The 55024-nt window shown below is 31.6% G+C and overlaps 5 protein-coding genes and 1 pseudogene across 7 annotated transcripts; 3 read left to right on the top strand and 3 right to left on the bottom strand.

Annotated features, from left to right (window-relative positions):
* Nucleotides 1-2065: 2065 nt before the first annotated feature.
* Nucleotides 2066-2762, top strand: LOC110611074 (annotated as a pseudogene).
* LOC110610586 (pectinesterase) lies at nucleotides 2762-5827 on the bottom strand. 2 transcript variants are annotated; one of them, XR_002487237.2, is made up of 3 exons: nucleotides 4577-5827; nucleotides 3078-4150; nucleotides 2762-2894 (listed from the first exon to the last, which is right to left on the bottom strand). XR_002487237.2 is itself a non-coding variant. In XM_021750568.2 (2 exons), exons 1-2 carry the CDS (start codon nucleotides 5652-5654, stop codon nucleotides 3456-3458), a joined length of 1773 nt encoding a protein of 590 aa, XP_021606260.1. In that variant the 5' UTR covers nucleotides 5655-5827; the 3' UTR covers nucleotides 2914-3455. The 2 variants fall into 2 exon arrangements, 1 of the variants encoding a protein (XP_021606260.1); XM_021750568.2 differs by lacking the exon at nucleotides 2762-2894 and having other exon boundaries at nucleotides 2914-4150.
* Nucleotides 5828-6562: 735 nt separating this feature from the next.
* On the bottom strand, nucleotides 6563-11957 carry LOC110610584 (sucrose synthase). The gene is made up of 14 exons (XM_021750566.2): nucleotides 11805-11957; nucleotides 10632-10749; nucleotides 10269-10395; nucleotides 10022-10173; nucleotides 9737-9929; nucleotides 9087-9422; nucleotides 8900-8995; nucleotides 8632-8805; nucleotides 8414-8530; nucleotides 8152-8318; nucleotides 7841-8065; nucleotides 7178-7741; nucleotides 6956-7094; nucleotides 6563-6843 (listed from the first exon to the last, which is right to left on the bottom strand). The coding sequence occupies exons 2-14, from the start codon at nucleotides 10727-10729 to the stop codon at nucleotides 6811-6813; spliced, it is 2421 nt and encodes an 806-aa protein (XP_021606258.1). The 5' UTR covers nucleotides 10730-10749; nucleotides 11805-11957; the 3' UTR covers nucleotides 6563-6810.
* A 15511-nt stretch (nucleotides 11958-27468) lies between these two features.
* Nucleotides 27469-34047, top strand: LOC110610588 (kinesin-like protein NACK2). The gene is made up of 15 exons (XM_021750570.2): nucleotides 27469-27697; nucleotides 28000-28262; nucleotides 28479-28568; nucleotides 28651-28751; nucleotides 28931-29044; nucleotides 29138-29219; nucleotides 29541-29608; nucleotides 29973-30032; nucleotides 30107-30231; nucleotides 30546-30744; nucleotides 31070-31204; nucleotides 31618-31707; nucleotides 31781-32701; nucleotides 33108-33412; nucleotides 33550-34047. The coding sequence occupies exons 2-15, from the start codon at nucleotides 28034-28036 to the stop codon at nucleotides 33875-33877; spliced, it is 2847 nt and encodes a 948-aa protein (XP_021606262.1). The 5' UTR covers nucleotides 27469-27697; nucleotides 28000-28033; the 3' UTR covers nucleotides 33878-34047.
* Nucleotides 34048-34852: 805 nt separating this feature from the next.
* LOC110612304 (eukaryotic translation initiation factor 3 subunit K) lies at nucleotides 34853-39112 on the top strand. Of its 2 annotated transcripts, XM_021753055.2 has the most exons (8): nucleotides 34853-35197; nucleotides 36476-36532; nucleotides 36664-36714; nucleotides 36816-36878; nucleotides 37180-37230; nucleotides 37309-37375; nucleotides 37875-37957; nucleotides 38634-39112. In XM_021753055.2, the coding sequence occupies exons 1-8, from the start codon at nucleotides 35069-35071 to the stop codon at nucleotides 38835-38837; spliced, it is 705 nt and encodes a 234-aa protein (XP_021608747.1). In that variant the 5' UTR covers nucleotides 34853-35068; the 3' UTR covers nucleotides 38838-39112. The 2 variants fall into 2 exon arrangements, with proteins under 2 accessions (XP_021608747.1, XP_043810469.1); XM_043954534.1 differs by lacking the exon at nucleotides 36476-36532 and having other exon boundaries at nucleotides 34857-35197.
* Nucleotides 39113-39318: 206 nt separating this feature from the next.
* On the bottom strand, nucleotides 39319-52952 carry LOC110612303 (phosphoinositide phosphatase SAC3). The gene is made up of 16 exons (XM_021753054.2): nucleotides 52307-52952; nucleotides 51512-51716; nucleotides 51254-51419; nucleotides 50101-50323; nucleotides 49524-49600; nucleotides 47982-48169; nucleotides 47806-47903; nucleotides 47444-47577; nucleotides 47196-47324; nucleotides 45489-45852; nucleotides 44739-44860; nucleotides 44253-44366; nucleotides 43611-43802; nucleotides 41198-41368; nucleotides 40606-40717; nucleotides 39319-40109 (listed from the first exon to the last, which is right to left on the bottom strand). Exons 1-16 carry the CDS (start codon nucleotides 52424-52426, stop codon nucleotides 39990-39992), a joined length of 2535 nt encoding a protein of 844 aa, XP_021608746.1. The 5' UTR covers nucleotides 52427-52952; the 3' UTR covers nucleotides 39319-39989.
* Between the last annotated feature and the right edge of the window lie 2072 nt (nucleotides 52953-55024).

A 55024-nucleotide genomic window follows, 5' to 3' on the forward strand; every position in this document is an offset into this window, starting at 1 on the left:
TGCTGGCTGTCAGAGATGGCGGAGGTCGATGGTGTTGGCATCAGAGCCAAGATAGGCTCTTAATGGCTACTTCATGACTATTGCGAGATTGAAAATGCCATGGATCAATTTTTTTCTCTAGTGGTTATTATCTGTGCCTGCGGTGGTTTGCTAAAGGAGCGTTTGGTTGGATTTTAATTTTTCTCTATTGATTTGATTTTCGATTGTATTTTATTTTGAGTGTGTTGGCTCTTCTACTGGACATGCATGGCAAATTGGTGACTAATTTCTCCGTGAATCGAATTGCTGGTTTCTTTGATCTGCGGTTCGACTGTCTATTTGTTTTGGGAATGCTAGCTTGGTGATGAATCATAAAAACACAGCCATATTACTCTATTTGGGGTTGAGTCAGTAGATTTTGGATGTGCTTTTTTATTTCTAGATTTGGACTAGAGACTAGATACTCAAAAAAGAAAAATCAAACCACAAAATAAATTAAAATCAAACTCAACACAGCCACTCAAATAAAAGCAAATAAATCAAATCAAATTACAAGCATCTACAACCCTGTCCACCGATCACCGCTACCACCTTTTTAAGAAGCAAAAACACCACTAGAGGAGTATATGATACTAGAGATCCAAAAAAAAAAAAATCAAATCACAAAACAAATTAAAATCAAACCAAACTAAATCCAACGCAGCCACTCAAATAAAAGCAAATAAACCAAATCAAACCCCAAATATCCAGAATCCTGTCCACCGATCACCGCTACCACCTTTTCCAGAAACGAAAATACTGCTATAGCCATCAACCGCTGACATGGAAAAGAGCAAACGAACGAAAGACAACAAAGCTAAGAGCATGCAACAACAGAAAATTAAAGAAAGACCAACGAAGCACAAACAACAAAAACATAGAGAACAGATCAGAAAACCAGAAAACACAAACAACACCCATTAACTTGCATTTTTCCTTTTTTGACGGTTACTGAACTTTTGAGTTTTTTTAACTTCTAAATACAAAATCCAAGTATGAGTTTAGGTTAAAGGTGATTTTTTGATAAATATGAATTTAGGTTCGGGTGATTTTTTGATAAATTTGGTTTTTAATTGATTTTTTTCTTTTTATGTTTTTTCTTTTTGTCTTTTTCAAACGTGCTTCTACCATTCTAAGCTTTGATCTGGCTGCCATTTTCATATAAATAACCATTTTCATATGGATAACCTGTTTGTAGATATAAAATTTTAATTTCTGTCAAATAGTTATTTAATTTTTATTTGAGCTCAATTTCTATCGTTTTAAAACATAACTTCTATTATTTTTGAGCCGTTAACTCTTAGCTGATTTTACAAATTAAAAATATTTTGAGCCGTTAACTCTTAGCTGATTTTACAAATTGAAAATATTTTGAGCCGCTAATTCTTAGCTGATTTTACAAATTGAATTCTCAAACTTGCAAAGACCTTTTCAAAGATTTACAAAGGAATTAGGCTCAAATTCAACCCTTCTCATGATGACTATTTGATTTGATTATGTGTTATTTGGAGTTCACTATCTATAATAAATTTAGCTTGGTATTGGATGAACTTTTATTGACCTGATAGGGCATAACATTTTATATCATAATGGAACCCAAATCCTATCAAATGAATAAATATTATTCATTTTTTAAACATATCTCCTATTTAATTTTGTTTACTAAAAATAGGGTTAATCAATAAAAAGTGAGTTATATAATTGTTCCAAGATACACAAACAACGAAATTAAGCTTCATACACATGGCCCACAAGACCTAGCCCAACAACCATACTCCTTAAACATTAAAAAGAAATTGGATCATTCAAATTCGAAACAAGAATTCGGCGAAGGAGAAAGAAAACGACCGTTGCAACATTGCCCATCTGGGAAACACAATCACTTGTAAACACTATCATTGGAAGCACCACGGAGAACTCCTTCAACCGCCGATATTTAACCAGGAAGAAGCACAAGAACATTTCACGAATGAAAAATGTAATCTCACCATGAGCAACTTGTATATCAATAAAAGAGCCAAAATCATAAAAGGCAAAAGACGAAACAATGGCCAAGTTTAGAATGCTATAGAAAGCCACCCTCAAGAAAACAACCAAAAGAGAGCAGTGGATAAGAGCTTTTCAGCAATTCGAGCCTTCAGGATATACAAGCGCGTCCAACGCTTTACTTCTTCAGTTTTAACAAAGAATCTATATAAACAAAGAGATCGTGAAACAGAGCGGTGCCAAAGGAGAGAGAAGATATGGCGGATATAAAGGGGTGAGGATGAGGAAATGGGGGAAATGGGTAGCAGAGATACGGCAACCCAACAGTAGAGGCAGGATATGGCTTGGCTCCTACACTACTGCAGAGGCTTTTTTGCCTACGTGGACCTTCTGCTACTCTCAATTTCCCAATGAATCCGCCGGATATTTCTTCGCCCATAGACCTCTCTCCATCGCAGATTCGTGAGGCTGCATTTAGGCACTCCCGGAAAGGTTCTGAGACTACGGCGTCACGGAGTTTGAGTTATCGTGTGCCGGCATCTGGGATGTTGGAGGATTCGGAAAAACTACTTGGAAAGGTTTATTTGCCTAGTAAAGAGCAGAGAGTAGGAAGTTTGGACAGGATTGCAAGTGGCGCATATTATCAAGCATCTGGTGTGTGGACTGTTTAAGTTTAATAGATTCTTTTTTTTTTAACCCCTTTTTATCTATCCTGATTGAGAACCTGATTTAAATAAAATACAGTGATTTAATTATCCTGAATTGGAAATTAAACAGAGAATCACAATACTTTACCTATAAAATTCTCATTCATAAAAGCATAAAGAACGTCGCCTGTAAAGTTCACACGGAAGATCACGTTCTTCTCTGGTGTTGCATTATTGTCCACTCTGCATTCCACACATCCACACACGTGATCATGAAAAAGAAGAAAAGCCTTGTTCTTGTGTCGTTTTAATCATGAATCATGCCTATAATTTTTTTTTTGTAAGTTGAGATTTTTATTACAAACCAAAATATAAGTTTTTCGCAAACTGAAAAAGTAGGAAATGGAAGGTGAGGTAATTACAAACCAAAATGGTAAGAAATGGTTGTGGATGGTAATAAGATAAGCATGCCGAGAGAGAGAGCATAGTGAAATCGTTGTTCCCCTGTCTGAAGGTTTTTTATTTCTGTTTTCTATCTTTGATTTTGGTGTTTGTTTGTGTTGTGAATCGCATGTTGTTTAGATGGGTTATCTTCGGAATTTTGGATTGTTAGTTTTCCTTCTTCTTTCGCGGCCAGTGGTTGTCGTAGCTCTGTCGTCAGAATGAGATGATACTTCATGGATGTGGTCGGTGCTATGCTGGAGTGAGTTCATAGGTGATTCAACACTGAAACTTTTCATACAAAAATATGCAGTAAAATCTCATATGTGCATACCATTTCTATCTTGCAAAATCTGATATTCATTATGAACCAGTAAAAAGTGGAAATCCTGTAGACTCTAACCAATGATCAGCTTCGTGCAAGAATTTGCCCACAGTAAACTGCCTTGCTTTTTCTTCACTGCAGTTCTTCTTATAGCCTTTCCAAGTAACTCTATGCCTTGTGTTGGAGCCTGGTCCATAGTTCAAGTGCTCAATATACTCCACTGTATCTAAACTGCTGTAATTATCCCATGTGTACCAGCCCTGCGGATGTATCAGGTCCCCTAAATAACTCTTCATCACCACAGTCCTTGAGTGGTTTCCCCAAGGCCTGCCCAAGAAAGTTGAAATATGTTGCCTTTTAGCTGATTTCAAATCTGGTGCAGCAAGAATTGTGCAATTTTGCAATGAAAAACCAGTGTTCTGATTTGGGTCTCTTCTGCCTTGAGCAGTGATCATATTGCTTTGACCAGGGATTGGTTTGCGAACAAGTATCAAACAGTTCTGGAAAATTGCTGCTGCATTTCCAAAAATGAAGTCAATTGTACCTTGGATTGTACATTCACGGTAGAATTGGCGAAGTGAATGAGCAAACAGTGCATCTTGATACGAGCTGAAGTTGCATCTATAAAAGGCAGAGTTAGAGGTCACTCTTGCAGCAACTGCTTGATATTTTTGTGGACCTGATGTGTTGATTATTGTCAAGTCCCTGGCTAGGAATTTGTCCCCTGCTACAGCTGAAAGAAGAAACAGCAAAGTAGATGACTCAGAAAGCAATATCTATAAACTAATGGGAAATTACTATTTGAGCTATATAGGATTGGAAAACTCTTGCTTTAAAAAAAAAAAAAGGAAAATTCATTAGTCGCTTAATTTTGAAAAACATATTAAAATATTTCTAATGTTATAAAAAAATTACTAAATGGTTTTTAAGTACCGTAAAAAAAAATTTAAAATACATTAAAAAATTAATTAATAAACCTTTTACAAAATTTAAAGAACAACTAAAATTTTCTAAATTAAACGTTTAAAACGGAAGAACTACATATTTTTTTAAATCAAAAGAGTAAGTAATAAGTTTTTTTTATAATATAAAAATTAAATAATAAATTTCCCTAAACAAAAAAGTTTACAAGCCAGAAATCTCACGGAGAAGTGCATACTTAAGGTAGCAGAATCAAAGGTGGAGAACCCATCAACAAAATTTTTAGACCCTTTGATTATGGTTTTGGTCATTCCATCGCCTATCAGCATGATGTTGATCTTCTCTCTGGTAATTTTCACATTTTCATTGTACACTCCAGCCTTGATCTTGATCACAAACCTGTTCTTGCTTCTTTCTGGTGCCATCTTTATGGCCTCAGCAATCAGGCGATAGTCACCACTTCCATCACTAGCAACAGTAATGTTAGGCTTCATATTTCGCCTTCTTTCCATTAAAATCCTGTCACTAGATGATATCCATGCTGGAAACCGATTTGGTGAAATCTTTTTAACAAACATCTGGTGATCATTCATGATTCTACTCTCGTTTATGGCTTCCATGTATGTGATGATGGACAAACAATTGCTAATCGTACGAGTTATTGGGGCAAACAAGTGATGAAGCTTCACTTTAAGATCTTTACGATTCTCAAAAGCAGATTCATCCAAATCAGAGAACCCATCAATGCATGTATGCTGATTCGTCATGGCTGCACTAAGCAAGGTCTTGATATTAGCATACAGTAAATGGAGATGACCAATGGATGCAGGGAAAGCGTGCAGATCATCCATGGCTAGTCCAAGTTCATAAAGGGTTTGATCTAACATTTCCACACAATCATTTAACGCATTTTTTTCCTGGGAAATCAAATCCTGAAACGTGAAGAACCCCAAAACGTGGGTTCTTGCTCTGGCTGCAGATTTCTCAGCTGCATCCATGGTGAATTCAAGAATATAGCGTAAAGTAATGAAATTCTTGGAAATGGGAATGGAGGAGAGAGTATTGAAGCACAAAGAAGGGTAGAGAGTTCTTGAACAAGCCGTTCTGATAATAGGATGTGGAATTGGAGTCGGAGTTGCAGAGGCAGCAGGGTCTGATAATCCTTGTTTTTCTCTGGAATCAAGAAAGGATTCTCTGAAGAAAGAAGCTAGGAGAAGTGTTGTCAGGGTGAAAAAGATAAAGAGAGCAGCAATCTTTTGATGGGTTCTTGTTGAATCCTTGGAAGGCGAAGAAGAGTTCTTGAAAATGATCGCCATTGTTCTTTGGTGGGAAATTGCAAACAGTCGAAAAAGGTGGTGACTTTTTAACCCTTTATGGTTAGGACTTGAGAGTTGAGAAAAATATTAAGAAAAATTTTACCATATGATTAGTATATATATATAATAAATTTTATTATAATAATTTTGCATAATATCAATTTATGTATGCATTAGAGGGGATAAAATAAAATTTAATTCTAAATATTATTTATGTATAATTTAATTTTTAAAATTTGCATTTTAATTTTACTATTTTGAATATATCATAAAATTTTATTAGTTAATTTCAAATCCAATATACAAGAGATTTCCGCTCCTTTCTTGTTAAATAAACTTAGACTAAAAAAATTTATGTCAAAATATTTTTGAATAAACATAGATAATTTATTTTTTTATTATTTAATTATAATATTAAAAAATGAAAAATTAAGTTAAATTTATATTAAAAAATTCTGTAGCATTAATAAAATTTTTAAAATTAAAAAAATCTGTAATTTTAAAATTAAAATTTTTAAAATTTTAAATATAATATAAAAAATTAATATTTTATAATATGATTTTTATAGAACATTTATGGTAATATCTTAAATTTACAATTATTTACCAACCGATAATTGGTGATACTACCCATACTATTTTAATACAAATTAATAAAATTGATATTTTTTTAACTTTCGCACTATAGTATTATGGGCAATTAGTTCCGACACAGGATCTAACTTTTCTATCCAAGGCTATAATTTCCTTAGTAAATTACATTTGTTTCTTAAAATCATTAACCCTAACTTTGATGTATTAATTTTTCACATTCATAGATTTGATCCTGGAAACCCATAAAGGAAAAAAAAATATATCCAGACCAGGAAAAGTAGAGTACTAAATTGTAGGGGAAGAGAGACAACAGATGAAGCAAAAAACAGACAATCTTTACTGCAATTGATGAAAAGGGCTCAACAGCCAAAGTTCAAACAATGCCGCAGAAAGGTGAAGGGAAAAAAAACCAAAAAACAAAAAAAAGAAGAAAAGAGCAAAATGAAGCAATGGGAATTCCTTCTTCGTCCGATCACAACAGTAAAATGACCATTATTATGCTTCACAACTCCGAAACTTCCCGCTTGAACCTTCAGCTCTCTTGAATTACGTAGCTCACCACTTAATCCTCAACAGTTAGAGGAACAGATTCAGCCTGAACAAATTTCATGAAACAAGAACAAAATATTGAGTAAACATTTCCAGACAGAAAGTGAAAACTAAAAGCTTCAAGCATGGAAACTGCAGGAGGAAGCTAGCTAGCTTACCAATTTGCGGTACTTGAGAGCATAGAACATTTCAAGGTAGCGCCGGCTTTCGCGACGATCAAGCTTAGAGACATGTTTCCAGAAGCCATATACACCAGTGAGAGTCAATAGCCTCTGAGAGTAGATTTGCCAAGTATACCTATGAATCAAACCAAACAATTTAGAACACATATTAAGAAAACTCAGCAGAATGATATTAAGTACAGAAGGTGGCAAGCGTACTTCTCTTGGATACGTTGCATGGCTCCCTGGGATATCTTGTCCCAGTGAGGTGGATCGGCCTTGCACTTCTCGAAGAACTCAACAAGGAGTTCAGCAGCCTGATCACCATGGTAAGGATCAATGTTGAAGCCGGATTTTCCATGCACAATAATCTCAGCAGGTCCACCATTGCAAGTAGCGAACGTTGGTAAACCACAGGTCATGGCCTCAACAACAGTCAGACCAAAAGCTTCGTATAGAGCTGGCTGCACGAAAACACCCTTGGTGTCGCAAATGCAACGGTAGAGCTCTCCATTCCTCACTCGGTTCATCTGGGAAGAAATCCATCTGAACTGGCCATTCAGATTGTATTTCTCAATAAGACTATGCATTTTCTTCATCTCAGCTTGCTCTTCCAAATCTTTAGACTCTTTTCTTCTATCACCACCAACTACTACAAGGTTAGCCAATTCACGAAGCTTGGCATTCTTTCCGTACCATTCTACAAGGCCAGATAAATTCTTAACTCTGTCCAGTCTTGCCATGGTGAATATAATCGGCTTGTTGCGATCCTTTAGCACACATCTGTGGAATGCCAAAAACATTGGTGATGGTTGTTACACATAGTTTCGTTATATTCATACAGTTGCTTGTAACAGGAAGTCACAAGGATCAGTAACTCACAAGTGTTCTTCGTTTTCAACAGGGCTGTAGAGAAGCTCCTCAATTTCTGGATGGAAAGAGGTCAACCTACGTTTCTCCTCCGTGTAGGCAAAGTATATGCTCTCGTCAGCACCAGGGGAGACAATGTTGAATTTGGGATCAAAGACATCAATACCATGAACAACTCGGTATAGGCCGGGAAGGGTGAAAGCTGTGTGGCTCTCATATTGACCAACAGTGTCCTTGCTGAAATGGCGAAAGGATATCAACGCTATAGCTTGGGCACAAGGGAAGCATTTCGCAAGAACAAGAATGAAGAGAGAGAACATTACCTTCCAGCAATTTCTTGGAATGTGCTGGTGATGATGAAATCTGTATGATTCATTGCTATAAGATCAGCAGTAAACTGGCATGAAAAGTGGTACTTCTCATCGAACTTCTTCCAGTAGATGTCTGAGTCTGGATATTTTGTTTTCTCGAGAGCATGAGCAATGGTACACTGCAAAAGATGGCAAAAATAAGAGATTCTTGTAGCTCCTGTAGGAAGATAAAAAAGATGAAACATGATTTTGATAACAATCTTAAAGGACAAACCTCTGTAACACCTAATTTGTGTGCTAACAAAGAGGCAACAATGTTTCCATCACTGTAATTTCCAATGATCAGATCAGGCTTTCCTTGTAACTCCTTGCCAATTTCGGTGGCAACATCCTGAAATAGCACAGGGAAATATTAAGCCATGAAGACAATGTTATGAATATAACTTGAGAGCAAAAATAAGAAAATGCTGTGTGTTAAAGCAAATGTTCCACCTCAGTGTAGGTCTCTAGATATGGCCACACTTCAAATCGTGAGATCCATTTACGAACAATTCCCTTCTCATTTCGGAAAGGAACACGAAGGATATCTGAATGCTCTGTTCCAAATACTTTTTCTAGACGTTGACCGCAAGTGGTTCCTACTGCATCAGGAAGAAGTCGAGTGATCTGCACACAAACAGAAGTTAAAGCAACAAGATCAAAGAACAATACAATAAACCAAAAACACCTATAACAGACACCTCCAAATAAACAAACTTACAATGAGAATGCGGGGGGTGATATCAAGTCCCTGCTGCTTTATACGTTGAAGCATTTCTGTTTCTAAGGCACGGACTTGATCCAAGATATAAACAACCTAGTGGAAAGATTATGCAAAAAAATCAGTTCAAAGCTTCAATCTAAGAGTCCTAAAAAGAAATGGTGTTCGGCTATGATTGTGAGCTAACCTGGCCTCCAGTGTCAGGATACCCCAAAACATTGTCTTGGGCGAAGTATCCATGAGGAGACATGATCACAACATTGAACACCATTGGGATTCTTCCCAAGAATGTTTCAAGAGTGCAGGGGTCTGGTGCCTCAAGAAGATCCAAAAGAAGCCGGATCATCTCTAGAACACGCTCAGCGGTATCACCCCAACCTCTCTCCAGGCCAATTTCCTGGAACCTGTGCTCGAACTGAGAGTAGGGAGTATCGGGTGACAATGCAGTGAGATACTCCTCTGCCTTCCTCAGAACATATTGCAAAGAATTCAAGTTATGAATTCTGTCATTCAGCATCATGTTCTGTACAAGAAAACCAAATGATAAAGTGAGACATAACAATTTCTTTTAACAACATGAAGAAACTACTTGGATGTTAACATATTTTTACAAGATCAACCTTGACAACGTCAGGATCTATGCAAGTAGTGTAGAAGAATTTCTTTATTACAACTAATAACAAGATCCTAACAATTTGAGCTTCTAACTCATGCAAAAGTCATATCTATTCCAAAAATCACAGGTTTAAGTCCTCATATTTCTATATGTTCTGAGTCATCCTAACAAAAATTCAACCAAAATGCTGAAAATTGGCTGTGTTACCAGATCATATATACCTTTCCCTTGTGGCAGTGGACTTTCAGAAATTCAAGCAGAGGATGCAAGCTCTCCTTGTCATGGAACAATTTTGCGGAAAGGTGACGATTAAGGAACTCCACACCATTACCAATGTACTTTGAGAGAGTTGGGCGAGGAAAAGATGCATTGAATGGTTCGAAATCCAACTCTAGCACAAAGTTGCCATTGACACTGCATGAGATCAAGCAGTAATATTAGGATTAAAAGAGTTAACGAATTGGGAGGAATAAAGAAATGCAGTCTCCATCCATCTCCAAAGTTACCTTCCATCAACAAGTTCCTCCTTGAAGTGCAGATACTCGGCAACACGCAGCTCCTCAACAACGAGTGCATGCACATTCACTCTAATGTACTCCCAAACACCAGGCCTTGGGCGCACAGCAAGAGCAACCCAAGGAGGCAAGACAATTGCTTCCTAAAATTATAGAATCAACAAAAGTACATCAGAAAACTCCTAACATTTGCCATGCAGATCACCTGAAGATTAGATACAAGTATGATCAAGATTACCTGTGCAGATCTCAAAACTTCCCCAAATGCACCATCCAATAGTTTCTTTCTGTTCTCTTCAGGGATTGCTTCAAATTCAGCAATGATCTGGTGATGCTGAAGAATTCCTTTTCCCTTGCCTTCAATCCTGCCATACAAGCAGTCCTATAAGCAATTATTCTATATAAATCTATATCCTTAACTACTGTGTCTTCAATGTGCCTGATCTTTCAATAGTTGAAACAAAAATAGATCATGGCCATGTTTAAACCACTCTATATACAAAACCATGCTGCAAAATCTTCATAAACAGCCATGCAAGTTACTTCTACATGGAAGAAATGTGTGAAGAAACCTTGAGTGTAAAGATCTTCAAGGGATTACCTTGAGAGTAAGGCCACAATTTCATTGCGGTGAGCAGAAAGAGTCTCATCCAAACGTTCACGGATGCTGTGAACGCGAGTGATAACACGTTCAGCCATAGCTTATGATCAGAAAACCTCTGCAAGAGTTCAGATGAAACAAAAACAAATGTAAGAATCACAAAAACGGATATATTAAAACGAACTGAAAATATCAGTATATAAGCATTTGGATAATCACCCTAAAGTCAAAACCCAACAAAACCAGTGATTCTAGAAGAGTAAAAAAAAAATCTACACCTACCACCTCGCCGACCATTTTGATTTTATATTTGATTTAGAGACTTAAGAGTGTACTGTTGACTAAGAACACTGTCTTAAATAATGCAGCACATAAATGTTAAAGATCTATAGATCACTGCACACATAATTAAACAATTTAGCAAAGAGTGCCCAACAGAATCAGAACCTTGTGCAAAATAAAGATCCAATATCAATAATGGGTTTATTTTTAAAAGAGCTGTGGGATACAGCAGAAAAAAAAAATTCCCATTTAAAAAATGGGTTGATCAAAGAAGAAAGAACTGTTTTTTTCTATTGACCAAAGGAAAGACTTCCCTGCAAGAAGAATAAAGCAGAGTAGAGAGAATAATTCTCCAAGAAACACATATGCAGGAACCATCAAAAGAAGGAAGCTTGAAACTTCTTCGTGGAAAAGTTAAATATTTTGACCCAGAAAATAGATAAGAAATTTTGACAACAAGAAAGAAAATTTAGAGCTGAACTATTCCGCCATTTAAGTTGAAAAGGAACTCGGCCATTAGAAAGAAAACTAGTAAAGTTGGCCTTATGAGAACAACATAGTCACCAAGAAAAAGCATCATGACGTTGTAAGTTGAGTACAAACTTTTAAACCACAGATCAAGCCGCTTATTACATGATAATCAAATTTTGAACACTAATAGTGCCATGATATGCAAATTTTCTCTAGGCCAGCCTGAGCAAGTTATTATATAAGCAGCAAGAGTAAAACGCCATGATCAAGGGAAACAACTACAGTCCTTAGCAGATCTCCAGAGCCTTGTAGGCTTGTATGCAAGCCAACTAAAGCAGAACACTCAAAAACCAAAAATCTTGGGAAAAATAAGAAGCAAACAGAAAATAAAAGAGAAAATAAAAGAGAAAATAGACTAACCAAACGCAAAAAAGGAGAATAAAGAAGGGAAACGCAATGAAGTGGGGTGATTGAAAGAGAAGAATTGGTGAAAATTTATAGAGAAAAAAGTGTAAGAAACAAGGGGAAAATTGAAAAAAGTCATTGCAACAACCCTGCAATAAAAAAAAAATTAAAAAAAAAAAAGAAACAAATAGCTGGGCACGCAGTAAATATTTTAATAATTTTTTCATTGTCTTATAATATCTTTAATAAAGATTAAGAATTTAATAAGAGAGATTTGCGGGCTAAGGGTATTATGGTAATTTAAAAGATTTCTAGTATATTCTACTAGAAAATGATAATTTCAAACAAGCAACGAGAGGAAAGTTAAGCAGCACTCATATTTTAAAAACACTTTTTAAAATATTATTTAAAAAATATTTAAATTTAATTTTGTCAAGAACACATATTGCTTTTTTTTTTAAACATGATATTTTTTTCTGAAAAATACTTTTTTAACCTTTAAACTCAATGCGAAACAGACTCTTCTGACGGACTTAATCTCCAACTAGTTACTTGTGTGAAATGAACTGTGCACAAATAACTTAAAAATCAAGCTAAAAAAGGATGAAAACAAAGATCTTTCAAAGAAATGGAAACGGGGAACTGCCAGAGCCGGTGGTGCTGGTGGTGGTAGGTAATGTTGTGTAGGGACAGTGATGAAGTTGCAGGCAGAAGTGGGTCCAATCATGGGAATGAACGGATAAAGATGCTTGATCGACAAAGCCAGCCATTTTAATTCATTTTCTGCTGCCTAGCCAGCCAACCAGCTCGTTATTATTAATGCACACAAATCTAATCCATTGGTACATACAAGAAATAATACGGTTGGTCATCCAACTCTGTTGAAACAAGAATCGTAGAGGAATATCCTGAAAGAGTAAAACAACTGATGCAATGCCACTGATAACAGCCAATTTCTCACCAAACTACAACCATGAAACAATCTCAGCTCAAGAATGAGAGATGGAATTAAGGATAATATTACCTTGAAACGACGAACGCAGATCTCGAAGAAACGCACAAAAAGCAAGAATGCAGAGAAAGGAGACGAATGAGGATGAAGAAATGGGGGAAGCAAGAAACCCTTAAATACACAACGAATTGAGGTAGACGAGATCATTCTTGTACAGCTTCGTAGAAGAAGGAGAATAAAGAATTTGCTTAAACAGTGACTGTGTAATAATCCCTGCGGTTTCATTGTTCCTTTCAAAAACCGCTTCCTCTCTCCTTTCTCATGGCCCATTTGCTCTAATAATTATTTTTTAATTCATTTCTTTATATATTTTCTTGCTTTTTATTGGTTGAAATATTTTTTTTAAATCATTTGTTCATTTGAATTTTATTTATTAAGTTGGATTTTCCTTTTTCCTCTTGTTTTTGATTGAAAAGGTGGTTTCTTGTTTCAGCTGTTTTTTTTTTTAATGTTAAAATGCTATTTTCTATTTTCCATCGTTACAAACGGGGAAGGTGATGGGTACCATTTTTCGCGGGTGTTGGAAGCTCTTCGTGATATGGGTAACTTGGTAATTTCATTCAAGAGAAATTTTTTAATTAAGTTATTCCAATTAAATAAAATTTAATAAAAATTAGAAATAAAGCTAAATTTAATAATTAAATTGAATTAATCAAATTAACTAAAATCTATTTATAGTTTTAATTTAATTTTTATGTTTTACATGTTAATTTTCGGACTAATTTGATTTATAATACAATCAACTCAGGCCTCCACACGTCAGTTACGAAGCAAAAAAAACAAAAGATAGAAAGAGAAGATCTTCTTGTATGGCGTGGCAATAGCTAATTGGATGGTCTTAAAGCATGAGGTGACCGCCAGGGCAGTTTTAGATCGTTCGTATCAAAAATAAGAAAATAAACGGATGAAGGGTACGGACCCACTTGTGAAGTTTATGACAAAAGTGCGAGACAGCGTAGTCTGCAGTCATTGGCTAAGATTTCACGTCTGACGTGGCGACACCGACAACTTGCTTAATTTCACATTAAAAAAAAAGAGAGAGGAAGACTTATCCATTGGTTAAATTAAATTAAATTACATTACCCAATTTTTAATAGTAATTGACAAATGTAAAATAAGATGAGCAAACAAAAGCTGTTTCAGAAACCCAGTGGCTAACCCATTTCTGGTTTTGAACCCAAGCCAAAGGTATTTTAATTTCAATGGCATGCTAAACTTACATCATATGCTTTTTTTTAAGCTTAAATTTTGGCTTTGGTATTGGAGAATTTTTGCCTTTTTTATTGTAATTTTTAAATTCAATTTGCTGATTTAGAAGGCTGAATATTCAGTCGATTGAATTAAATTAAATTAAATTAAAAATAAAAATAAAATTAAAAAAATAAAATTAAACTATAATTTTAAATTTATTTAATTTAATTCGTTATTTTAATTTAAACAGAATATTATTAGTGCGTGAGTTTGGTGAGAGACGCGAAGTGGATGGTGGAGATTTGAGCCCACAGGCAGAGCAACGTGAAGCTATAAGGAAAAAAGCTGACATAGAAAATTGAGGTTTTTAAATTTTTGCAAGCTTTGAACAGGTTCATCAGTAGTTTTGTATTGGACAGAAGTTACAGGACAGATATTTTGGTGTTGCTGCCTATGAAATTGGCCATCCATCAAATGGAAGAGTCAAATTTTTTTCTTACAGGTAGGTCCTTCAATTTCTCCATTAATTATAGTGGTGGCCCATAACCCAATTGAATATTTTGCTCATAACCCAATTCAAGGATGGGCATGACTATGGAGGTGGAGTGTGGAATTACATAATTGGTGTGGTTTGTCTCTGGTTGTAAATTGGCATGTGAGGACAAGTGTCTGTGTATCTATCTAAAATACAAAGGGAAATCCAATTCTTTAAATTTGTGTCAGCTCTCAGCAATAGTGATGGTGCTGTAACAATAACATACTTTTGTAACTTTAAATTGATTGTACGGTTAGAAATTATTCATAGCACAGGATCTCTTTTTGTTTCTTAATCAGACGTATTGCGTTCAACAAAAGTGATAGCAGGAATGATTTCCATATCAACAAGATTAGTATAAAATATAATAATTAATTTAAAATTATTAAATAAATTATTTTAATTATTTTAACGGTATTCAAGTAATCGAATTTTATAAGAAATAATTTTTAATAATGTAATTTGAATAGATTAAAATACTAAATATTATTTTTAAAATTATTTTAAATAAAATTAATAAATAATTATTTATAATCAACTGCATTAAATTATTTTCGTTAAAATATTAAACACTACTTTTAAAATGAAAGATTTATTATTTAGTCTCTAAATATTATCATTATTAATAAATTAATTTTTATATTTTTAAAAATTTATTAAAATATTTTTATATTTTATCTTCGTTAATAAAATAGTCATTTTATTTATTTTTACAATTAAAAATATAATAAAAGACTAAATTATCTTTCTTCGTCTTATTTTTCTTTTCTCAGCCGTTAAAATTCTCTTCTAATGGTAGCTTTCTTGCTTCCTCAAAACCCTCAGGACCTATTCCCTGTCCCCCACCAATCCTCCTACTTCTCCTCTTACTCCTCTCCATGAATTTCAAGGCCACGAGCAAGGCGTCTCCGATGTTGCCTTATCTTCTGACTCGTGTTTTCTTATCTCTGCTTCCGACGATAAGACCATTCGCCTCTGGGACGTCACTACCGGCTCTCAAATCAAAACTCTCTAAGGCCATACTAAATATGTCTTCTGTGTCAACTTGAATCCGCAATCCAACATGATCATCTCGAGTTCTTTTGACGAGATGATTAGAATCTGGGATGTGAAGAGCGACAAGTGTTTGAAGGTACTTTCGGCGCATTCTGATCTTGTTACAGCTATGGAATTATCCCTCTTCTCCTTCTTCGATTTTGATTTTTCTTCTTCTTCTAGACGCCTCTTTCTCTTCTTCTTCTTCTTCTTCTTCTTTTTTGGAGAGGAGGAGGAGAAGGAGGATGAATGACTATTTTCATTGACGAAAAAAAAGACAATGATATTTTAATAGATTTGAAAAAAAAATTTAATAGATTTCTGAAAATATAGAAATTAACTTGTTAATAATGAAAATACTCATGGACTAAATAAAATATTTTATTTAAGAGCGAAATTGGATTTTAAAAATTCTATATCTCATTTTTCATTTATTTTTAACAGAAAAAATAATGAAATGACTATTGACGGAAAAAAAAAATAAGAATATTTTAATAGATTTCTGAAAATATAAAAACTGACATTCTAATAGTTATAATATTTAAAGACTAAATAGTAAATCTCCACTTTAAAATTAACGTTTGAGTTACTTCATATAGATGCATGCAAGTCCAAACACAAATACACATGTTTAATGAGCTCATATTATGCCCTTCTAATTAGGTCACAACTACATCCCACCAATCTTGGCACTAGAGAACAACTATGAAGCAAGTTTTTCACACTCCTATAATTAAATATGACTTAGTTTTTTTAAATTTAATTTATTAAAAAATTCATATTACTTCTCTTATTTTTAATTCAAAAAATAATCACATTTCTTAAATTTTCTTTAAAATTTAATTTATTTCGCATATAATATTTTTGAAGAAAATATTTTTAATATTTTCTAACGTTCGAATGCTTAAAATAATTGAAGTCACCGCATACGCATATGTAGATATATAATAACTTTCCATTGTAGATGAGAGTGGAATTGGTAGGAAAAGTTAAAAAGCTTGAAAGTGATATATATGGATAGGACCTGTTTGGCTTTAATACAATTTAGAGAGGCTGTCTCCTTTTGTAAATGAAGATAGTTTTCCTCCTCCTAGTTTGGTCCGCCTAACAACTATTACTTGAAAGTCAAGCCTGTTGCTCAATCACACTAAACTTAGATTGCTTAGAGGTTGCTAATTACTTAATAATGCAATTTTTAGTTAATTAAATTATTAACTTTACATAAAAATTATGTTCAAAACATCACATTCTATCAAATTATTACTCCAATTCATAATTTCTTTATATGTTCTTTATGTTATGCCTTGAAAATTTTAATAATTAGGATAATCCTTTTTGATAATATTAATTATTTTAGTAATCGATAATTAAAATATAAAAAATATAAAAAAAATCTTAAAATTTATTTTTTAAAAAATAGAATACTGAAATTCAAAATTTTAAATGTTAAAGTTTTAATAGGATTATGTTAGATGAGTAGATTAGATTATGTTAATTTTAACGTGATTAAATTAATTAAACTTAATTAAAAAAATAATTAAAAAATTAAAACTTAATTTAAAAATTTAATTTTATCTTTTATTTTTTTAGTTCAATTCAATTTTTAATTTTAAAAATTTTAATTATTTTAGTTCCGTTTGATTTTAATAAAAAAATTAAAAAATTAAATCAAATCAATTAGTGATAATAACATATTAATTTTTAAATAATATAAAGAAATTAGATTATATTAAAATTAAAATATTTTAATTAAACTTTAAAATATTAAAAATAAAATATAAAAAATAAAAAAATTTATTAAAAATTTAAATAGATAAAATTAAATTAAATTAATTTAATTTAATTTTTAATTAAAATTAATTTAATTTAATTTTTATAAATATTAAAATTTTAATTTTTAATTTATTCAATTCAATAATCCGCGCTCAGTACCTCCATAGGTTTTTCTTGAGATTTTGTTTTATTTTTTTCATAGAAAGTTGAGTGGGGACACCAATTTGAATGATGGGTTTGTAATTAATTAGTTAGTGTTGTATGATTAGATGACTTTTCTTATACTCCAAGACTTTCCAATCCCCACTTTTTATACCTTTTTTCCTTAGCTTTTTTGTTGGGAGTTGATTGCTAAACTAACTATAGTTAGGATGCAATTTCTTCTAAATATGGTAATAATAATTACAAATAAATTAAATTTTACATATAAATATAATCATTGAAATTAAATGATAAGTTCTATGCGTCTTTAATAAGTAGTTCAAGTTTAAATCTTATACGTGTGATAACATATAAAAATCATAATATTATTTTATTTAAAAATTAAATTTCACTTTAAAATATATTAAAATTATTTATATAAAAGATATTTTTATTATTACAAAATAATATTATATTAAATAAAATTTTATTTAACTCTTAATAAAAGTACATAAATTTAATAAATAAACAAATTAAATTGAATTTATTTGATCATTAAGTAAAAATATATAAATTTAATTAGATATATATCTATATATATAATCTCTCACCAGAAAAATTGGGATTTTATTTAAAAAAAATAGTTTGCAAAATGTATTTTTGATGGGTTCCGTAATTAAATTTGGCAGATATAGCAAAATATAATAAATATAATTTTTTTTTTTTTTTTTCAAATAGGGGTTTGGGGGCGTCGAATCTTAAACGTTTCAAGACTATAAGAATGCACTTTCCACCATACTAAGGCTTAGAGTGTAAATATACTTACTTTTAAACCTATAAATTTTTTATCAATTTAATAAATTAATTATTGCATTCTTAAATTTAATTTAATAATAAATATATTTAAATAAATATAAAAAATTTTAAATTTTATTCTCTTATTTCTATTTAAAAAAAAAAACCGGATAAATATTTGCTGCTGTCCTGGCAAGGAGAAAAAAAGAAAAAGAAAAAGAAAAGAGATTTGGTGATGGGTTTTGCCTCGTCATATAGGATAAGACTTTAAGGTAACAGTAAGAATTGGGACACCTGCTTGGTTAAAAAGTTTCCGCATGCAGCTTTATTTATACAACTAGCGGACTATGATTCTGAAAGGTTGGCAGACAATGTAGGGGTGAGCATTCGGTCGGTTCGGTTTTGAATTGAATCGAATTGAATAAATCAAAAATTGAAATTTTAGTGTCTATAAAAATCGAATCGAACCGATTTTGATCAAAACCCGAATCGAACCGGTCTGATTCGGTTCGATTCGATTTGATCAGTTTCGATTTTTAATAATATTTTTATTTTTTACACTTTATTTTTAATATTTTAAAATTTAATTAAAATATTTTAATTTTAATATGATTTAATTTCTCTATATTATTGAAAAAATATATTATTATCACTAATCGGTTCGGTTCGATTTTTTCGATTTTTTTCAATCAAAATCGAACCGAATCGAAATAAGTGAAAATTTTGAAATTAAAAACCGAACCGAACTAAAATGTATAAAAAATCGAACCAAAATTTTAAATCAGTTCGATTCGATCGGTTTTTTCGATTTAAACCGAATATTGCTCACCCCTAATCGTATTCATAATATATATATATTTTTTTATCTCATAATTTTTATTTTTTTATATATATTAAAAAATATAATATTTTTTATTAATTTTTTAATTATATTATTTTAAATATATTAAATTTATTAAATATTAAATATTTTATTTTAAATAAAATAAAATTAAGTTATTTAATTTTTGTGTTTTAATTACGTTATGAATGTCATCCTGCAAATTTGCTGTGAATTTAGATTAGATAACATGTTTTGTGATTTTGATGAAATTAAAATAAAGGATTAAATAATCTAAATTTTAAAATTAAGGAAACAAATATCAGATTAAATAGTAAATTTCTTTTTTCTTTTCATTAAATTAACATAAAATTTTTATTTAGAATGAAAAATTTTAATTATTTTTAAAAAATTAAAATTATATAATTTTATAAAATTTTATTTAGACTTTTTCAAATGGAAAATAAAAATAAATTATGGGATTTAATATTTTTTCAATAAAAGATGGTTAATTGTGCTCACACCATTGTCTCCATTGTTTTACAAGTCCACCTAGGAGGTAGGATAATAATCCACAGCTGAGTGATGAAATGGAGAGGATCTATGGTAGGGATTGAATTAATTTAAAATTCAGTTTGATTTTTTATTTATTTTGTTTCGATTTAATTTTTAATTTAAAAAATTTTAATTATTTTAATTCGGTTCAATTTTAATTATAAAAAATTAAAAAAATTGAATCAAATCAATTAGTGATAATAATATATTATTTTTAATAATATAGAGAGATTAATTCATATTAAAATTAAAATATTTTAATTAAATTTTAAAATATTAAAAATAAAATATAAAAAATAAAAAAATTATTAAAAATTGAAATCGATCAAACTAAATCGAATCGAATCAAATCAGATTGATTCGATTCGATTTCTGACTAAAATTGATTTGATTCGATTTTTTTAAATATTAAAATTTTGATTTTTGATTTATTCAGTTCGATTCAATTTAACTGACCGAATTATCATGTCTGAGAAATTTAAAAAAAATAACTTTATAATTATTATTTATTTAAATTAATATTTAAAATATTTTTTAATATTTAAAATTTTATTTAGACTTTTTCAAATGGAAAATAAAAATAAGTTATGGGATTTAATATTTTTTCAATAAAAGATGGTTAATTGTGCTCACACCACTGTCTCCATTGTTTTACAAGTCCACCTAGGAGGTAGGATAATAATCCACAGCTGAGTGATGAAATGGAGAGGATCTAAGGTAGGGATTGAATTAATTTAAAATTCAGTTTGATTTTTTATTTATTTTATTTCGGTTTAATTTTTAATTTAAAAAGTTTTAATTATTTCAGCTCGGTTCAATTTTAATTATAAAAAATTAAAAAAATTAAATCAAATCGATTAGTGATAATAATATATTATTTTTAATACGATGGAGAGATTAATTCATATTAAAATTAAAATATTTTAATTAAATTTTAAAATATTAAAAATAAAGTGTAAAAAATAAAAAAATTATTAAAAATTTAAATCGATCAAACTAAATCGAATCGAATCAAATCAGATTGATTCGATTCGATTTCTGATTAAAATTGATTTGATTCGATTTTTTAAATATCAAAATTTTAATTTTTGATTTATTCAGTTCGATTCAATTTTGAGCCGAACCGATCGAATTATCACGTCTGAGAAATTTAAAAAAAATAACTTTATAATTATTATTTATTTAAATTAATATTTAAAATATTTCTTAATATTTAAAATATTTAAAATAAATATAATTAAAAAATGAATAAAAAATTATTTTTTTGTATAAAAAAATAAAATAAATAAAATTTATGAGATAAAAGAGTATTAAAAATACAATTTTCTCCATATTACTAATTAGTTATCAATTTTTTAAATAATGGATTTAATTAATATTAAAGTAAAAAAAATTATTTAATCCAATTAATCACGCCAATAAATGAAATATTTCAAAAAGAAATTCTAACATTATTTATAAAACATTCAACTATTACTATAAAAAATATTAAGTAATTTTATTTTTACAAAATATTTAATAATTTGTTTTAACTCAATTCTAATTTCTAATTTTTAATTTTAAGATAATTTATTATTGACACGTTAATTACATATATAAATTATATTGTTCAAGAAGAAAATACAATGAATGTGAATAATTAAATTTTAATTATAACTAATATAAATTTTTAATTTTTATTTTGACGGGAACGACTTTTAAAAAATTGAAGTTAATGTAAATAATCAAATTTAATAACAAAGTTATCATATAATTATTTATGGAATTTGATAAATAAAAAATTATTAAAAATAAATAACTTCACTAATAAGTAATTATCAATTAATTTAAATATAAATAATATAAAATTAAAAAGAAAGAGATAATGGAGACATGAGTTAGTAACAAGAAAATCTAAAATGGTTAGAATGAAATTTTTTAAAATAAAGTTAAAGTTTAATGATTTGATTATATAAAGGAATGAGAATGAAATAAATCTTAAAATTTTATAATAAAATAGTATTTTATGACAAATGAAAAAGAAAAAGAAATTAGGATTGTCAGTTTTGTCCTTTTCTTTTTATATTATTTATCATTTTTATTTAATTTTTAATTTAATATAAAAAAATAAATGTTAAATTTATTTAATATTCTATTTAATTTAATATATAAAGAATAAAATTAAATGTTAAAAAAAATTTAAACATGGTGATAGAATATTTTTTAAATATTAATTTAAAATTTTCTAAATATTGATTTAAAACTTCTTAAAATTATAAAGATTCATTTATAATTTTAAAATTTTCAATGTTGGTTTGTAATTATTTAAAATAGAAAATTAATAGCGCAGGCAAGTTGTGATTAATTATAATTCTAAATAGAAAGATTAATATTTTAGCTAATATTAATTCGGCATAATTTATTTTTATAATTATTTTTTTTCTAAAATAATGATAATAAATTAATTTTAGCTAAAATTTACTCTTGTAATTTTAATATTTATGAATAGCGTGGTTACTCAATTGATAGCGAAACGACTTATACTATAATCAATTGATAGCGAAAAGATTAATATTTGAAATTTCATTTGATAGCGAAAAGACTTATACTATAATCAATAGCGTGGTTAAAAAAATTAATACTGCTTATTTTCATATTCATGAAAAATTAAAAATATTGCTTACTCAATTTACTCTTATTAAAGAGTGTACCATTGTAATTCCCCAAATAATGTTGAGATTTTATTTTGATGATTTAAAAAATGATGCTAGTGAAAATAAAATTATAGATTTATTTTTTTTCTTTATTAAATAGATTGTATTTCGTACTAAATTATTAATTATTATATTTTCATATGTAGACTTTTAAGTATTGATGACCGCTGGATTTTCTCGCTCCGGTCTAAGGTCAGGTCCATTAAGACAGCCCATAATCTGAAGGTTCTTAAATCTCCCCCAAGATCCAGGTCCAACCCGCTCAGTTCAAAAACCGGGCTCCAGTCAGATTACTCAGTCAGGCCGGTCCAGCTCTTTCGGCCCAATGAACATATTCCCTCTGGACCTAGTCTTAACCTTATCTTCCGGCTCAGCTCGGAACCAGGAAAGAATGCAGCCAATTCGACTTGTGGGATCATCTGCATGCGTGTGCGGGAAGAATCAGAGACCGTTACGCATGGGGCAGTGATTTGATTTCCTTGTACGTCCATATCAACGTGATAGGGACAGGTGGTCCAATGACGTCACTAGTAGATAAAAGAAAACATATAAAAGGAGAAATACTCTCCTCTAAATTTAAGCTTTTTTCCAGTTTTACTGAAATTTTATAAAATCTTATTTTCTGGAAATCAACATACAGAGTGGAGGAAAAAGAGAGATTATAATTGTCACTAAAAAATAACTATAATTTTTTTTTAATTTTTATATATATATTGAATAATTTTTTTATATTAATTAAATTTATATTTTTATTTAATTATTTTATTTTGTTTAGTTTTAAATTGAAGAATTTATCCTTAATTTTGTAAAAAAAAATATTACTGATTATAATGGTCACATTCTAAAAAATCTTATCAAAAATAAAAACTTTCTAATCATAACATTATGAAATGCTTGTGCCACTTATTATGAAGATAATATTAATATTAAATTATGTGATATATTATACAAATTATTATTATTATTTTAAAAAAATAAATATTATTATCATAAATTATTAATTTTTTAATATACAGATAAATTATAACAGTAAACTATCTCAACTTGAAACAGATAAATCGTTAATTTTTATAATAATTATATTATAGATAGAACTATTTTTAATAATATTTTATTTTTTTTATAGTTATAAATATAATAAAGTAGATAAAAGATTGAAGAAAAGATCAAAATTGAAAAAAAAATAAATAGTTTTTTTTATTTGATTTTTATATAAAGATTAAAGTTGTCTTAATTATTATATAAAGATTTCTTTTTTTTATTATTATTAAATTTAAGTTACTTTACATGTTGATTATTTAAATTGATTTATGTGTTTACATATGTGTAAGTATTACTCATAATAAACTAATTTAATAAAAAAATATTTTATTAAATGCAATAAATTAATGTGTAATTTTAAGTTAGATGGTCGAGTCATCCTCAATTTTTAAAATGTTTATAATTTCACAAATTTTATAAATAAGGTTAAAAAGATATTTTTTTATATATTATATTTTATTCCACTACATGAAACGATGGTTGCGAAAATAAGTATAAGCCGATGATTAAAAAATATGTTTGCAAATCTAAGTCATAAGACGGATAATCGAGACATAACCGTGTGTTAATCTAAATGTATTCAAAATTTCTTTGTAAAATTAGACTTCTATGAACTTAAAGGGGAACGCTTGTTACCACCCATTTTGAGAGAACGAGTTTCATTTCTCTCACTTATATTTCCTTGTTTGTCTTCAAACCTGGTCTCAATTTCCTTCCTAGTCCGTAGCCTTTCAAACCCCTGTAATTTTGTCTCTGCAAGTTATAATTAGAAGTTTATGTTTGTATTTCTTTGAAAGTACACTTTGCATTTATATTTTGATCTTCTATATTTTATTCCACATCTCTGATTTTTAATATTTAATCTGTAACCTTATTTTACTTGTTTCTTCTATATTCCTACCCTAGACCCCTGTATCTTCTCCCCCTGATGCCGTTTCTCTTTTCTTTCCCAACCCATACAAACCGCACTCCTCCCTTTTCTCTTCCCTCGTGCCTAGCCAAGCTCTTGTCAAACAAAACATCGAACTACTACCAGCTTGAACTAGCTACATCTTGCACTTCTAGAGACTGACGACCACAACCTGAGGGTCACAGACCAGCACCGTCCAACACCATCCTCTAGCGCATCGCCACCCTAACCCCTATTCTAAAGGCAACCGCGACCCAAGTTCCTTAACCACTATTGTTTTTGCGTCGCCATCAAACCCCTTAACCACTCCATGCTCAAGATTTCATCTTTATCATTTGTGTAATTTGTGACCATCCCCTTATGGAGTATGGAGAATAGATGTGAGGTAGAAGGCTTATTATTGCCATCATAGAACATTTTGGTTTTAATGCAGCAACACATGGATTTCAGCTTGTGGCTGACGATGACCGCATAGATTTAGGTATCTGCCAGTTTATGTAATTATGTGCTAAAGGACTAGATAGAGTATTGCACCGCTGACAAGAGTTTCTTTGTCCTTTTATTCTTATTTTTTAGTATGTTTTTTCTGTTCATTTTGTTCTTTTTTGCTTTTATTTTTCTTTATTGTTGTTTTCATTTCATCTTCCTGGCATGTACATAATTATTTTCACCTTGTTCGCCAATTAAAATGACTTTTATTAGCTGTAGATATCTTTTGTGATTAATTATTGTTTTTAAGTAAGTATTCATAAATGAATTGCATAGTTTTTTTCTTGTGTATCCAATGAATATTCATTTATGAACATGATTTTTAGACTACCTCGCCAATATTAGAATAAATTTGTTAAATTTACTTAGCAGTAATTGCATTAAAAATATATATATATATAGATATTTTTTTGTTTTTAATTTATTATTAATTAAACCTTTAACCACTCTTTTCAATCTTTGTGAATAGTGATTGAATAATTAAAATAAAAAGAATAAAATATAATAAATAAGTAATATTTTTACAATAATATTTTGAATTGTTTAATAACTAAAAATAAGTATAAGTTGTATTGTATTTCAATTGGTAGTTCAATTCTTGTCTTTAATACTTTAAGTATTTTGTAGATACTTGAATTATTTTATCTCTAAATTAATTTTGAGAGAAATATTTTAGGATCAAATTGAGAATTCAACATCACATTAATATTAATCGGACTATAGATGAAAAATGACCAATGGAGCCTTAAAGAATAATAATTGAGTTTGTAAAGCTAATTAAATGTTGCTAGATTATTGGAAAATATGCAATATATATTATTTAATTAATATGATTTTATTCGGGGAGAGGATCAATTATTTTAGAATTATTTATTCTAATTTTAAGTAACTAAATTTAAATTATTAATCAAATGAATTAATTAAAATTATTTAATATTAATTGTCTTTATATTTTTGCTTAGTATGAGTAATTTAGTTCTCATTTTAATTATTTTTATTTAATCTAACATTTATAGTCAATAGATTCAAGAATTTGAATAATAATTAGATTATAATTCATTTTAATATTTAATTTCTAATTTACGCGGATACGATATTTTTTTCTTATACGTGTCCCGCACAATTCACAAACCACTTATCAAAAGTATAACAAAGGGAAAAATACAGACTTTAAAACACTGGATTTGTGCAACTCCAAACAAAAGAAACCAAAGATGAAATTTAAAAGCAAGAACAAAAAGGAAAAAGATCACTCGGAGGTGGGAAGAAAACTTACTCTCTGAGTAGTCGGGAGAAGAATCCCTTGTGCCCAAAGAGGGTAGAGGAACCAACTGTGCGATAGTAGGACGAGATTGAGTTCAAAGAAGGGAGAAGAGAGAAAATAACTCTTTTATCAAGCCATTTTAGTAGGAGCCAAATTTTTTTTCTTAAAGTGAAATTAGCATTCATTAAAAGGCCATCAATCCAGATAGTACAAAAAACAGGCCTACCCTACAAATACATTAAAAGGAAAAAGATCTAGAGCACAAGGCTAAGAAAAAGATTCCAAAGAAACACAAACCCTAGCCCAAACAACAACTTGACCCAACACTCCATACTTGACGCCTTAAATGAACATGCCACTCATCTATCTAGCACCGACTATCATTGTCGAACGATGGCAGAGAGAGATTACTTCACCAAAACCAAAGCCATATCTGACAAACTGAAAAGAAGCAGAGGAGAACCACACAACTAAGACAATCATGGCCAAAGCCAGTAGGGAGAGGCACCCAACAAAATAAAGACCATGCAACATCGGAAGAGGTGGTGATAGAGAATACTAAACGCTAGAGAAGGAGAGACTTTATACTCTCACTATCCCATAATTTTTATTTAATTTATTTTTTTACCCACATTAAAACATAGTATTTTTTTTATTGATCTTCGAATTATACAAGTCATTAAATTTTATTAAATATTAAAAAATATTTTAAATTTTTTTTAAAAATAAAATAAAATTAAATAAGTTATGATAGTTAATTAATATTGAGCGATGATTTTCTTCAGAGGGGCCACACATTTTTAATTAATATTTAATCTGACTCATTGCCATTTTTAAATTGCATTTAAACCTTAAGCCAAAATTATAATAAATTTTTTTAATTTAGCTAAAATTGTTTAAAAAAAGAAAATTGGGTAAATTTGTAAATCCACGTCAAAATTTGGCAAAAAATAGTTTATCCTTAATTTTACTAAATACTCGATCATCTGTTTTAAAAAAAAATTCATTTATTTTAAAACTTAAGATTTGAATTTCTAACTTATAATTTTAAGATAATTTATAATGGCCACGTTAATTACTTTACATATATAGATAAAATTATTTAAAAAAGAAAACATAATGAGCAGATTAATAATTAACTTTTAATTATAACTAAAATATTATTTAAAATTATTTAAAGATAATTTAATTATAAAAATATTATACTAATAAAATAAGTTTTCTCAAACTATTTTTTTAATAGTATTTAAAATAATTTTTTTTTCTAAAAAAAACATTTTTTTGATGTCAAACAAGTTCGAAGTAAGCAAATGCGTACACGTGTACATACATAATGATGGCGACGCCCGCGGTGGCCATCCCCACCTCCAGTCCCCCAGCCGATGAGACTCTCGATTCAAAATTATTTTATTCTTTAAGGTGCGCTCGCTGTACTGAAAACAAAATTTAAGAACGCAACAGAAGTAGCCGTTACATCTCTCTCCATCTCTCTCGTTCTATCTCCACTGAGAATCTCTCGCTACTCTTAGTTGTTCAATACTATTCTTTGCTTCAAGTTGCTATTTCATTGCCACCGCCACCTTATTCTTGAGTTTCCAGCCGCGGTTCAAGAACTCTCGCTGCTCTATCTGTTCTTGAAGACTTCAACTTCACTGTAAGTTGCTTCTTTGAGTTCCTTCTGTTTCAACTGATTTCTTGTTGGATTCTTAAATATCGTCTAAAAATGGAAATAAATCTTGTAGTTTACACTTCTTGAGTTCTTCTAGTTCGACGTGACATTTTTCCAAGGAATAAGGTTTCTTTTTTTCGGTTGCAGTTCTTGCTATTTTTTGAATTTGAATTCTGAAAATTTGAACCATCGTTAACTGAAATTGTATGTAACGTTTCCCTAATCAATCAGGGTTAATTACCCATTCAAGGATCCCCATGTTTAGTTTTAACTTATAAAATGTTCAGAATCTGGATGCAAGGGAATCGGTACTGAAGAGCAATGGTTGGGACCCCGGCCACGCCTGCATCTAAGATACAGAGGACTCCTTCCTCAACTCCAGGTGGCTCAAGGGTTCGTGAGGAGAAGATTTTAGTTACAGTTCGGATTAGGCCGTTGAGCCGGAGAGAACAAGCATTATATGATCTTATCGCTTGGGATTGCCCAGATGATCATACCATAGTCTTCAAGAATCCAAATCATGAGAAGCCATCAACACCGTACACTTTTGGTATATTGAACATGACTTTCTGGTTTCTTGTGCTTGTGCTTCTATTATTTGCTACTAGTTTGAGCCAAAGTTTGTGCAACTTTGTTTAGTAATAGTGAGAGTTTTATCTTCTAAGAAAGTATAGATGTCCATGTAAGATATTATGATTTTTGTTTTTCCTTTTTTTAAGTTTGCCTCTGATTTTCTTTCCCTTGTATTTATAACTGTTGGTTACAGATAAAGTTTTTGATCCTACTTGCTCATCTCAAAGGGTTTACGAAGAAGGGGCTAAGAATGTTGCTCTGTCTGCTCTCATGGGAATTAATGGTAGTGCCAAATTTAGCTAGGAATCTAAGATTGTGTGAAATTCTTCTAAGGAATTCTGATTTGTGCATTTAACTTATTGCAGCAACAATCTTTGCATATGGGCAAACTAGTAGTGGTAAGACGTATACCATGAGAGGAATCACAGAAAGTGCTGTCAAGGACATTTATGAGCACATAAAAAATGTATGCTTTATACTGTATTCTTTAGTTTTGTTTTTTAAGGAGTATTGTGGAAGACTAGCATAAAATATTCAGTGGGACTTGTTACCACTTCTATTATTTTGGACGCATCATTGTGCATTGCATTAATAATTAGGATATGAGAAATTTTTGAGTTTATATTTGTTCCTTCTATCTAACAGACACAAGAGAGGGAGTTTATCATGAAAATATCAGCCTTGGAGATATATAATGAAACGGTTATAGACCTTTTGAATCGTGAATCTGGTACCCTTCGGCTTTTGGATGATCCTGAGGTATGTATATAATACTTCTCATCTTTAAGAAAACTCTCGAGAGGTAGTTTTTTGTTATTCGTTGCTAACTTTTTCCCCCTTTTGGGAAAACAGAAAGGAACCATTGTGGAAAAGCTAGTTGAAGAAATTGTTAAGGATAGCCAACATTTAAGGCACTTGATTGGAATTTGTGAAGGTAATTTTTACTATTTATATCTGTTATATCTCATTAGCGAGGGTGCATTAATTCCTCTAGCAATAATCACAGTGTCCTGCTTGGGTAAGTATGGCCAAATCATGCTGTGTTGCAAAGCAGAGATTATATGATTCTCATCAGTTTAAAAGGATGCAGATACTCGCACATGTAAATTGTCTTTATTAAGTCCAGTCCCATAAAGTGACTTACCAATTTAGTCTTTTCTCCATTTATCTTTGGTCTCATTTAACTTTTATGAGAACTTGGAAAACCTGCTATGCATGCTAATAATATAATCCTTTATTATGCTTCCCTATGCAGCTCAAAGGCAAGTAGGAGAAACTGCTTTGAATGATAAAAGCTCAAGATCACATCAGATAATACGTCTGGTGAGCTTAATTAATAGTTTTAGTGCCATAATCAAGTTGAAAATGATCATTTCTTCACACCGTTGCCTATCAGTCAATTCTATCATTGGCTATATACATTGCTGCATCTTTTTTATTTCTTACTCTTCTTGCATTTTAGAATTTCCAGGTCTCATTGTGTTCAACTATTTCTTTTAAAAATTACCCTGTTATTTATTTCAAGTATTATAATTAGCTTTACCTCTCACATTTTTTTCCTTTGGTTTCATGGGTTACAGACATGGGCCCCTCCATTCCTTTTCCTCTGTAATTTTTTGTTACTTTTCTAGGCAAATGTTCAAAACACTAACAATTTATGCTGCATGGATTACTTTGTGAATTGTAGACCATTGAGAGCACTCTCCGCGAAAATTCAGGACGCTTGAAGTCCTTTTTAGCAAGCTTGGTATGTTAAATACTTCCTCTGTAACCAAGATTTCGAAAGTATGATTTATTCACCGAGGAACTTGAACTGAACAGAATCTTGTGGACCTTGCTGGAAGTGAACGTGTCTCTCAAACAAATGCAGATGGTACAAGATTGAAGGAAGGCAGTCACATTAACCGCAGCTTGTTGACGCTCACAACAGTGATTAGAAAGCTCAGGTAAGTTGGCTCAAGAGTGTGGAATTAGACATTATAGATACATCAAGGCTTCAAATACTTTATACCATGATTCTGGTTACATTTCCAAAGCTTATCTTAAATATTTTCTCTATTGCTCCTTTTTTTTTTGTCAGAGTCTAATTTTTTACGTAGTTTGAAAGAAACTTACTGTAAACTTACTAAACCTTTTGTGAAATAGCTTCGTTTCTTATTAGAGATACTAGGAGCAATTTTCTGTTACTGTGCACTTTGAGTTGGTGAAAACTTAGGTGAATTGTGTTTTTGGTCTTGCCCTATTTGTATTGTGTTTGCAGTGGTGGAAAGAGGAGTGGTCACATACCATACAGGGACTCAAAACTCACACGGATATTGCAGCATTCTCTTGGTGGTAATGCTCGAACTGCAATTATATGCACCATGAGTCCAGCTTTAAGTCATGTGGAGCAAACTAGGAATACCCTTTCATTTGCAACCAATGCAAAGGAGGTTACCAACAATGCTCAAGTAAACATGGTATGCTGTTTTAATTCATTACCATTTGCTTTAGGTAAAAAAAAAACCTCTTTTTAGATACAGTGGATGGATGGATGGATGGACATTGGCAGCATTGCCATGACTTGAATTTGGCTTTTAGTTGTTTGTGTAACTACAGCCAGCTACTGTTTTCATTTGTTAACTGAGGTCTAGTGATCTTTAAAGTAATATTTTATTAGCAAGTTTTTTAAGCATAAGCAAATTTTTTGGAATTCTTTGTATTATCATGCAATAACATATCAGACTTATTTACTATATTATTTATGGAAGTTGTTTTGATGTTAAAATAATTTGCCTGTTTCAGGTTGTTTCAGACAAGAATTTAGTTAAGCATTTGCAGAAAGAAGTGGCCAGACTTGAAGCTGAGCTACGAAGTCCAGAGCCTTCTGCTGCTTGTTTAAAAACATTGCTAATGGAAAAGAATTTGAAAATTGAGCAGGTTTGTGCATGTTTTTGAAAAATTCTCAAGTAAATTATACTTCTCCTTAAGCAGTTAGCTTTTTAAAAATTTAATCGATCTTAAGAATTGAGTTACTAGTTGATCAGATGTTTCAGGGAGATTCTCCTAGAAACTTAAATTTCTTGAACAGAGTAGAGTGTCTTTGTTGCCAAGTAATTTTGGCTTCACCACTTTACCTAAGAAACACTTAGGAAACACGCACAAAGCATATGCTAGTTCTTTCTTTGATGGAAACATCAGTTCCTTTTGATGCTTTGCTTGGTATAATAGCTTTATCATCAATTATCATTATCTAACCAGCAATCGGAGAGGTAAAAAAAAGGCCAGGCATGTGTAATCTACTTTTGCATCTTCATATGGTTTTTATCTGTCAATGACTTTCTGAATTGCAGATGGAGAGGGAAATGAAAGAGCTGAAAAGGCAGAGAGACATTGCACAATCCCAGCTTGAACTGGAAAGGAAAACACACAAGGAGCAGAAGGTAACATCGCAAATACTTTTTCCTTTACTCTTTAACAGTTCTAATGCTCATCTCTAAGCCATGACTTTTTCAGGTACAAAGCAACCAGTGTGGGCCTTCTAGCCAAGTAGTCAGGTGTCTTTCTTTTCCTGTTCAGGATGAACCATGCAAAGGGGAACACACTCCAGAAACAAGACAAAGAAATATAGCTGGAAGACAGGCAATGATTAGGCAGTCGATCACTTCTACAGATCCATCCATGCTTGTTCATGAAATACGTAAGCTTGAGCAGCTGCAGAGGAAACTAGGTGAGGAAGCTAATCGAGCGCTTGAAGTACTTCATAAGGAGGTTTCTTCTCACAGATTGGGAAGTCAGGCAACAACAGAAACCATAGCAAAGATGCTGTCTGAAATCAAGGATATGCAAGTTGTTAACTCTGTTCCTGAAGAGATTGTGATTGGAGACAAGGCCAATCTGAAGGAAGAGATCACTCGATTAAACTCTCAAGAAAACACCATTGCATCTCTAGAAAGGAAGCTTGACAATGTTCAGAAATCTATAGATATGCTAGTTTCCTCTTTTCCAAGTAATGAGGAGACTCCAGATTTCAAGTCCCAATTGAAGAAGAAGAAAAGCTTTCCTTTTGCATTGAGCAACAGTTCAAACATGCAAAATATCATAAGGTCTCCGTGCTCACCTCTGACCTCTTCTCGAGGAGTGGTGAACAATGAGATTGAGAACAGAGTTCCTGAGAGTAGTAATATATTATCTACTGGCAATACATTGCCTAGGCCATCTGAGGTTACTCCCTTAAAGAGTGATAAAAGTGGTAGCTGTACCTCATCAAGAGAGGGGACTCCAACCTTGCGGTCAAATTCAGTTAATGTGAAGAAAATGCAGAGAATGTTCAAGAATGCTGCTGAAGAGAATATTCAGAGCATCAGAAATTATGTTACAGAGTTAAAAGAAAGGGTGGCAAAGCTACAATACCAAAAGCAGCTTTTGGTTTGCCAGGTGAGTATTTATTTGCCTTAAAATTTACAAAATCTTTTTTTTCTCTTGGTTTACACTTCTCATCCCCAAGTAATTGGTGATTTGACCTCAAGCATCGAGGTTGGTCAATGAGCTATGGAATTTGTACTTTCATTGATAAGTTAATGAGTGTATTTCTAAGAGCAGAGTTTTATCATTCTTGTCTTTTTCTCTGACAAATGATTGGGTTGGATATGCTGCAGTCAGATAGATAAAATACTGCCACTTTGAGCATAGTTTGTATAATCTTAGCTCACAAATGAGAACTAAAATAATAGGTTCATGCTGTGCATCATCAAAATTCTTATTTTCTGATCTATTGTCATTGTAGAAGCATATTGAATCAGTGATATTCTTGAATCACGTAACATTCCCATATCTTGATCAGGTTTTGGAGCTAGAGGCAAATGAGGCTGCAACCGTTGAGGCAGATGCTACTGAACAGTCCCCCATGGCCTGGCACTTGCTCTTTGAGGATCAAAGAAAGCAAATTGTGATGTTATGGCATTTATGCCATGTTTCAATTATACACAGAACACAATTTTTTCTGTTATTTAAAGGAGATCCTTCTGATCAGATATATATGGAAGTTGAGCTTAGACGGTTGTCATGGCTGGAGCAGCATTTATCCGAACTTGGCAATGCAAGCCCCGCACTGTTAGGTGATGAACCTGCAGGCTCAGTGTCATCAAGGTATGTCAATTGTCAAGTCTTAAGATACATATTTCTTTCTTAATCCTGTCTTCAGAATTGGTCCACGTCAGTTAAATGTGTCAATAGAATTAGTATTAATTATAATCGTTGTGTTTCTTATTTGATGTCGAATACAGCATCAGAGCTCTTAAACAAGAAAGGGAGTATCTAGCGAAGAGGGTGAGCTCAAAGCTAACAGCAGAGGAAAGAGAAATGCTTTATGCAAAATGGGAAATCCCACCAGTGGGAAAACAAAGGAGGCTACAACTGGTAAACAAATTATGGACAGACCCTCTTAACATGAAACACATAGAAGAGAGTGCTGAAATTGTTGCTAAGCTTGTCGGCTTTTGCGAAACTAGTGAACATTTTAGCAAGGAGATGTTTGAGCTGAACTTTGTAAATCCATGTGATAAGAGGACATGGATGGGCTGGAATTTGATATCAAATTTTTTACATTTGTAGCTAAAACTCAACTTTAGGCTCCATTCTTTTTTATTGATAGATGAGAATTTTGTCAGACAAAGCTGCATTCTGTGCAATGCCTTGTATTGTAGTGTAAGAAATTCCTTCAATGCCTTGTGGTTACTTTGGCAACAGAAATGAAGTAAAATCATCCTGGTTGATGAGTGTCATTTCTTCATTATACAACTAATTAAGGGATTATCTTCGTCTCTTTTAATTTTAATATCTCTCAATAAACCTTATTGATTATCATATAACTATTAACAAACCTGAAAGGAGACGGCAAGGGCCACTACCCCTAAAATTTTAATTTTTTTTTTTTGAAACAACCTAAAATTTTAATTTTTAAATAGTAGTTTAAATACATTTTTTTTAATATACTACTACTATTAATCTTTAAATTCTTAAAAATATTTGAAAGTTGATTTTTTTTTATTAATCAAACTAAATAAATTTTAATTAAGTTCAAATTTAATAAATTAAAATCATATTTTTACTAAAATTTAATTTTTTTATAAATACTAAAATCTAATTTTAGTCAAACTAGAATTAGTTAACATAATTAAAATATATTAAATTAATAAAATTGATATTTCAAAATATATAAAATATAATTTTTTATAAATTAATATAATAAAAAATATATCAAATTACTTTTCCATTTCATAGTTTATTCATTTTTTTAAATTATAATAATATATAAATTAATTATTATAATTTTATTTAATTTTATCTTATTTTTAATAAATCTTTTAAAAGATTTTTTAATATTTAATAAAATTCAATATATATATATATATTTTAATATATGTGAAAAAATAATAAAAAAACTAGAACACTTTTTTTTAACATGTAAAATTGCTTTGCATTAAATTAATAACACTTTTTTTTATTGAATTAATAACAATTCATTAAATTATTTATCACCCTATGCTATATTTTCCCAAGAGTGAAAAAGGGCATATATGTCTTTTCGAACGTTCCAAACTTAACGCCTTTGCCTTGTAAACCTCTGCGAGACTGTGATAGCAGAGTGAAGCTGTAGCCCTTCTAGCTTTCTCTCCGGCGAGCGGAGACAAAGATCGAGGCTTGGGAAGTGGGATCGAGGAGTGTATATTGAAGGAATAGTATCAGCGAAAACCCATAACTCAAAATCATCTTAAAGCATAGAAAGGGGGAAAAAAAGGCAAAATGGGAAGGGAGAGAGAGACTCAAAACCCGCAGCAACAGCAAGTCTCCTTCACCGTCGAACAGCTTGTAGCCGTCAATCCCTACAATCCAGACATACTTCCAGATCTGGAAAACTACGTTAACGAGCAGGTTTCTCTCTCAATCTCTGTCAAGTTGGTTTAATTATTGATCGTGACTGCTTCATGCCGTTTCAGTTTGATAAAAATCGGATATGGGTTTGGTAATTGGTGTTTGGGTTGCTTTCTGTTGGTCGGTTGGACGCTGAGAAAAGGAGGAAAATCAAAAGTTATGATGTTTTATTATTACGTTATGCTTGGGAGTGTTTGTGAGCTTTTAAAGTAATTTCCTATATCTGGTAGCTCTAAAGCAATGTAATGCAATTTTCTACTTACGCATCAAGCTATGAATATTTTAAATTACAAAAATCACAAGAATTAAGTAGTTTTTTTTTTTCTATTATTATTGTAATACATTGTTCTTTCCAATTTACAAAGTTGTGCTTGCTTATTCAGTGAGCTTTCTGATTTGGTAAAATTGCAAGCATATAAACTAAATGGTGGCACAACCTCAGTGAATTAGAGGTGTAAGAGAGCACCCAAAGAATAAAATACACAATGAAAAATTCAGAAATATAAATAGAAATTGAAATAGATGAAAAAACACCATATGAAATCACAACCTATAATGTCATGTGAATTTGTACATCTTTTGGTAAATTATGACTATCTAAATTCGGCTAATACATACTTATACATACTTGCACACATGTACTTTAGTACTTTTGCCTATCAAACACTTTAATCGTAATCAAATCATGATATGATAAGCACCTAAATTTTTAAAAAATAACACAATTTTGCCAAATTCATGGTTTTAAAGTTGTATTTAAAAGTAATGTTTCAAATTCATAGTTAAATTCATGATTTTAAAGTTGTTTAAAAGTAATTTTTCAAATCTTTAGTTTTAAGGTTGTGTTTAAATGTAGATATTTTTTAAAATTTGTGTTTAAAATAATATATTTTTTTTTAAGTTTAGGCATTTAAAAGTAATATTTTTTAAAGTTTAAGTGTTTATTAGGTCACGATTAAAGTTGAGGTTTCCGATAGCTAAAATTGCTAAAATATATGTGTGCAAGTATGCATTTTGCCATATAAATTCTACACTAAAAGATGGCATGACCTCTATGAATTAGAGGTATAGGAGAGTACCAAAAGAATATAATAAACTATAGAAAATTGGGACATAAAATAGAAAAAGAAAAGCAAAACCCTAAATTTCCATAATTTTGATAATTGAAGAGGTTAGCATTTGGCTTGAAGCTTGCTGAATCCATTGATGTGTTTGTTGTTATTGTGATATACCTGTTTATAAGAAATACCAAGATTAAAAAAAAAATTTTTTTACCAGATTTCATCGCAAAAATACAGTCTGGATGCAAATCTATGCCTGCTTCGCCTCTATCAGGTTTAGTTTTTCTACATGGTTCACTTCATCTGTGTCTTTTCCTTATTTCTATGGTGTTATTGGTTCATTTATTTTCAGTTAGACTTATAGATGCCTCACTTATTAGCATGCCCTTATGTTTCTTATTTCAGTTTGAACCAGAAAGAATGAGCACCCAAATTGTTGCTCGCATTTTGGTTAAGGTATGGTTAAGCCTTTGCATAAAATGCCTTTATATGCTTTTGCAGTTCACTAGGCATAATATCTTTCTAATCTTTGTTTTGGCTTCTTTTCTTTTTACCAGGCACTGATGGCAATGCCAGCTCCAGATTTTAGCCTATGTCTATTTTTGATTCCTGAGCGAGTGGTATCATTCTGTTTTTGTCCTTACAATTAGCACATTCATATGCATGCATTTAGACATCCAATATTAATCACTCTTTATCTAGTATTACTGTAGTTTATTTAATTTATGATATGGTTAATGCAAATGTGCACGTGTGGTTGGTCGAGGGCTGGGGAGAGATGGAAAAGAGGAAATAATTTTGGGTTTACCTTGCTTTCATCTGAAAAGTTTTCCAGTTTAGAGCTGGTGTTAAGAGTTCTGATGATTCCTTTGTGAATATTGTTAACATACCTGATACGCATTTGCCTTTTTTGTCTGTCAGCAAATGGAGGAAAAGTTCAAGACATTGATGGTTCTCTCACATTATTTGGAGGTTTGTCTCTGCTTGGGTTACTTGACTAGTATTATTTTGGAAATAGAAACTTATAAGTACCTACTTCTTCATTTGCAGACTGGAAGGTTTCGCCAGTTCTGGGATGAAGCAGCTAAGAGTCGCAACATAGTTGAAGCCGTGCCAGGTAAAAGGCGAACTGCGATAGCTGCTGCTACACTTGCTGGATACATCTTCATGCTTTCTCTTGTCCAATTGTATATATCATGTTCAAGGATTATTTTTTTTAGAGAATTATTATTGTATTTATATGGATTACAGAATATGAAATCTTAAGGGAAATTTGACAAGATTTCAAGAATTTTTATAATTATGTGGGCATGGGGGCTTAATCATATGTACAATGGAATAACTTGGGCACATAAAAACAGCAATAGCGGGCATATTGGATCATTCATTTGGTTGGTATGATTTCTTCAATTCTACTTGATATTGATCCAGGATAGACTATGCACTACAGTTGTTGATTAGGGCATGATATAGTGTATCAAGGAGGAGTTTGACTTAACTTGCTGTCATTTTCACGCTTGCAATTATACAGCTGCTATAATTGACATCGTCCTGTGTGTCCTTGTTTTTTTGGGCATATATGTAATATGGCTCTGGCTTACGAGTGGACAATGCAGGTTTTGAGCAAGCTATCCAATCGTATGCTATTCATCTGCTTTCTTTGACTTATCAAAAAGTTCCCCGGTCTGTGCTGGCTGAGGTATGCTTCAACTTCACATGTTTGTGGTGTTTCCTTTCTGATATGTTAGCTTTACCAATCACGATGCTGGCAGAAAGCAGTGTCTTGTTAAGATTTGCTGAAAATGAGTTGGTTTCATTTAGAAATTTGTGTGCCAACAAAAAAAAATATCATAGGTTCATAGGATTTGGTAAATGATTGTCTAATATTTTCATAGTTATTATGGATTGAAATATTTTTACCTTTCATTGATTATGTCCTATGGTTTGACTTTGGTCAAGTAGGATCGTGATGCAGTATGAGTCTGTTTGGTATTGCTGGTTATAATGTAACTCCTTAGCTATGTCAGTAGGTGCTAAAAATTGCTTTAAATTAAAATTTAAAGTGTTTTAGTCATAAAAGCTCCAAAATAACTAAACATTTGCCTTGCTTGGCTTGGTCCGGTGGCTAAAAACATATCACTCGTTGAGTAGATCTAGGGTCGGATCTTCATACCCCCATTTCTCTCTCCAAAAAGAAAATATATATATATATATATATATATATATCTAAAGTAGTGTTTTATCTAAAAATTGCTTTTTTGGCTTCTCAACCTCAAATGGGACCTGTGTCCTGTTTATTTAATCAGAGAATGCATTTACATTAGTAGATATATTATCAATGTGAAACTTCTGATTTTATCATCCTTATGTAACAGGCAATCAACATTGAAGGTCTGTCCTTGGACAAATTCCTTGAACAACAGATGACCAACTGTGGCTGGAAGATTGAGCAAGGGCATGGTAAGGGCCAATTCATTGTCCTACCCAGCAATGAGTTTAACCATCCCCAACTCAAGAAAAATACTGCAGATGGTATCCCGTTAGAGCATATCACTCGAATCTTCCCCATTCTTGGCTGAACTTTGCAGTGGGTAGGATTATTTTGAAATTGCTCTCTGCTTGCAGCAGTTGCTTGGGTCCTAAGTTACTTGCTGCTTCTAATCGTTTTCTTTTCTTTCGTTTGTCATACTGCTTAATTGTAATAGGGTCTGCAGTAAACTTTTCTATTTAAGTTCAAGTACAAACGCAGGAGCAGAATTGAGAAACCTGATGATTCATTGTTTCTATTCTTTAGCTATGAGTTTACAGTCTTGGAAACGAAAAGTTATTGAAATTCTCTTTTTTTTTAAGGGACAAACACGGCCTAATAGTTATAATACCTGGTGAATTTGTTTTTTTTTACCATAAGATAGAAACTGATATCATTAATAGAAAATGGGTGCCTAAACCACCAGGCTGAAATAATATTTACCTCGGTAATAGTTGATTGATCATCAAAAAGCTGTAATAAGCCTAGAATGTTCATATAAAAAATTCTCTTATTGGAAAAAGAAAAGAATAGAAAATGAAAAAGGAAATGTTCACATAAAACTCTAAGCAGGCTTAAACGAAAATTACAGGACTGAGATTTCCAAAATTTTAAGAAAGAATGCTATTGTCATCCTATGTGCATCCCCAACATGCAGGTAATTTCACAGAAATCAGACTGGTAAGCTGTAATCAGTCCTATAGTCGCAGGTCTGTCCTCCAAACAGTTGCTCAATTGTTAGTATCACAAAACATTAAGGAAAATAAAGAATCAATAACCTGAAATTCTTCTAAAGTTGGAGCTCAATGAGCAGAGAAAATATTAATATATTTACAAGATTCAAATCTAGGAAAAGCCCATATACTAGTAGAAGAATGAGAAAAAGAAGAGCTCCAAAAAGAATTTTGTTTTTAAACTGTTGGCTATTTACTCTTTTATACTTGGGTATCAGAATCCATTGAGGTTTCCACGATGCAATCAATGCTGTGAGTTACACATATGGCTGGGAGGATTTCAGATTTCTTCTCGGATGTATTTTCATGGGCTTGCCGATATATCTGCCTCTCTTTTCTCCTTCCGTTCCGGCCATCTCCCTTTTGTCTTGCTAGTAACCTCCCTCTATCAATACATCAGCATCTTATGAGCTTGTTCAGTTGCTTGAGCGAAGGATAAATATTAATACAAGGTCAATGTGAGCTAAACTTCAATGGCAGAGTGTCTCTCCATGGTTTACCCACTGGACAAAGCTGTCTGAGAATTCCGCCAGGACATTGGAATTCTGTGGATTTCCATAGGATAAATCTGTTCCCATATCCTCCCTTGGCTACAGAACATAAACACAAAATAAAGGTCATATTAACATGTCAAGTAGCTCGGTTGGATAGTTTGAAGACAAACCAAGCAAATATAACAGCATCAATGAAGCACATAAACCAAATAATACCCCTATCGCAAGTAACTTTTGTGGACCTAATGATCATCTGAACCAAATAATTAAGCAAACAAACTGAGCAGAATACTGCTTGTCCCAAAAACTGAAGAAGACTATAAAGCCTACCAAAATGGTTCATGTATTAAAATGATTGTAGCTATCATCTACCAGTCATCAGCCAGTTGCTCAAACGTTCACGAACAAAATATATGCACTGTTGGATTATGGAAATAAGCAACTTTCAATGGAGTTCACTCATTTTATTCCAACTATCAGCAAATTTTGCATCCTTTTGAAAGAGTTCTGAAGTGCTTGCTTTGTCTAAATATTGGTTAGTTGATAAAGAACAGCACGAGAAGTGCTGCCTGCACAGTTAAAAGGTGCTCACCTTCATGCTGGATCCATATTCACTAGTGCATGGGGTAGTTTCACTCATTATTCCATTGACAAAATTTTCAGCTGATGTCCCAGCAATTGGTGAGCTTGTAAGCATTGATGACCTGCAAAGTATGAAAGTTGATGAGGAAATTATAATTTCCCTTGTTACAAATAAATAGAGCAACAATAATCTCTGAGTTTATCATTGACCCTTCAAGAAACAATATAAGAAATGCAAGACCTATTAATGATGTGGTTAATTGTCAAAGATTCAGTGCTTCCTCTAACTTCCAAATCTTTAACAGAACATATTCTGACAGGAAATGCATATAGCTGGCTGGATAGCTACAGATAAATTGCATTTAGAGAAGGAAATAGTTAAAATGAAGGAACTACTTAGAAGTCTTTGTGGTCATTATTTTGATTACTCTTGAATATTATTTCCATGATTCCATCTCAAAGCATTATAGAGCCCCAGATTTCAATAGTTAAACCTTCTTACAAGTACCATGCAGGTATCCTTAAGCTAGGAAGTTTCTTTGCTGGCTTCCAGGAAACTTCATGGACATGGTTATTACTTCTTGAAAAGCAATGTAAAATACCTCTCATATGGCTCTTCCTCGCATGAATTTCCAGAGGAAGACAACCAGTCTAAATCAACAAAATTTGAACAATTAAATGTGTCTTCAGAGAAGTAAATATGATCACTTCCCAGATATTGCTCCCTTTCCACTTCGCCAAAGAGCTGTCTGCGAGGCATTGAAGGAGTGTACCTGTATGAAGAAATTTAATGCCTTGTCACAAGAAGCATTCTTCAAAGCAATAAAATAGCACAAGAAGTCTATTGATCAATCATGAATATCGGAAATAAACAAAAAAATAAAAAACTACAGATATAGGGTGTTCAACAAATCAGAATATCTGTAACAAATGCTAAATATGCAACTTATGAACATGATACGAGTATAGGTCAATCCTGGTATGCTCAGGAATTCCAAGGCTATATCTACACTCGCCAAAAAAATGAATATGCAAAGAAACCTCTCATGAGTAAAACCTAATTCATTATATCAAAGTGAAAATAAGAAAAACTTTATATGATGGAATTTTACAGATGTTTCACGTTAACAGAAGATTATATAGGTGAAGGAAGAAGAGAAACAAATGGGAGGACATCCTCCTCTGAAAGAAGACAGGATAATAACTAATCAATTAAACCCTTTATCTTATGAATAACAGCAAGAATAAAAAAGCTCCTTGAAGCAAGTAACTATAAAAGAAGCCACAAGTTATTCTACCTCCAGCAATTGTCAAATGATGTATTGATTCTCAGGTAGCAGAGCATTGCCCCATAAGAGATGATCTAGTAGCTAAAGGAAGGAGTTAAGCAGTTAGGGATGTATAACCATAGTTGTCAAATCGAGAATCGAAATCTTCATTTTATGAATCAAAAATCGAGAATCGAATCGTAAGATTCAATAAAAATACTAAAAATTAAATAAAATAATATATGTTCTAAAAATAAGTAAAAAAATATTATAATGGCATGTTTTAATAAAATATACAATTATCATTTATATAATTGGAAATATTCTTTATAATAGAATAATATATAATTTTCTATGTTACATAGTTTTATGGTATAAATTATAAACTCTGGAATTACAGACAATAGTTATCATTATACATATGCTAAAATTCTTTTTTCAATTTGATCAAATAATTAAACAATAAAAAATATAGCAAGTTTTAATATTATTAATATAAATTGCCATGAGATGACAACTATAATCAGTTAAATAAATTAGCTAAAAAGAAAAAAAAAAAAAAAGCGGAAGGGGGAACAGTATGAGTGGTGGAAGAAAAATAATTAAGGAAATGTTTTGTATACATTTTCATGGTAAAAATGAATGAGATTTTAAATTTTAAAAATATAAAGTCTGACAAGCCCTTTATAAATAATTGTTGAAGAGGGTGAAACTCGGCCAATTCATATTGATTCACTTGATTCACTATTGATTCTTTCAATTTAGTCACAATTCAGATACACGTGCAATTTACACTATATATTTGAATCGCTAAGATATGAAATCGAATTGAGAATCGTAAAATTTAGGTACATTCAAGATTTACCCTATAGATTCGAATAGATTTGTTGGAAAATTGATTCAAATCGAGAATCGCAAGATTTTGACAACAGTGGCTATAACTACTTTCATGTCTACTTGTATTTTAGAGGGAAGCTGACAGTTACTGTTACAGAACCTGGAAGCTATACTTCAGCTCTGAATCTCTATAAATACAAAGGCACCTACAGAGGAGAAACATTCTGAACTTCAATAAGAAACACATTCTTGTTTCCCCCTAAATATTGCTTCTTCTCCCCTCTCATCTCTCTCTACTCTATTCTCTCCATTTCTCTGTAATTCTACTACAATGTCAATAGCTCTGCTAGGGTTGAAACTCTAACAAGCATCTCCTCCACAAAATACACTACATTATGGTAAAAACATTTCAATAATCTCTAAGGATCTTAGCCATTTAAAAATCTGTAGATTTAATTTTTTAGGATCTCTTATTCCATCCAATTTAACAGCTTTCACTAACAATGCCAAATAAATTATTACAAAGCAGATTCAGGGGAATAAAAAGGAGAATGAGATCCATTCCCCTCGCAATGCACATCACATAATTCATGCATCAACACTCAGGAGACGAAGCTTTATTAGGTATCTGTATCTGAAATATATCACACAATTATAGCATCATATTATCAAGAACAGGGTTGACAACTATCTTTACAAATACAAACAGATTGAACATCTGACTGAAAGAAAGCACAAAATAAGGGAAAAGCTACAAGGGCACATGCATAATGGCAGATTTCCCATCTTCCATATCCTAAAGGCATACCCATGAAGAGTACATAAGGCCATCATCATAAGGGGATAAGGGCGCATCAAGAAGTCAATTGTACCAGTTTATTGAAGAAAGACAAAAGTGAAGCAAGAAAACCTTGAAAATGCTATGTCACTTTCACATGTTGATATCTCAGGGGATGACTCCAAAAGGACATTGCTTTCCCCTTCCCATTTATCTGGCAAAGGTGAATTGGAAATTTTCTCCTGCTTGACATTCATGGCTGACATAGGTGAGTGGCTCTCATGAAGAATATTCCCATCCGACAAGGACCTTTTGAAAGTTGACCTAAATGTAAAGAACTTGACAGTCAAAAGAGAAGCTGCAGCTAAAAATATTTTACTTGCAAAACATAAAGGAAAATTATTACAAGCTGAAAAATACATCCAGAGGGTTAAATCCCAGCCCTCCAGATAATGAATAAAATATGAAAAGCATAAATTGGACGTAAAAGGGAAAAGAAACAAAGAACTAACAGTAAAAATCTGAAAATATATAATAGAACACAGAGATCAATATGTGGTCTTGTATCATCTGAAGTGCAAATGATAACCAAGCACCAATAGTCCATTATTCTAAACAGTGAAATATGGAGCATTCAAATGTACAAATGACAACTGACTGAGATAGTGTATTTCCAAAGAAGAGGCAAGCATGAATGAAGGAAAATACATTTTTATAGGTTCCATTCCCCAGGAGTGACATGTACAGTTCAAGCCTTGTCAGCCAAAAACTTACCTTCTATCTTGGTCCACATATGTTTGCCCATTCCTTCCCACACTGTAATTCTGGTCTGAGTTCAATTCCCAGAGTGCAGGTTTACCTAGTTGTGGCTGGAAATGCCCCAAGAATCTGCTTGAATTGTCAATATACAAAGGGTTAAGAAAAGAAAAAGGTTATATATTAATAAAATCATTGCAGCAATTACTCAAGGATTATTGCAAAGATAAATAAAGAACATATAATCCAATATATCAAAGCCCACAAATTAATCCCTGAACAACATTATTATTATTGTTATTATTGAAAAAGGGAAGAAGGAAAGAAAGGGGAGGAGGATAATAAGCTACATTATTTCCAACATGAAAAGGCCCGCTTTTGAATTTACAAGTATTAAGTTGAATGGACTGATCCAAAGTCAAACTCATAAACAAAACTTATAAGCAGCTATCAGAGGTAGTTCTTGTTTTTGCTCCAAACAAAACAAGACCAAGCACAACTTACACATTAATAGCATCTTGTTTCTCTGCATCCATGTATGCATTGCTGTAATAGCGTTGGAGAGTTCTGAAGAACTCCTGGGACTGGATTGCTGCTTTCCACTGACCCCTTCTCTGAGAGAATATCTATATGGCATCAAGAGTTCAAAAATTTCAGAATGAAGAATCATTAAGAACTATGGTGGTGAGATGGGGGCTAGATGACACTTAGGAGTATCAAGTAAAGGGGATGCCAAGTTTGCAACTAAGACAACCAATAATCCCAAAGTGTACTGCCAATCCCCAAGCATAGGTAATTTACTAGGCAGAACAGAAGCATTAGTTTGTTGAAAATTTCCCCCACTCCCTCTCTTTCTCCACCTTTCTATGAACACTATTTTTTAAATGTTCAATGCTCCAAATTTTGGTTTCTCCATAATAACTAGCCACGCCAAGCGTCAGAGTTCCCTGCAAGTCAATGTATATTTAAGAAATTTGCAGACAGGGAATTACAAGATTTTTATCAACTCCCCAAACTCCAACCTCACCAAATTTGACTGTCAAAATCTGGTTTACCAAAAAAAAAAGCCTACATCAAAAGATGCAAGGTAAAGGATGAAAGAAATCGATTTAGACACAGAAGACTAACAAGATATAAAATTTTTTAATATTCTGGCTTAAGTTATAATCACCCTAAAATAGAAGCAAATAATTCATATAGCTCGCCAACTTGGGTTTAAGGTTTATTGAGTTGAGCTCAGTATAGCATAATCACCTTATTATGTGCAGCTGACCCACCATATTGATGTGCTAATGTGTCGCCCATTCTTTCATAAAATCCCATCAATTGTTCAGCCAAAGGTGCATCAAGGTCTATCTTTGGATTAGCTATAAATCCTAAAGCATGAAGTTGCTGTCCAAGGGCAGCCAACCCATATGCATATTGCGCAACATTTGTGCGATCAAGACAGTCTATACAATTGGTCCTGAGCACACCTTGCTGAAACATTGGAGGCTTCATAGAATGGTTTCCATTAGCAACACAATTACCTCCATTAAATTGCCTCTCCATATCATTGGCATCCCCATCACCATTATTGCATCTATTCTTGGGAGATAGGTGGCCATTCTCAGTAATCCTGCATATGCTCAGCATACAAAACATGCCACATTAGAACATGGTTAAATCTTACTAAGAAATAAACTTACAACTAATGATGCAAATCGTTACATCATAATAATCAAAACATAAAAGGAGATTTATGGGTGAACAATCCAACATAACCAATGAAATTCTTTTTCTGAAAAAAAAAACTATTAGTTTCGGTTTAATTTATAGCAAATCAGTTAATTTGGTTCATTTCAGTTGTGAAAATTAGAAGTCCGATACAACCAAGCAAATGGTGTGTGTGTGTGTGTGTGCGCGGGCTTGTCAATTGGTGCTGACTTAGAATGAATATTGATCCTCATAGATTGTCAAACATCAATAGCTTCTAATCTCCTCTCCTTTGAAATTGTGAACCCTAAAGCCATAACCAATTACCTTAGAACTTCTGTTCACAAATATTGCATTTTTTTATTGTGAATGCGGGAAAGAAAAATCAATACTGATGTATATCTTCTATAATTCATGAATGTGATGATAAATATGTTTCTAATCTCACGTGGAATTTGCTTGTTCAATTTTCCTTTGAACAAATCTTTTTGGTCAATTGGGATTTTTTTTAAAGAAATGAACCGTCAATCTCTTTTTGTATTAGTTTCAGTGTTTATCCAATTTTTCTTAGCAGTTCTAGTAATGATCTTAGATATATTCCATTCTGTAATCTTTTTTCTTTCCGTTCCCCTCCTCTATAACTAAGATAGGTGAAATACTGAAATTTTGATTCAGTTATTTTGGTCCTACCATTTTATTGATTCAGTTCTTAATTCCATATAGTTCAGGTCATTTTAAAAGGGGTATACATCAACTGAACCAACCAAATGCTCACCCCTAAACAGATATCTCCCAAGCATTCACTAGCCAAATGGAGCAATTTTACTGTCCCAGTTTAATAAAATGTCAAATACAACCTAATTTCCCCAGACTGAAAAGAAAGGTGGAGAGGAAGCACACAAGCAAAAGGAGAAACACACATGCACAAATGAACATGCACCGGCAGAATGAAGACAAAAAAGTATGAAATGTACAGCATTAGATCTGTACCTTTCAGATATCAATGCTACCATTAACCCACAAGGGAAATTAAATTAATAAGCATAAAAGAGATACTTGAGATTCCAGGATTCAATCACTCCTGACGATACATTAGAGCTTACATTGGGCATGTGCTAAGCAATAAAACAGACAACAAAACAAATAATATATAGCTAATAGCATTTTCTCATAAATTAATTTACGACTATTACTACTGACAGCCTCTGAATCATACTAGATGATGGACTACACAGAAAGTTGCAGAAATTTGATGAACCAACTTACAAAAAGGAAGGCCAATTTGTACACCCTTCAGTTCTCAAGGCTGGTGTTATTTGACAGTAAAAGAAACCTGTCAGTGTCAAAGCATATGCAGCTACTTTGCCCAGAAGTAACAGAACATTTGTTGCTTTGCTGAGATTAAAAAAAAAAAGGAAAGAGAGAGAGAGAATCAAGTCTCTTGCAGTAAAAATAAGCTTTTCAAGAGGTCATAAAATTAAGAATGTTGGCAAAAATATTATACACACACATACCTACGAGTATGCTTGTGTAGATCCCAGTGAAGGAACCTTAAGCGGTTCTCCTCAGATAAGTCTTTATTGATATAATCAATGGCGTTAGCAAACTCTGCACGAAGAATTGACTCTCGAGGCCTCTTCTCCTGTGTCTGTTAATTGGAAAATGGCAACATCAATCAAGGATGAGGCAACAGAAGGAACTCTGAGGATAACAGCTCACATTAAAGAAACAGCACAAATGCCTTCATTTTGTGATAGTAACAAATATTTTCTAAAGATTTCTTTTTACTTAAAACCATTTCACAACATATGAAGCAGAGAAGAAACAAAAAAAAAGGGGGGGAGAGATGGGCTGTTGAAACAAATAAGAAAATCACCTTAATAAGATTCAAAATAATGATAGGATTTCCATATCTCTTGACAAGATTCTCGAAGTGTAGTCTGGTTGCTTCATAATTTTGGTCCTTTCTTGATACTGGATGAGAAAAAAATGTTAGTGTAAAAATAAAATATATGATGCAATACCATGAATCCTAGAAGTGCAAAGACATACATATGATATCTGGTTTGATATTCAAACGTGAGGTTTCCTGTGACCAAAATAGTGGGATAGAACCACGGTTTTGGACAACAGAGCTTATTTGGATGGGACAACCTTCAGGAACATCCTCAAATACAATCTGCTCCGTCTCAACATCATTGGCTACCCTACCCTTCTCATTTACACCGCGTTTCAAATACCTAAATTAAAAGGCACAAGAAAAGATGCTTGAGAATAAGTATACCTACTGTGGGACTACCATCCACATATTCAATTTCCAGACAATCAAAGATCTCCAATATTAATCATATTATCAGATAAAAAGGTTGACTGAAAAATCCAAGTATTTTAACGATTACTACTTATTGTTGAGGAATATGTACTTAACTACAGTTTAAAAACATTAACAAAGGATTTCAAGCCAATTCAACCGTAAGCAACTAGCTCTGGATTCCAATTAGCATTATCAGACAGACCAAACTGAATGGTTGGACCAACGAAAAGAGAGGTTCTGATTGGACCACATGCAGTTAAGAGGTGATTAAAAACTTGACCCATCCAGTTTTTCTAATAACCCATACCTCACTTAACCTATTAAACCAATGAGAGTTTATTTTTCCCCACAACAACAGTGCTTTGGGTCTTTAACCATGAGAAATCCTTAAAACCACAACTCGCAAATTTTCTAATCCTTTATGTTGATATTCCCAAATTTTAAAGGGCCAAGTTTCGCAGACATAGGGCAGCATGAAGGAATAATTTTGTTTTGGTCTTTGAGAAACCAAGTCCTCAAAAACCTCTGACTGTCAATTTCCAAGTTGGGACTTAAACGCAGTAACTTCACACTTACAATTGCTTTCTTTGTTTATGATTATATTATAGAAGATATGATTACATTAGGGTACAAGATTCAAAGTAATTTACAAGTCAATTTGCATAGACTAAGGTGCTTTATTTTTGTCCCACTTATTGCAATTTGTTAAATTTCCACATTGGTTTCGGATAGGGTTAATGTGCCCTTATCAAGTCTTGAATGCTCCCCCCCACATCCCAAGCTCGGTTTTGAGAGTACATTAGGCCTGGCCCATTTTCTTAAGACGGTACCAAAGCAGATCAGAGCCTCCTCATTCAATATTGGGCCTCTTTTAAGTGTTTCATGCTTCAAGTGTTTGATTGTACATGTAAGTACCAAAGCGGATCAGAGCCTCCTCATTCAATATTGGGCCTCTGTTAAGTGTTTCATGCTTCAAGTGTTTGATTGTACATGTAAATAGGTATGTTAAATTCCCACGTTGGTTTGGGATAGAGATAATGTGGCTCTAATAAAGTCTCGAGCACTCCTCCCCCATTGAGATAACCTTTGGAAGCGAGTTAGGCCTGGTCCATTTTCTTAAGACAATTATTGGTAATCTAAAACATTTTCAACTTCATGGTATTTCCTGCCTAGTTTAGTTAGATTGCAGGTTCAACAATTGGCCCTTTTTTTCTGAAAACAAACAAATCAGTTTATGCCAAGGAAAATGCCTTCGTAAAAAATTAAATGAGTTTTCTTACCTGGTACCAGCATAATGGCGGGAACGTCTTGCAATAAGGGTAAGTTTGAAGTCCCGTCCGGATATAGAAACTGTTGCCTACATTCATATAGCATGAAGCCATTAGTTAAAAATGTGTGTGGGTAAGCAAAATTGATGAAGGTCTGAGCCAATTCGATTTGATATGTTATAACTGGTAATTTTAATTTTTATTGATAACTCAACAAACAACTTCATTGAAATAAAAATAAAATAAAATAAACTTCTTTTGCTCAATGCATAAACAACTTCTTTTGAAACAAAAAAAAGCCTGAAAAGGACTAGTATTGTTAAATAAGAATAATAACTGCATATATCCAAATTTCTTGTGTTAAACAGTCATTTTCCTTTTTAAAATTGCAAATAGAAATGAATTAAAAAAGAAAGTGGTTTTACATTAATAAACTCATGATCAAGCAAAATACAGTGCTACGCCCATAACCACACCCAGTGCATGCCAATAGACAAACTACCAAAAAGGCAAGTTAGCAAGAAAACTATGAAACCAACAAGGATAAAAACTACATACACTAGTTTTCTTCAAAAAACCAATTACACACCTGTTTAAAGAAGCCATACACTAATGCAACAGTCCAGAGTGTATTTTGAAGGTGATTTCGTATTCCACGGGTTAAGAACTCATTCCATACAAACATTGTCTCATAAACGACCTGGCCAGTTTCTTTATTACACAAGTTCTTTTGAAGACTACGCATGACATGGTATGAGTAGCTAAAAAAGAAGTCCTTTGTCAGGTCCACCGTGCATAGCAGCTTCTTGTATCTAAGTCATCAACAAAATAAAAATAATTAAGTTCACATTAAAAGACCGCAGGAAAAATATATCCAAAAACTCTTGGAAGGAAAAATAAGTAAGGAAATAAAGAAATCCCTTAGAGATAATTTCCTAAGCCTATTCATCCAATGCAAATATCCACAAAAAACCCTTCTAAAATAACAATTAGCAAAAGTATCATGCTCCTCTAGTTTAAAATGATAAATCCAACAGCACAAAGAGAGAGAGAGAGAGAGAGAGAGAGAGGGAGATTAAGTCTGAGCAATTGGTTTGATAATTACTTCAAGCAAAATACTTTTCCTCTAAATGTGCATTGGTAAAATTATCACATTACAACTGGTAATCATAAAATGCACAAGTATTCTGATGATGAAAAAAGATGTAACAAGTTCATGCTCCACAAAAAGTAAAAGAAGTAATAGGAAAGAAAAGAAAATGGCCAAATGCATATTTGTATACCTATACTTTATCATTTTTTCCTATCAGACATCTCAACTTTAATATGACCTAATAAACCGCTAAACTTTTAAATACAAACTTTAAAAAAATATTACTATTAAACACAACTTAGCCAAATCCATGGGTTTTAAAGTTGTGTTTAAAAGTAATCTTTTAAAAAGTTTGTGTTAAAAAAAAATTATTTTTAAATACAACTTTAAAACTATGGATTTAGCCAAGTTGTATTTAAAAGTAATATTTTTCTAAAGTTTAAGTGTTTATTAGGTTACTATTCAAGTTGAGGCGTCTAATAAGCAAGAGTACTGAAGTACAGGTTAGCCAAAAAAAATAGCACAATAAACAACCATTTCTAGTAAAAGCAATGTTGAAAGCATCACTGTGAGAGGAGTAAAGACTATCTACGGTTTTCTCCACAATTGAAATGTTGAAATACATTTACATGCAGAATGGACCAGAGACCTGTTTTCGTTCTTAGAATTAGTTATATCAGACTGAACAGCAGAATTTGGAAGTGGAATCATCTCGCTTTTGGAGACTGCATAAATGTTATGACCACATATTGCACCAATCTGTCTTCTTTTTGTAATCAGCAGCATATAGTATGGCCCCAGAAATTTGATAAAGCCTAAAACCAGAACCATTTTGAGTGTAGTTATAGCAATGATAGTGTCAAAGCCTCAAAGGTTGGAAAGTAAATGCAAACCAAGAACCACATACCAATAATTCCATAACAAGTTGTGACAAACTTCAGCCCACCAGTGGCATTATTTCCTTCATGTATTCTCCTCAATAGATCAGAACATTCACTCTCTGTATATGTGGTAGAATCTTCGCGTATATTTAGTTCATACGGGTCCAGCCGGTCAATCTTTAGCACTCTCCAATATGTCCGACTCTTATCCCTCCCTATCATGTAAAATTTCTGAAGCACAAAATATTGCAAAGAAACATACAAATGAGCGTATACATCCCAGAAAATGGTTAAGCATGATTAAAGCAGTTAAAGAATGATACACGTTGTTAAACAATAAATGTATCCCATCTACAAAAAATCTTGCACTTTAAATGCCAAAACCTCAATTAGTAATTCCAAAAAAAGTAAGAAGTTTATCCTGAGCAACAGAAACCAGAGTCATTTTAATATGATGTGCTTGAAAATTCTCTAGTCAATGGATTGGATCCTCTGTATCATCAAACATTCTTGCTGACAACATGGCATTCAATAACTGAAAATTGATATTTCACTAATATGCACTACTGTCACCCAATTTAATAGATAGAACAAGAGGGTAACAATTCCAAACTTGTATTATCACACCCAATCAACCAGAGACACATAAACACTAATCCAGAAGCTACCAAAAAACCAACTAAACAGTAATCCAAATACTACCCAAAAAAAAAAACAACTAAAAGGGATTAGCAAGCATTACAAAACTGATAATTAGAACAATATCATTTCAAAACAAATAGTTACAAAAAAAAAAAAATAAAACAGATCTTCTCTCTCACCGATCGAGTCTCATAGAGTCTGAACTTTTGCATAAAAACATGTTGAGGACGGGGCAACTCATCATGAATAGTATTAGGATTCGGAGAAGTAGAAGGACACCCATTCTCCATTGATGCCATCTTCTTTATCTCTCTCGCCCTCAAAAAATTTTAGTTTCCTAGTTCAATCAGATCTCTCCCTCCCCGAGCCACAGGCTCAGGGAATTTATCACAAGGGCATGCAAAGAATAAAACAGATCAAAGAAGAAACCCAAAAACAAGAAAAATTAAATTAAATTATCGTTGAAAACAAGCAGAATCCCATCCTTTGCATATAATAGAGCTTGGCTGCTTCAAATACAACATTCTTAATCTCCTTCTTCTTCCTTCTGAATCCTGATCTCCAATCAAAAGAATCAATGATTAACTTGAAGACTATTATTACAGAATGAGAAAGGTTGAAAATGGAAGCTATATATGAATTGGAAGGAGAAGATCAGTTTACAAAGAAAATGGAAAGAGAAAGAGAGATTGGGATTTGGGGAGCTTTGGAGAAAATATGGGTTTTTTTTTTAATTTTTAATTTACTGTTTTAATTTGTTTTTTATTTCCTTTCTTTTTCTTCTACAAGGCACAGCTAATTATTGATGATGTTATTGTTTTTGTGAATTTTTTAGCTTTGATTTGTGTTGTTTGTTGTTTTAAGATATTGAAAAACAAAATATTAAAGAAGTTCAGATCCAAAGAACTCCATCCACACATTACCTCATGCCACACAGTCTGCTATTTATTTTTCCACCCAAATATTAAATTTAAAAAAAAAAAAACAAATTAAAGTGAATACACCTTTGTTTATTCTCTATTTCTAAATTATATAATTAAAATATTTACATATTTTATAAAATTATTAAAGTCTTTAATTTTTATAAAATTATTAATTAATTAATTTTAATTTTAATATAATATTGTCTTGTTAATGAAATTTTAATTACATATATTATTTAATTTATAATTTTAAATATATATTTAATTACAAATCAATGTATATATATGGTTAAAATCCATTAATGGGATTATTAAGAGTTTATTTTCCCATGTTCAGCAATACATTTCATTGTAATTTTTAGTTTGTAGTTAAAACTTAATAAATATAACTCTCTATGGTTCATTATTTAATCACTTTATGGCATTGTTCAATAATAATTTTTAGACAGTATTTAATGTTTTTATTCAATTAAAATATTAATATTTACTTAATTACTGATAAAATAAATATCCACCATTAAAATAATTAATATTATTACTTTTATCTCCTAATATTTATTGTTTAAAATTTATTAAAAAATTTCGACAACTAAAATAAAATGTTGGTGCCTCTTAGTAGAACCGCAATAGATTTGATATTTTCAGGTATTTGATCCGACTTCTAGTAAAATAGATTTGTATAATTATAATCAGATTTGAAATGAGTTTGGATTTAAAAAATAATACCCTTTATGAATTCAGATCGGATTTGAATTTTATATATAGAGTATTCACTACTCAAATCCGTTTATATAAATAATTAATTTAATATAAAAATATATTTTACAATAATATTTATAAATTTTTTTATATATTTTTATTTAAAAATTTAAATTTAAATATTTTTTAAAAATATTAAATTTTTTAAATAAAAAATATTTTTATATAAATTATTAATTAAAATATATAAGATTAAATGGATTCGAATAAATATTTTATTCGGATAATAATAATCGAATTTGAAATGAATTCAGATAATTTAAATTAATTTTTAATAGAGTTGAAAATAAATTTAGATATTATTAATATAAATCGAATTGAAATTTGAATAGTTTTGTGGGTAGAGAGTTGTCACTTAGATTTTATATCTATTGAGTGAATTAATTATTTTTGTATGGAAATGAATTTTAGCATTATGCAATCACAAATTAATACAGATTTGATTTGTAATAAATGAATGTAATTAGAAAAATAATGGGAGTTGGGGGATGGAATAACTAGTTGGTTTGTTATAACCACTAAAGGGAATACGGATTATGGATGCATCCGCCAGCTGGTGAGACTCTCTCTTGAGAGATTGAGCTCAATCAGATACACTAGTTTTGACCTTGAAGGCCGGACCAAACCACAGTAGTATACCGGCCTATACGGTTTGATTTTATTAGAAAAATATTATTTATAATTTTTAATATTTTAAATATGAAAATAATTATTTTTTTACTAATAAAATGAAATATATGAACTAATAAATATAATATTTAAAATAAAATAATAATAATAAATTCAGCAAAGTTCACATTTGGCACAGTTGCACCCACGACTAGCAATAATTATTTGTAAAATCAACTACCTGCCTGCCACTGTGTGGTCCTTGCGGGAAGTGTTCGTGATCTCCGACACTATTTGCGATCACAGATCTTTTCAAACTTTTTCAGAATGTCTCTATCATTCAACTTTAAAATTTTAAAATAATAATAATAATAAAAATAAACGGAAGATAAATATTCTTAAACAATAGATAAATTCACAAGTAATTCAAAAGTGTGGAGCATCTCTAAAATTTGATAAATAATATTTTACTCCTTTTAATAGATTTATTTAATATAAATATAAATTATTTAAAATTCGATTCAATAAAAATTCGACCGTATTTAATTCGATTTTTAAACGAGTCAAGTTCGAATTTAATTTTTAAACTCATTTACCATAAATTTA

This window comes from Manihot esculenta, chromosome 3 (genome assembly GCF_001659605.2).
Source record: "Manihot esculenta cultivar AM560-2 chromosome 3, M.esculenta_v8, whole genome shotgun sequence".
Classification (NCBI taxonomy): Eukaryota; Viridiplantae; Streptophyta; class Magnoliopsida; order Malpighiales; family Euphorbiaceae; genus Manihot; species Manihot esculenta.

Bases quoted from the DNA above. Each gene is read 5' to 3' on its own strand.
- LOC110610586 (XM_021750568.2), bottom strand. From the start codon at position 5,654: ATGGCGATCATTTTCAAGAACTCTTCTTCGCCTTCCAAGGATTCAACA. The intron at 4,151-4,576 runs GTATGCACTTCT...TTCTTCTTTCAG, and splicing joins CTTTGATTCTGCTACCTTAA to CTGTAGCAGGGGACAAATTC.
- LOC110610584 (XM_021750566.2), bottom strand. From the start codon at position 10,729: ATGGCTGAACGTGTTATCACTCGCGTTCACAGCATCCGTGAACGTTTG. The intron at 8,996-9,086 runs GTTAGCTCACAA...TCTTTCCACTAG, and splicing joins ATCCTGACACTGGAGGCCAG to GTTGTTTATATCTTGGATCA. The intron at 8,066-8,151 runs GTAATGTTCTCT...TCGCCATTTCAG, and splicing joins TTCCAAGAAATTGCTGGAAG to CAAGGACACTGTTGGTCAAT.
- LOC110610588 (XM_021750570.2), top strand. From the start codon at position 28,034: ATGGTTGGGACCCCGGCCACGCCTGCATCTAAGATACAGAGGACTCCT. The intron at 31,205-31,617 runs GTTTGTGCATGT...TCTGAATTGCAG, and splicing joins AGAATTTGAAAATTGAGCAG to ATGGAGAGGGAAATGAAAGA. The intron at 32,702-33,107 runs GTGAGTATTTAT...TATCTTGATCAG, and splicing joins AGCAGCTTTTGGTTTGCCAG to GTTTTGGAGCTAGAGGCAAA.
- LOC110612304 (XM_021753055.2), top strand. From the start codon at position 35,069: ATGGGAAGGGAGAGAGAGACTCAAAACCCGCAGCAACAGCAAGTCTCC. The intron at 37,376-37,874 runs GTAAAAGGCGAA...TGGACAATGCAG, and splicing joins CATAGTTGAAGCCGTGCCAG to GTTTTGAGCAAGCTATCCAA. The intron at 37,958-38,633 runs GTATGCTTCAAC...CTTATGTAACAG, and splicing joins CCCGGTCTGTGCTGGCTGAG to GCAATCAACATTGAAGGTCT.
- LOC110612303 (XM_021753054.2), bottom strand. From the start codon at position 52,426: ATGGCATCAATGGAGAATGGGTGTCCTTCTACTTCTCCGAATCCTAAT. The intron at 51,717-52,306 runs GTGAGAGAGAAG...TTTGTGCTTCAG, and splicing joins GACTCTATGAGACTCGATCG to AAATTTTACATGATAGGGAG. The intron at 40,718-41,197 runs GTATTTTACATT...CATACTTTGCAG, and splicing joins GAGGAAGAGCCATATGAGAG to GTCATCAATGCTTACAAGCT.